A 60,948-nucleotide genomic window follows, 5' to 3' on the forward strand; every position below is an offset into this window, starting at 1 on the left:
AATTAATGCATGATTTGCTACGTGCATGATAATATCCCATAGAAAGTGGGATCGGATGACTAATTACATCATATCCCTTAAACATAGGGATTTTACAACAATAAATACATTCACACGTAACCGACTAGCTTAGATACTGGGTTCATTACGCCTTCGAGACTATTTGTCTATCACGAGCTCGTCATCTTGCTTCGCCTATGCTCCCAACAAGTAACCATTGACGAAGTCATCACATTTGAGCTTACACTTCTCAAGCTCGAACCATCTTGTATAAGGGCAAGAGATGCATCAACTTATACAAGTGTTGAACCCTTGATATTGCGAGTTGCGAGCCTATCTCATAAGCTCGAAGCATCTTCAAGGCTACACCCTGCTCGAGCTCACGAGGTCGTCATTTACAACGAAACTCTCTCTGAATAGTGGATCAAATGATGACTGTGCTTATTTCGAGCTTACACCTAACGAGCCTAGATTTCGAGATCATAATTCCTCGTGCTCGAAATATAGGTGTAACATTTTCCCCCCTCAAAAGTATCAATTCGAATCTTATGAGAAGGAAACTTTTGGCCCTCCTTGGAAACTGAGTCGTCTAATGTACTCAAGAATGGACACGCGTCAGCCGGGGGTTGCTCAACTAGAGTACTTGAGTGCTTTTGTACCATGCCCACATCTATTCATTTGCCACCTTTATGCCACTATTGTCACGTCTGTACCAATTCGTTCGATCAAATACCGAATTCGGCCAACGATCCAGATCAGTTCGACGTTTGACATTCTTTAGGGCCTATAAATATGCCCATATCATCTTCTTCCCCTCACTTTCGCATTTTGAACTTTCAGAGAAAAAAGGAGAAAAGATCAGAACCCAGACTTTGTTATGTTCTTGCATGTTTTCCAAACCGAGAAAGCAAAACAATTTTGGCTTGTTCGACTCCGTGAGATCATTCTTGCAACCACTCCTCCAGTCGTCAATCTCTCTGTATCTGCAAACCACTATGTGTAAGTTTCTGTTCTTGATCCCATATATTTATATATATTTTGTTTTTACATTTCTGTGTTCCTGTTGCATCGTGAGCATATTTACTAGTTTTGTACTAGGATATTTGTAGCAATTAGTAACTTCAACCATATAGTTTAGCTAATACTGCGCAGACTTTGGGTTCAAAAAATTCCTCATATTATGGGTTTCAAACCCAGATTTAGTGTAGAGGATGCAAATGTAGCCTTTTATTGTTATTTTTTGTTTACGGGTAATGTATCGTGTAGACCAAGAAATGGGGTACTGATTTAGGGTTTTAAATTGCACGTTTCCCAAATTATCACCTTTTTTGAATAACCGTCAATTTTTTGCCTGAAAATCCAGGATTCTTAAAATGAATCCACTTTCCCTTCTCCACGTCAAATACACGCTCGAAGCCCGAGCCTTACAATGGCTCGGGGTTTTCCTTGAGTTAGACCCGTTCTTTCGAGATTTCGATCTCGATCGAGCTTATCCCGTGATTTCGGGCCTTCGAGCTCGAATCGCCTAGAATTTTACTCTTATTTCTTGTGTGCTGGCCCTCATCCTTTTCTTTCTTGCTAGATGTTGCAGAATCTTGAAAAATGGTGGGGGTCTGTGCTCGCAACTCCCTATTCTCCGACAACTCCAAGCCCTTAATCACCCTTCACTCGAAATCAGCAGCTAATTCGCGAGCATAAAGTGAGGTGTGAGCAAGAAGATATTCGAGCTCACTTCCGACGTCAAATCGACGAGGTAGAGGAGAGGAAAAGGAAAAAACTTCGCGTCGCTATCTATCCTTAGACCGATCCCTCTCGACCCTACACTCAAAGTAACTGTTGCCTTCAAGCCTGGTGATCTTGTATTCTCGTTGATGGAGGAGTCATCAAATCTTCCATCCACCTCACAACCAACTGCCATTCCTACCTCAACGGAGGAATTTTTTGAGGCCGAGCATTACTGGAGCTCGATTTCTTTACTATGGCAAATCTCTGACATCTTGGCCCATCACGACCTTGGATTATCAGGCTCGCTAAGGTGTCGAGCTCCTACCTCCAACAAGCAAAGTTGTTATGCCCCGGGTGATGGCCGCCCTGACAATAAACTAAATCTCACGGCCTGGAGTCGCAAGCATATGAAGGCAGGGGCTCTATTGCCCTTGAAGTCCTTTTTTAAGGAATTTATGGATTTTGTTGGGCTCACGCCCTTCCAGCTCCAGACCAATTCATACAGGGTCTTGTCAGCCCTGAGGTCGCTGTACCACGAATTGAAGTGGGAAGACCTTCGCCAAGAGAGATCTTGTATCTCTTTTGCCTGAAAAGCAACCCTTCCCGAGCTCGGGGAGGAGATGGCTTCTATTACTTGTCGAGCTATCCCAAGGAGAGGAAGATCTTTAAGGACATTCCCAACCATCCCCCCAACTTCAAGTTGGCCTTCTTTTGGACAAATGGCCTGGCTCCTTCAAAGTTCTATTCATTTCGACGAATCCGCAAGTATATGATCTCCTTTCCTTTCATGCTCGATTAATGTTTAGGCTCGAACTAATTGTAATATAATCGATTCTTCAGCCAATTATCAGTGTCCTACCCTTACGGATGCAATGAAAGAGCACAAGGAAGTTCTGCTCCAGTTGCCATACTGTAGGCGCTCCTTGTCTTATCTTCTTCATGAAGATAAGCTTCGAGCCTGCGGCCTTCTGGAGCAGGGCTAGTCGATGGACGACGCCACCTACCAAAAGTACACCATGTGGGAGCATGTACCACTCCCCACTATCAAACTTCCTCCGAGGTAGAGATCAATGAGCTCAAGGGCCCGATCCCCAGCCCGCCACTACAGGAGTCCATGCTCGGGGAATGATGCAAACGACGAGGCTTCGAGCTCGAGTGACAAAGGTAAAGTCATTCTTAGCTCAGCCTTGTGGTCTCATTCACTTCTAAAATATAGACCCGACACCCTGATCCTATTCCCAAATCATAGGAATAATTTCCATGTATGGTCTTGGGTAGATGATAGGGTCCATAGATTCGATAGCTGGTTGGGGAAATACCAAACCATGTATAGCTTGAATGAACTGTGGGATGGTATAGTCGTTCAATACAGAACAAACAATTATAGGGACCTTTCGAGGCTAACTTCCACGTATAGGGAAGGGACTCGCCCAGCCTCTTCTGAAGATAAGGGAATAACTTGGTCGCCGACCACGAGCTTGGGGGAGAGTTCCAGTTAGTTTTCTCATCACTTGTCCCTTTGGTTCCATTATATGTTTGCTTCACATTTACTTTAATATTTTTAATCTCGTACACTAATGTGTGACTTGATTATGCAGGTGACATGGATTCTGACCTCGAAAACTTGCTCAATAGCCGCTTGGGAGCCAAGCAAAGCAAGCGCCCGAGAGCATCACAAAAAGTTGGTCGGCCTGCTAAAGTCCCCAAAAGAACTAAGGTGACTCCTCCTCTTCCGGGCCCTCAAGGCCCGAGCCAAGTTGTGACCTCCGACCCCCAGGTTGGGGTTCCTACGGAAGTTGTTCCTTCCCTGCCTCCTGCCACCCAAACCCTTCAAACGATCGCACCAGCTCCAAAGAAGCCAGTTCCCACTCGAGAGTGCCTACTGTTGATTTTGACTCATTCTGATGAGTATGTCATCGACAGTGCTGTGAGGACTCACGGAGCCACTCTCGGCTTGGATGTCCTGTCTCAAGTGAGTCAAAGCTTCATCAATCTTGGGGCTCCTCAATGGCAGTTTCTGATCAACGCTCAGGACTCCAATGTCCTTTACGACAAGAGTACCGAGCTCATCTCCTCAGTAATTTTTCTTACTCTGTTATTCGTTTGAGCTTTACTTGGAACATGTTCTGACTTAATTTGTTTATGTATTAGGCTTTCGCTGTAGTTGCTCAGCTGAATTACAAGCTGAACAACGAGGTTCATGCGAGCATGTCTTATGCTCAGGAGTCAAAGAATCTCCAGCTTAAGCTCACCAACGAGTTCAAAGCTGCCAAGCTGAAGCTAGTGGTTGAGCTCGAAGAGAAGAACTCAAGGATTAGAGAGCTTGAGGAGAAGAACTCAAGGGTCGAGGAGCTTGAAAAGCTAAACGCCAAGCTCGAGGAGGAGAAAAAGGCCACCTTCGACATAATGGAGGCTGAAAAAGCTCGCCTCCTCGAAGAATTCAAGCAAAGGAAGGATCAAGCAGTGGACATGGCCATGTACAGGATTTGGGCCAACAATTCCGATCTTGACACAAGATTCTTGGGTACCCTGGAGGGCGAGCTCGTGGCTAGGTGGTAAGCTTGGCTGGAGGCGGAGGAAGTTGAGGAGGAGGCTAAGAAAGCCAATGAGGTGAATGCCGCCGGGAGGGGGGGAGCTTCTGCTTCCTAAGAGCACAATCATGGGCTGCGTCCCATTTAAAATTTTTGTAATAGTTTGAACTTTTCTTTTTTATGCTCTCGGGGCAGAAACAATTTACAGCTCGTAAAAGAGCTATTTTTTTGTGTATCCAAGCTTACTCTTGATATTTTTAATGTTATGCTCGGCTTTACTTTAATATTTTTGCCTTACATTTCTCAAATCGAAATATTTTAAGCAATTTATATTAAAATTTTCCTTTATGTTTGTTTATTCATACAAACATTTGTCGGATTTCAGCTCGAGTTTCTATGCATTCATGCACAGTTTGCTCGATGTATCCATATCTAATCTCGTTTTTTGTCAAGGTCGGATCTTACTTTTACCACGCACTCGAAATTACTTAAGTGGTATGTAAGATAGGTAGTTTATTTATATCTTGCCTTTTCTAGTCGCTTTTCCTTTGCCTCAAGTAGCTCCTTGAGGTTATGAGGTCGAAACTATTTTTTTTTGTTGTAAAATACTCCAGCCTCGATTTCGACTTAGCTCGAAGTAGGTTTATCTTTTTCCCAACTTGTGTCAATTAGTTTTAGCTACTTTGTTCCAAACCTATATAGGTCGTGTTTGGTTCGTAATCCATACACATATACTTTTAATCTAGTTATATCCAGATCACATTAGCTCACGTATCTAGTCGTATCCAGACACTTCCAAATTATCTTAGCTCGCCCTTTTGGTTATATCCAAACACTTTATTTTTTAATCTGGTTACGTCCAAACTATCTTAGCTCGCGCATCTGGTTATATCCAGACTAGAACAGAGTCGCGGCCCCAACTGAAACCCAGCCAAAAACCCCTGTTTTTCCTCTTCGAACTCACTCCAAAAACCTACTAAAACACTTCCAATTCCACAAAGAAAAGTTCCCAATTATTACCACAACTTATCCATCATATAACCAACAAAACCTAAGCTTTAACCATTCAAAACCTCATCAAATTTCCATTCCTACGATCAAAACTCCAATCTCAAAACTAACACAAAAATAGAGCAAGGAACCATAAAATTGAACTAAAACCTTACCTTAAACTCGAATTGAATCATCTTCAATGGCTGAACACAAGCCTAAACCCTTAAGCCTTGATTCCCACACTTGAATCCTCAATCTTGGCTTCAAAAATCCAAAGGAAGGGAGAGGAAGAGAGATGATCAGGTGAAGAGGAAAAGGTCTCTGTTTTTTGTTCTATTTTTCTACAACCTTCCTACTTAACACATATCCCTTGGTCAAATGACCAAAATGCCCCTAGGCTTATCTATTTTCCTTAACAGCCCCAAGGGTAAAATAGTCCTTTCCCATCTAATCCTGCTAATCATAATTAATGTCCTCCGATTCCCGTTATTCCCAATATTCTCAAATGCTAATAAACCATATCCCATTACCCTTTTAATTCCCGGTAATGTACTAATCCTCAAATTACCCCGAGACTCACCCCGAGCCCTGAAATTAACCCCATTATGACCAAACTGCTAACTTGCATTCAAAGATCGTGTTTACCCAAAAAAGGTCATTGATGACGTGGCAAAGATTGCTTACACATAGATTGACACGTGGTAGAATTAAAAGGCAGAGGTGCTGTTCGGCTATCGACTAGATGCGCGCCTCCTTGTCAGAGTTAATGTTTGTCACGACCAGGCTGGTCGTGAAGCCTGATTTATTTCCTTTTTAAGTTGTAATCTAATATTAACTACATTTGAATATTTCTTCATAATTATCCTTGATACGCGGTTATTAAGGATAAGATAAGAGACGTTATCATATGTAACCCTCCTGGAGCCTATAAATACACATGAAATAGCTCAAGGAAGGGACCTTTTTGGGGAGAGGATTCATTTTTTAGCTTTTTTGCTTAAGATTGAGAGAAAAGGAGCTAAGGTGAGTTGTTACCATCCGATTGTATTACGCCTAAGGTCTGTGAAACTCAAGAACCCTAGTTCTTTGATCACAACTTTAGGATTCTATAATAACAATATCACAAAGTGGACGTAGGTCATTACCAATCATTGGGGCCGAACCACTATAATTCTTGGTGTTTTTTCCTTTCCATTAGATTATCTTTTCAGGCGTCGTGCTATTTCCTGTCGTATATTTGACTTCGTGTCGTTGGCTAATTTGAGGGTCAACATTCTGGTGCTTTCATTGAGAGCTTATGAAAGAATCTAATGGAAAAAACATCCAAGAAGACTAGACAGGCCGCTGGCGCTGCATCATCCCAGCCTCCTCCCCCAAATGTGGCTGAGGATGAACCGCATTTGGAGTTTGATGAGGAAGAGTTAGATTCTGAAACATTGAAGGCAACACTGGGGGTGTTGCAGGATGAGTTGGCCAACCTGAGGGCCAATCAAGAGAATGCTGCAAAGATCATGGCGTCACAGCAAAGAGAAATAGAACGCCAGCGTCAAGAGCTGAGTGAGCAGCAGGCTGGGATGGATCGTCGACAGAGGGATGCCATGGCCGCCCTTGAAACAGCCATCTAGCTGGCTAGAAAACAGGTTGCGCTAGCCTCCCAGCCAGACCAGCCACTAAACGGGCCACCTCAAAGGGGTCCCAATCCTAGTCCTCCGCTCCAGCCAGTAAGCCCTCAAAGGCCGGAGCAGCTACCTGTGGCTCAGGATGATGTCCCACCTAGGGATCCTGAGCAGCAGCCTCCATCTCAGGCTGGTCGAGGCAATCCCCTGCGCCAGAGGAAAAATAGGGTCGGGCAACTGCCCCGCAGCCCTAGACGCCCAGGAGATGAAGAGCCACATCCACTGAGAAGGGGGCAACGTCCTTCTGCCAACAGGAGGAACTCAGAGACAGGCTCTGCGGTTAGGGCCCCCCCACGGTATAACAATGCATGGGGACCCACCGACCAGCGCAGGCCTCCCCCTAACACTCGAGAAATGCCAGCCCAAGGAGGCAACAAAGTAAATAGTCGGTCGCACCATAGTCAGCCACGATTCAGAGATGGCCACGACTACAATGAAGCTGACTCTGGCAGAAGAAACACTGGTCGGAGGAATGAAGAAAGAGGTGGAGGCAGGAGCCCCCCACCTAGGGAAGACCGACCAGCGGGTCATAACGCTGGGGGGCAGCCCAAGTAAAATAATGTCTTTAGTCGGCTGGGAGCCAGCGAGCAGCGGCGAAGAGACGATGATATGAGGGACGTACTTAACGACCGTTGAGAAAGACACGATGAGTACATTCCCCCGGCACCAGAGGCCCCAGCAATCCCAGAAGCTGTTCAGGCTCAAATCGATGCCCTGAACCAGGCTGCAGCAGCTGGTCGGGGGGTAAACATCCCACATTGAGTACGATCGGAGGAGAGGCACCCCCTTCGTACAGAGGATTGTTGTGGTTGAAACCCCCAGTAAGATCAAGATGCCAACACTGCCAAATTTTGACAGGTATGGAGACCCAGTATCTCACGTTTATAAGTTTGAGATACAAATGGATATACAAAAGGTGTCAGAAGATGCTCACTGCCGCATCTTCCTGGCAACACTGTCTGACACTGCCCAGGAGTGGTTCTTTAAGTTCCCTCCTGCTAGTATAGTATCATGGGAAATGTTCGTAAAGGAGTTCTACGGACAGTTTTATGTGGGTCGTGTGCACCCCACTGAGGCAAAACAATTGGTTGAGATACGCCAAAAAGAGGGAGAGCCTTTGAAAGAATATGTTCAGCGCTTCATGCGAGCTGTAGCTGGAGCCAAAACTATGGGCGATGAAGGTAAGATGATGGCCCTAACTGCTGGGGTTAGACGCCATTCACCCATCTGGAGCAACCTCAGAAATAATGGGGTAAGAAGCACCCAAGAATTTTTAGATCGGGTTGATCGGTACATCAAGCTCGAAGACGCGATTGCCAACGAAGGGAAATCGCCAACGAAGGATAAGGGGCCCAAGGAAGAACCCGTCAAAGCCGCCAATGGGTTTGAAAAACCCAATGGCAATGGCAAAGGCAACGGCAATGGTAGAAATGGTGGGAAGCGGGCGAACAATGAACCCTCAACCTCCGAGAATAAGCGCCCCAAAGGTAATCGGTATGAACTGAGATTCACCAACTACACTGCCCTTGTTGAAAGCCGAGCTGAAGTCTACCAGGCGACCAGCTCCAGCGTGCCCTATGAACGACCCGCACCTATAAGGAAAGATATCTCCAAGAGAGATGCCACAAAGTTCTGTCGTTTTCACAACGATTACGGGCACGACACTAATGAATGTAACCAGCTGAAGGACGAAATTGAGTTCCTGATAAGGCAGGGACATTTAAGAAGATTTTGCGAGCTGCGAGAGGTTCTCAGTGAAAGGCTCAAGGTGGCAACGAGTCAGCGCTTGCACGCCAATGCTCACCACCTTTACAGCCAGCTCTTGTGGCAGGTACCCTACTCACCATCTACGGAGGCCCACATCTTGCAGGAGATAGTGGGAAAGCGAGGGAACGATATGCTCGAACCCTGCACCATGACCAGGACATCGAGATAATGAGTGTTGAGGATCGAGCACCAAAAAAGGCTCGAACAGAGGAGGAACTGATCACCTTCTCTGACGACGACGCTCAGCACGTGCGATTCCCACACTCTGATCCGCTGGTCGTGGACGTACAGATTGCAAACATGATGGTGAAAAGGGTGTTGATCGATATAGAAAGTTCGGTCAACATCCTATACAAGTCTTCGCTGGAAAGGATGAAGTTATCCGTGAAAGACCTGGAGCCATGCAACCAAACCATTTATGGTTTTTCCGGAGGCTCGCCCCAACAGGGTCGATTAGACTCCCAGTCACAACAGGCACTACACCTGCTAATAGGACATTACTCACTACTTTTATAGTAGTTTATTGTCCTTCGGCATACAACACTGTGATAAGGAGACCAATTTTGGTTGACCTACGAGCTGTCACCTCCATATGGCACCTCTCTATGAAATTCCCAACGGACGCAGGGATAGGATGCATATTGGGAAACCAGAGGGAAGTGAGGGAGTGCTACAACGCCTCGATCACCAAGCCAAAGAAGGGTGTATCGAGAGATGCCACCAGAAAGGAGTTGCAAACGGCGACTGATGTTCAGGCCCACTCGGGTGATAATCTCACCAAATAGAGCGTTGCCCAAAGTGAGGATAGGGACTTAGATCCTCACTTTGGGGATTTTGAAGAAGAAGTGGGACCCATCGAGGACCTTGAAGAGGTCCAACTCGATGAGGAAAATCCGACCAGAGTTGTGAAAGTCGGTAAAAACTTAGAGACAACAACAAAACAAGCACTGGTGGAGTTTTTAAGGAGGAAACAGAAGGTCTTTGCCTGGTCGCACAAAGACATGGTCGGGATAGATCCTGCAGTCATCAGCCATGTCCTGAACATCGACAAGAGCTTTCCACCAGACAACAGAAAAGAAGGCTGCTCGTCAAAGATAGATCAAGGACCTTGAAAGAGGAAGTCGAGAAGCTGAAGGAGAATGGGTTCATCAGGGTGGCATTTTATCCATCGTGGGTCTCTAATCCCGTACTAGTGCCCAAGTCGAATGGAAAATGGTGTACGCGCGTGGATTTTACAGACCTAAATACAGCCTGCCCCAAAGAATGTTTCCCACTCCCAAGGATCGACCAGCTGGTCGATGCCACTGCAGGGCATGGGATCCTCTCATTCATGGATGCGTACTCCGGGTATAATCAAATCAGTATGCATCCCCCTGATGAGGATCACACTAGCTTTCAGACTGATACTGGGCTCTACTATTACAAGGTGATGCCCTTCGTTTTGAAAAACACCAGTTTGAAAAATGCTGGTGCGACTTACCAGAGACTCGTCAACCACATGTTCAAGGAGCTGATCGGCACAAACATGGAGGTCTATGTTGACGACATGCTGGTCAAGTCAAAGAAAGTAGAAGGCCATGTAAGGGATTTTCAGGAATGCTTCAACGTCTTGAATAAATATCGGATGAAGTTAAATCCCCTTAAATGCTCCTTCGGAGTAAGATCAGGGAAGTTCTTGGGATTTATAGTTAACTCAAGAGGAATTGAAGCCAATCCCGAGAAAATTAAAGCTCCGATCAAGATGAAATCGCGAGTAAAGATTAAAGATGTTCAAAGCCTGACCGGGAGGATTGCTGCTCTCAGTTGATTCATTTCGAAATCGACTGACAAGTGTGTTCTGTTTTTCAATCTACTAAGAGGCAATAGGAAATTTGAATGGACAGATGAGTGCGAACAGGCTTTTCAAGCACTAAAAACACATATGGCGCAACCACCCATCCTGTCAAAGTCGGTCGATAAAGAAACTTTGTTTATCTACCTGACAATCGCAGAATACGCTGCTAGTGCTGTTTTAGTAAGAGAAGAAGAAGGTGTGCAGAAGGTTGTCTATTACGTAAGTAAAAGGCTGATTGGAGCAAAGCAGCGGTACCCGCCCATCGAGAAACTAGCCCATTGCCTATTTTTGGCCTCTAGGAAGCTGCAGCCTTACTTCCAAGCTCATCCAATTACGGTCTTGACTGACCAGCCTCTTCGACAAGTCCTGCAAAAGCCAGAGGCTGCAGGTAGATTGCTAAGGTGGGAAGTCAAACTCGGGCAGTTCGACATATCTTATTTTCCGCGAACAGTGATAAAAGGACAAGCCTTGGCTGAATTCATCGCAGAAGTCACTGAACTTAGGAGTGGCGAGAAGATTGAAGAGCCCAGCGAACCTGAATGTCAAATCCAAGCTCCCACGTGGAAATTATTTACGGATGGTTCTTCTAACAAATCCCACGCTGGGGCAGGAGTAATACTGATAATGCCAGAAGGGCATCGATTTCACTGTGCAATCAGATTTGACTTCACTGCTTCTAACAATGAGGTCGAGTATGAGGCACTACTCGCTGGATTGCGGTTAGCCAAGGATATGAATATAAAAGCGCTCGACATCTATAGTGATTCTCAGCTGGTGGTGAATCAGGTCCTGTGAGAATATCAGGCGCGAGGCTTAAAGATGTCCGCCTATTTGAACAAAACAAAGGATCTAGCCTAGTTCGACAAATATAGTCTCCAGCAAGTGCCTTGCGATCAGAATTCCAACGCGAACGCTTTGGAAAAATTGGCAAGTATGAAGGATGCTGATACTTTGAACATAGTGCCAGTCGAGCAACTATCCGTACCAAGCATCCAAACAGCAGAGACCACTCTGGTAATCCAGATGGTGGATACGTGGATGGCACAATATGTAGAATATCTATCGAGCTGCGTGTTACCAACGGACAGAAACAAAGCCAGGACCCTTCAGCGGCAAGCTGCTAGGTATATCCTGGTCGATGGAATCCTATACCGAAGGGGATACTCAATGCCACTCCTTAGATGTATTACAAAGGAGAAAGCCAAAGCATTTATGAAAGAGGTGCATGAAGGTTTTTGTGGAGACCACGTTGGGGGGCAAAGTTTGTCAGAAAAGATCCTAAGGCAAGGATATTTCTGGCCAACGATGAATGAAGACTAATGGAATTCGTGCAGAAGTGTGATAAATGCCAGAGATTCTTCAAAATCCCACGAGCAGCCCCTAGTGAGCTTAAACATATGCAAAGCCCATGGCCGTTTGTAGTTTGGGGTATCGACCTTATCGGATCTTTGCCCACAGGAAAAGGCGGTGTCAAATATGCGGTGGTTGCCGTAGACTACTTCACCAAATGGGTCGAAGCTGAACCGCTGGCAACCATAACGACCAAGAAGGTGCTAGATTTTGTGATAAAAAAACATCATTTGTCGCTATGGATTGCCAAGGAAGATCATCTCAGATAATGGCATCCAGTTTGACGGTGATTTATTCACAGATTTCTGTGAGCGACATGGTATTATCAAGAGCTTCTCTTCAGTCACTCATCCCCAAGCAAATGGACAAGTTGAAGCAGTCAACAAAATGCTGAAGGATACATTGAAGAAAATGCTAGAAGAAGCTAAGGGGGAATGGCCAGAACAATTGCCTGAAGTACTCTGGTCGTACAGAACTTCCCACCGAACAGTAATGAGTCATACTCCATTCTCTTTGGCTTATGGATATGAAGCTGTACGCCCTGTTTTTCCCACGGGCTGATTAGAAGGTCAAGCCTCGGACTAATCAAGGTTAGTCCGAGAACTTCCCTAGGTCAGAGATTTTTTTTCCCAGGTCGTGGCTCATTTAGCTCGAGGTATCCTCAAGAACTCGCCAATGCTGCCCAACACTGGGGGAAGAAGTCCTTAAGGCCGAAGGTTGGGTCGGTAAAGCAGCTCGTTGTGCGAGCTGATGCTCGTGGATCTCTGATCCTTTGTAAAGTCAACACACGCAAGATAAACGTGCCTATATCTGACATCACGTGTCCGATATCTCCCTGACTTTCCGGGCAAGCATCAGGAACGTGCGCATTCAGACACCCACGGCTGGGTTGGGTCGTGCGGCCCATTATCTCCTTACATACTGATTAGACCACACTTATGTGTCAGGTTTAGGAATTAATCATAAATGTTACAGAGTTGATATGACCAATGGTAAGGTCACGAGATGACCTCCCTACCAACTTCCAGGTGCCTTCTCCTATAAATATGGGGACCCTGGGAGTTGATAGGGGTTGGAAAAAATAGTCTCTGAAGAGTCATATACTTTGTAAACCAAATACCCAGAATACATCAATAATATTGACTAGTGGAGTAGAAGGATTTTAACCTTTGAACCACTTAAAAAACGTGTCTTGAGTCACATAGTTCATTCTCTAAGATTTCATATCTGTGACGGTTCTACTTTCAACACTAATCCCTTTCTCTTCTTCTCTTAATTACCTGTTGGCGAAGAATCGCGTCAACAGTTTGGTGCTTTCATTGAGAGCAAGTTCGATTAGTGTTACCGCAAACATCCAACTATGGTGACCACTCGATCCAGGCATGGCAACGAAACGGAACCTCATGATGGGCAGGAGGCCCACCATGTTGCCATCCCTGATGAGCAAATTCCTGAAGTCCAGCAGAGGCCAGGAAAGCATCCGGCGGGCCAGGACGACACTAGTAGCTCAGCACCCCGGCCACCTAATCCAAACCCGTGTTATTATACTGCGGTGGAAATGGAGAATGCTCAACTGAGGAGCCAGTTAGCAATAGCCGGTCGACACATCCAGGATTTTCTGGCCCGACTACCCCCTTTCACAACCAACGTTAACGTTGGAGAGAGGCAAGGTGAGACTCCTAAGTCTCGCCGGAGTAATCGGTCCAGACATAGCCGTTCAGATAGGCCTCATGCAGCCAACTCCGCCCCTTCATCGCACCATCAAGAGGCAAACTTCAGGGAAATGCCTCGGGTCAGACAATAGGAATACAGCCGTTCAGTGAGGACGTCAACCCCTAGCTCTCAACCTTCCTCGAGGGCGCCCAGGAGAGGTCGAGGAAACTCTCGAAGGAGATCCGGGGCGGGCCAGCAACGCCAGCCCGTCCCAGAAGACCGTCCTACACCTCGTCCAGCTCGCCCTGTGCAGGACCAGCAAGCTGGCAGGGCCGAAAGGCCCCCGCCAAATTTGATCCGTACGGACAGAACTAGGATCGCCTCCCCAGTTAGGCATCCTCCTTCTCCAATCAGATACCCATCTCCTCAGCCCATTCGGGACGTCCCAGCCTACGGGAGTAGTAGGGGAGACCCGCCGTCGGCTGGGCCTTCCTGGCGCAGCAGGGTGCCAGGGGAAGGATCAGGTCGTAACCGCCAAAGACGCACTCCAAGCCTATCCAGCAGGAGCCACTGGACCGGTAGTCGCCGGAGTGATCTCTCGGGAGGAGACCTGCGTCAGCGACTGAGTTCGGCACAAAGTATCCAGACTACATAAGGAGGTGACCTCCGAGATCACCTCAACTCTCACAGAGACGATCGAACCGAAGATGGTAGACAGGCCCGCTTGGCGGGGGTCCGATCCGAAGTACGTAACGGAGGGAATGTCCCAAATAACCTATCTCAAGACAGGAGGGGAAACAACCCACCTAATGTGTACAATGGGTCCGGAGCTGTGGAACAGCCCCAGAATAACCCAGGATCTCAAGACAGAACCCTTGAGCGCCTAACTCAGATGGAGGAGCTGATGAGAAAGCTCCTGACAGAAAAAGAAAAAGACGAGTATGATTCTGGCGACGAAATGGAACTCTTCGCCCCCAATATAGCAGCGACGGCCTACCCATCTAGTTTCCGAATGCCCCATTTGTCAAAGTTCAACGGGGACGGAGACCCGTCGGATCATTTGGGAATGTTCAACACCCTAATGATGGCTCATAACATTGGCCCGGAGCTGCGTTGCTTGATCTTTCCTTCCACACTGATCGGACCTGCCAGGTAGTGGTTCAAGCAAAGTAAAAGACAGTCAATCAGTTCCTGGAAGACTTTTTCAGCTGACTTCAAAAGGGCATTCCGCGCCTCCCAAGCCGCCCGAATCCAGGCATACTCCCTAGCTAACGTAAGACAGCAGCCCGGTGAGACGCTAAAAGCCTACTTGAGTAGATTCGCGAATGTCGTTGGTCGAGCTCGGGACGCTGACGATAGCTCTAAGCTCATGGCCATGAGAACCGGAATCCTGGTCGGAGGAGACCTGTGGAAAGATATTCAAAGGAAGGGAGTCAGCTCGGTTAACGAATTCCTTAACAGAGCCCAATAATGGATAAACTTAGAGGACGCTGAAGCTTCAGCCGCGGGGACCAGCCAGGTTCCCGAGCAACCCGCAGGGGCAGGGACGGAGATCGCGGTGGCAATTCCCGGCGACGCGCAAAACAACCAGCCCGGCGGGGGCAAAAGAAAGGGAAACGGTGAAAACAGCCAGCACGGTCAAAAGAAGAATAAGTCTGTGGACAAATTCAAGCCCGTGTTTACAACATATACCGAGCTCACCCAGTCCAGGGAAAATATTTTCCTGGCCAACGCTGCTCGGGTCCCCTGGAAGAGGCCGGAGCCATTGAAGCACCACAAGGGAAAGAGAGATACTTCAAAGTTATGCCGTTTCCATAACGACATCGGCCACAATACCGACGATTGCAGACATCTAAAAGATGAAATTGAGACTCTCATCCGAGCAGGCCCCTTGGCGCAATATTCACGAAACAAGGTCCCAGCGGGTCGACCAACTCCAGAAGTCCCAGCCAATCAGCCCGGGCCTCGGGTAGATCAGGACGTCCCTCCTCCCGTGATCGAGGGAGAGATATCCACCATCTCTGGAGGGCTGCATATGGCTGGCACGAGCAGAGGCGCACAAAAGAGGTATGTGAATGAGTTAAAGGCTCATAACGGAGCGGAGTTCATCCCGGAGCAACGTCAGTCAAAACAGCAACGGTTAGAGAAACAACCGATAACTTTCACAGAGGAAGACGCAGGCCATGTCAAATTCCCTCATAATGATCCCTTGGTCGTAGCAGTCCAGCTCGCCAACCGGAAAGTAAGGAGAGTGTTGGTGGACAATGGGAGCTCGGTGAACCTCTTATTCCGATCCACCTTAGAAAAGATGGGTCTGACTGTCGCCGAGCTAAAGGCCACCTCGATGATGCTATATGGTTTTTCGAGAGAAGGATCGCCGAGCTAAAGGCCACCTCGATCGATCTGGTGATCACCCTAGGAGAAGAGTCTCGGACAGTCTCCAAGCTGCTTGAGTTCGTGGTCATTGACTGCTCCGCCGCCTACAACGCCATTTTGGGCCGACCTGCGCTCATAGCTTTCGAGGCCATCACTTCCATTTGACACCTCGCCATGAAGTTCCCTACTTCAACAGGAGTCTGTACCATAAAGGGCGATCAGCTCGCTGCCAGGGAATGCTACAACATTTCCATGCAGGGAAAGTCAAAACCCGGGCAGCTGGCAATGGCCATTCAGGACGTAGAGAAATCTCAGGGATCCAAGGCGGCTCCCGAGATTGAAAAACCTCAGATTTCCGAAGAGGAAAAGATCGCCCTAAATGAGGACATTGACCCCCGAGTAGGTGAGGATAGATCCGAGCTCCAGGCTATTGAGGAGCTCGAGGAGGTGAACATTGACGAACAAAATCCGTCACGGACGGTTAAGCTTGGGAAGAACCTCTGCGACAAGAGAAAGGCGGAGCTGATTGCATTTCTGAAGAATATCTTGGACGTATTCGCCTGGTCCCACGAGGACATGGTGGGTATTAGTCCGAGTGTCATCATGCATACACTCCACCTGGATAAAAGTGTTCCTGCCAAATCCCAAAAGCAGAGGTGTTTAGGAACGACCCGAGCCGAAGCCCTTGAAGAAGAAGTGGCCCGGCTCAAAAAGTGTGGTTTTATCCGCGAAGCCAAATTTCCAATTTGGGTCGCTAATCCCGTGCTGGTTCCAAAGCCCAACGGGAAGTGGCGGACCTGTATTGACTTCTCCGACCTGAATAAAACCTGCCCCAAGGATTGCTTTCCATTGCCAAGGATCGATCAGCTGGTAGATGCCACAGCGGGGCACGAGCTCATGTCCTTCATGGACGCGTACTCAGGCTACAACCAGATCGCGATGAACCCGGCGGACCAGGAGCATACCAGCTTCATGACCCCAATGAATGTCTATTGCTATAAAGTCATGCCATTCGGTCTGAAGAATGCCGGAGCTACCTATTAGAGGCTAGTAAACAGAATGTTCGCGGACCAGATCGGAAAGAACACGAAGGTGTATGTTGATGACATGCTTGTCAAATCAAAGACTGCCGACAACCATGTTCTCGACCTGGAAGAATGTTTTAAAATACTACGAGAATACGGCATGAGGCTCAATCCTCATAAATGCACGTTCGGTGTCGCATCAGGGAAATTCCTGGGGTTCATAGTCAATACCCGAGGAATCGAGGAAAACCTCGACAAAATCAGGTCACTGCTCGAGCTTCCTTCCCCCAGGTCGCGGAAAGACGTCCAAGGCCTCACAGGAAGAGTGGCAGCACTCAACCGGTTCATTTCCAAATCAACCGAAAAGTGTTTGCCCTTCTACAACCTGCTCCGGGGAAACAAGAAGTTTGAGTGGACAGTAGAATGCGAAAGCGCATTCCTCGACTTGAAGGCGCATCTGGCTGAGCCGCCCGTGCTGTCCAAGCCCAGGGCAGGAGAACCTCTTTATCTGTACATGGCCGTCACTGAGGATGCAGCAAGCGCCGTGCTAGTGCGAGAAGAGGACCAAGTTCAAAAGCCAGTCTACTACATCAACAAGAGACTGAAGCAGAGTCGCGATACCCACTGATGGAAAAACTGGCGTTCTGCCTAATCACGGCCTCGCGAAAGCTCAGGCCGTACTTCCAGTCCCACTCTGTACACGTCATGAACGATCAGCCTCTAAGGCAGGCGTTGCAAAAGCCTGAAGCATCGGGACGTTTGCTAAAGTGGGCGATCGAACTCAATCAGTTCGAGATTTTCTATACTCCACGAACTGCCATAAAAAGTCAAGCCTTGGCCGACTTCGTGGCGGAGTGCACGGGATTCCAGGAGAATCCATCAGAAGGCTTGCCTCAGGTCGCCTCCCCACATTCGTCGTGGAAGATCTTCGTCGATGGTTCATCTAACAAGAATGGCTCCGAGGCCGGAATCATCCTGATATCCCCCGAGGGACATAGATCCCACTCGGCGCTAAAGTTCGGGTTCAAGGCGTCTAACAACGAGGCAGAGTACGAGGCTTTGTTGGCTGGGCTGAGGGTAGCTAGCGAGCTAAAGGCGAACTTCGTCCAGTGCTTCAGTGACTCCCAGCTCGTGGTGAACCAGCATCTGGGAGAATATCAGGCGCGGGGACCAAAGATGGCTGCCTACTTGGCAAAAGTAAAAGCTGAGTTGTCCACGTTTGGGCGAGGTTCGATCGAACAAATACCTCAGGAGCAGAACGCCAACGCAGATGCTCTCGCCAAACTCGCCACCTCGGGAGAGGCAGAAACCCTGGGGTTGGTGCCAATAGAATTCTTGGAAAAGCCAAGTATAGAGGGAGATCGGGTTGAGATCGAGATGATTGATTTTAGGCCGACCTGGATGACTCCCATTCTTGAGTATCTCTTCGAAGGCAGGTTACCCGAAGAGCGTAACGACACACGATGAGTCCTTTATCAAGCTCCTAGATATACGCTAGTCGAAGGAGTGTTGTACCGACGTGGGCACTCCCTACCTCTCCTTCGGTGCGTTCTTCCAAGCGAAGCGAAGGCCATCCTGCAGGAAGTTCACGAAGGATTCTGCGGAGACCACAATGGGGGGCAAAGCCTGGCCTTAAAGGTTCTCAGGCAAGGTTATTATTGGCCGACTCTGTCCAAAGACTCAATCTCGTATGTGAAAAGGTGCGACAAGTGTCAGCGATTCGCCGTGGTTGCCCGAGCTCCTCCGGTCGAGCTAAAAATGATCTCGGCTCCTTGGCCATTTGCCGTTTGAGGAATAGATCTAGTGGGCGCCTTGCCCACCGGGAAGGGCGGGGTCCGTTACGCCGTGGTAGCCATTGACTACTTCACCAAGTGGGCCGAAGCAGAGCCATTGGCGACAATAACATCAAAGAAAGTACTCGACTTTTTTGGTGAAAAGCATCATTTGTCGATTTGGCCTTCCTAAGAAGATCGTCTCCGACAACGGCACCCAATTTGACAGCGATCTGTTCACCGAATTTTGTGAAAGGCACGGAATTGTGAAGAGTTTCTCGTCCGTGGCCTATCCCCAGGCGAACGGCCAGGTCGAGGCTGTGAACGAAACTCTAAAGATAAGCCTCAAGAAGAGGTTAGACGAGGCAAAAGGGGTCTAGCCAGACCAGCTCCCCCAGGTCCTGTGGGCATACCGGACCTCGCATCAAACTCCCACGGGTCACACTCCTTTCTCCCTAGCCTTCGGGAGTGAAGCAGTCCTCCCCGTGGAGGTTAAAGTTCTGTCGCATAGAGTCCAATCCTACGACCAAGACCGAAACCACGAACTCCTGTGCCATTCCCTAGACCTGATTGATGAAAAGCGGGAGGAATCGCAACTCCAACTCGCCCATTATCAGCAAAAGATCACTCGCTACTTCAACACCAAGGTCAAAAAACGCGTCTTTAGCGTTGGCGATTTGGTCCTAAGGAGAGTTTTCCTGGCCGGAAAAGATCCCAAAGATGGGGTTTTGGGACCAAACTGGGAAGGACCATACCAGGTCGTCGAAGTCATCAAGGAGGGAACTTATAAGTTAGCTCGACTTGATGGAGGGGCGATCCTGCGGACTTGGAATGCCATCCACTTAAAGAAATACTATCAATGATCCACTTGTAAGTCCTGGAGGGCCACTTTCTATGTATAAATAAGAATCGAATGTTTCTTTTTATTTGCAAGTGTGATTTTAAAAGTAACCACGAAAGACCATTTCCCAGTTACTTGGGGGGCATATGGTACCTGGACATAACCAGGTCTCCTTAACGACTTAGGTGTTGACTCTTATCTATGGGTGAGGGTTAGCGCGAACTAAGTCCTATCCTGGTTTTAACCGGGTCATAGAACTTAGAAGTTAACTTAAATTTATTGATCGTGATTCTTCTTAAAGAGCTCGGGATATGGATAAAAGTTAACACGAACTAAGTTTTCAAAATAAGTTCCTGGTTTCAACCGGGTCATAAAACTTAGAAGTTAACTTAAATTTATTGATCGTGGTTCTTCTTAAAGAGCTCAGGATATGGATAAAAGTTAACACGAACTAAGTTTTCAAAATAAGTTCCTGGCTTTAACCGGGTCATAAAACTTAGAAGTTAACTTAAATTTATTGATCGTGGTTCTTCTTAAAGAGCTCGGGATATGGATAAAAGTTAACACAAACTAAGTTTTCAAAATAAGTTCCTGGTTTTAACCGGGTCATAAAACTTAGAAGTTAACTTAAATTTATTGATCATGGTTCTTCTTAAAGAGCTCGGGATATGGATAAAAGTTAACACGAACTAAGTTTTCAAAATAAGTTCCTGGTTTTAACCGGGTCATAAAACTTAGAAGTTAACTTAAATTTATTGATCGTGGTTCTTCTTAAAGAGCTCGGGATATGGATAAAAGTTAACACGAACTAAGTTTTCAAAATAAGTTCCTGGTTTCAACCGGGTCATAAAACTTAGAAGTTAACTTAAATTTATTGATCGTGGTTCTTCTTAAAGAGCTCGGGATATAAATAACGGTTAGCATGAGCTAAGCTTATATAAAAAAATATATATAAGTTAAGATTGCCAAGTAAATCGTCTCGAGGTGGAAACACCTCATGAAAAGGTTACAAAGAAAATAAAAAATAATTAAAAATGCCCAAAGAGAAGTGCCCTAAGCCCCATCAGCTGGTCCTTTGGAGGTCGCGGTCTCGTCATGCTCCACCGCGCCAGAGGCCTCCCCAGTCTCCGAGGGTGGTGCCTCTTTGTTTAGGCGGGCTTGGAGTTTCGGCAGCAGAAAAGCCCAGAGGTCCGGCAACATAAAAGAGAAATCAGCATCCGGGTTATGAGCCCAGCAGTGATAGAACAGGTCCTGCAGGGACTGCTCCGAGATGGCCCGCTCAGCTTCCAAGGCGGCCTTCAGGGCAGTCTGGGCCTCGGTCTTCGCTGCCTCGAGATCTGCTCGCGAAGTGGCAAGGGAGGTTTCAAGTTCTCGGTTCTTTGAGCGGCTCCTCTCTAGCTCGGCCTTCGAAGTCGCCAGCGCATCTTTCGCCGCCTGAGCTTCCTGAAGGGTGGCCTGGCGCTCAGCCTCCATCTCCTCGAGCTGAGCCTTGGTCCTGGCGATACCTCGATGAGCGGCAGCAATGCCCTGCAAGAAAGGAAGGATAAGTTGGCTAAGTGGAAAAACAAGGCTTTGTATAAGTGTTACAGCTTTAAAAGAGTGGGGCAGATTACCGTTAAAGTCATGTCCAGCGAAGACTCTATGACTCGGACCGGGCTCGTTGCTTCGATAACCTGGAGATCCTTCTCTTTGAGCTTGTAGAAGCGGCTGACGGCATAGCTCGCCGACTCATACACCGTCCCGCGGAATGCTTCGGCGATCTTTCCCAAATCATGGGAGTTGACCGGTATGCGTACGTCCGGGAGCACGGGAGCCCCGATCTCCAGTACCACGTCCTGGGTGGATGGTGGAGATCGCTGGGGTGGCGGGGGCATGTGGCCTGCTCCGGGAACAGGAAGGATCACCCCCTCGACCTGGGACGGCGGGGTCTTTTCCTTCCCCTTAGCCGGGGATTTGGTGGAGGCCCCGGCCATGCTCTTGGACTCTCGGAGCCTTTTCAGCCTTGGCCCTGCTGGGGGATTCCCGCCGAAGACTACACCCCGCAAATTACCCCCGGGCTGAGACATCTCTTCTGCCAAAGACAAAAACATGGTTATTACAAGTTAGAAAACGTGCAGAGGTTAAAAGCAAAAAAGTATACGAATATTAAGGGAGCCCTATCCCCCGAGCTAGAAGAGCCTAGGACAATTATCTCACAAACTAGTGCGGATTCTAGGTCCGGTTCAGACTCGGGGCTTGACTCTTCTATATATTGTCTTAGCCCCGGGGCATAGGTACCCCTCTGAAGTGATGGCCATGTGCGTAAGTTGGTCCCATACTCCTAAAAAAGGATTGACCTAAAAGCTAGGGTGTTATCTACTACTATGGTACCCCTAGGCCGGCTCTCTTGGTGATCCAGCATGAGCCGGTCAACACAGTGGAGCAGGAGTGTATTCAGGTCCGGGTCCCTCCCGTGACGATGGACGATCTGCCTAGGGTTGTACCTAACCAGCCGGGGGTCTGCAGTGGCCCTATCTACATTCTTAAACAAATAAGGGTTACCTTGACCGGAAGGACCCGCGGCTGCTCCGGCTTGGATCCTCTCCTTGTCCATCCCCTGAGCGACCTCCAAGGTCCTCTTTCTATTCCACATGAGCGGAACTTCAGCTATTTCGTCCTCCTCTTCCGCGACCTCCTCCACGGGGATAGGTCTGTTTGCGCGAGCTGGGGGCGGCCCCCGGGGTCTCTTCAGGTTTAGAGTCTGATTTGGAAAAACCAGTTTGCAGAACACCATCGTCTCGTCCGTCACGAGCACGCGGTAGTCCTTTTCGCTGGGGGGCAAGCCCACCAGTGTTTCGTATTGACCCCCGAGGGTCGCAGACTTCTCGGTCCTCGTGTAGATGACTGCAAGGTTGGGATGGAGTCAGAATGGAGTACGGGGGAGCTAAAATTAAACAAAACTCAAAAGGCGAGCTAGGGTCAGGGTTCACTTACGAGGATGATTAAAGTAGTGGTGCTCACAGTTCCGGAACCCAGTTGACATGAAAAACTGGTCCTTAAAGTCATTTGGATGACTTGGCAGCTCGATGACCGCCGCCGTATTTGGAAAACGGGTTAAATAGTAAAACCCGTCACCTCGCCCCCGTGATCCAGGCTGGCTTTGAGGCAAAAGAAATATAAAATATCAGCAGGAGTAGGGACCTCCCACTCCTGCTTCTTGAACAAGTACCTCAACCCCGCCAGCAGACGGTAGGAGTTAGGGGGGAGCTGAAATGGGGCCAGCCCCACGTAATTCAGAAAGTCGGCGAAGTACTGGTCCAGGGGGAGGAAGGCCCCTGCCTTGAAGTGCTCACCGCTCCAGGCCGTGAACGATTCGTCTAGCGGCGTACAGCTCAGCTCGCCCTCCGCGGCAGGTCGGGCTATGACTGAGGCCTTCCCCAGTGGGATCTTGTGGGTGAGAAAAAGTTTATTGATCTTCACCTGGTTGGTCACCTTTGAGGCGATCCTCTCCGCCTCAAAGAATGCGTCGGGGGCCACCTCGACTTGTCTCTCCACGGCCGGGCCAAAGTGGGGGATCGGCGAGCTGGGCATCACCACCTTTCCTTTCTCTTGCTGGGAGATCGAGCTTCCCACGTTCTTCTGAGGCAAGTCCCTTTTTGGAGCCATCTGGTCGCCTATCGAACAAAAGAAAACACTTTAGAAAAGGCGACCCAAGCAGAAGGACAAAGCAATTATTATTTACACGAGATAAGGTAAGCCCAGCCCGTGGAGAGTGGAACCACGCGGTTCAATGAACATGCGCATATGCTCCCAACAGATCCCATGTTACTTGGAATTCGTGTGTCAGGGGGCTCAGAGTAAAAATTTGCCTTGGGGGGGAAGTTCCAACAGGCAGAACGATGCAAAACCGCTTTTGAAGCGTATCCCCTAAGCTACCCGGTTTTGCACCCAAAGTTCCTAAAAATCCTAACCAGAAATTGTTCCTGAAGAAGCATCTTGAAACCCATACTCTAAGGAAATTTCCTACAACAAGTGTGCCCTAGCCTAAAAGGGGCTGTCACCCTCCTACCCACGCAACCCAGAAAACCCTTGCATGCGGCTACAGTAAAATTTTTTACCTAAGCTACAGTGGCATTTCTTTTTCAAAATGAACAGGGTCAGAAAACTTACAGTATATGGCTGGATGGAAAACGTGAGTGTTGCGTTGGTAGGAGCCTCGTCAATACAGTAGCTTCCAAAGCTTTGGAGAAACTCGTGCGCCTGAGCTTCGAGAACAAGGAAAATGGTGGCAGTAGAGTCGAGGGTTTCATTCTTCTGAAAGTCAGAGAAGGAAAAAGGAAAGAGATTTGGGGAAATTTCTAAATGAACGGGTGGTCCGTGCGTAGGATGGCCACCCCCTTTTTATATATAAGGGAAGGATCACGTGAAGAAGGCTCTTGGATGACCCTAGTGAGGCATCCAAGGCCTTCCACTCGAAATATGAAACGACGGCTGGGCAATAGGCTAGGCCATTAAATGCGGTTCTCGTAAAACGTACCGTCACCACCCACGGCGTTCCACGTATTAGACGCCTGCACAAAAAGTGGAATGTGAAGGGTTGTAGGGAAGTCTAAAAGCCTCTACTGTGGTCTTCTATATATGACGTCATATACCACGAGCAGGAGCTTGGGGGGCAGATGTACGCCCTGGTTTTCCCACGGGCTGATTAGAAGGTCGAGCCTCGGACTAATCAAGGTTAGTCTGAGAACTTCCCCAGGTCAGAGATTTTGTTTCCCAGGTCGTGGCTCATTTAGCTCGAGGTATCCTCAAGAACTCGCCAATGCTGCCCAACACTGGGGGAAGGAGTCCTTAAGGCCGAAGGTTGGGTCGGTAAAGCAGCTCATTGTGCGAGCTGATGCTCGTGGATCTCTGATCCTTTGTAAAGTCAACACACGCAAGATAAACGTGCCTATATCTGACATCACGTGTCCGATATCTCCCTGACTTTCCGGGCACGCATCAGGAACGTGCGCATTCAGACACCCACGGCTGGGTTGGGCCGTGCGGCCCATTATCTCCTTACATACTGATTAGACCACACTTATGTGTCAGGTTTAGGAATTAATCATAAATGTTACAGAGTTGATATGACCAATGGTAAGGTCACGAGATGACCTCCTTACCAACTTCCAGGTGCCTTCTCCTATAAATATGGGGACCCTAGGAGTTGATAGGGGTTGGAAAAAATAGTCTCTGAAGAGTCATATACTTTGTAAACCAAATACCCAGAATACATCAATAATATTGACTAGTGGAGTAGAAGGATTTTAACCTTTGAACCACTTAAAAAACGTGTCTTGAGTCACATAGTTCATTCTCTAAGATTTCATATCTGTGACGGTTCTACTTTCAGCACTAATCCCTTTCTCTTCTTCTCTTAATTACCTGTTGGCGAAGAACCGCGTCAACAGAAGCCATGTTTCCTGTTGAGTTAGATCCGCCTTTGCATCGCAGAATAACATACGATCAAGATTCGAACAACCAGCTATTGATGGAATCCCTGGACTCAATCGATGAGAAACATGAACAAGCCCAGCTCCGAGTAGCTATGTACCAGCAGAAGGTCACCCTGTATTTCAACTCTAAAGTGCGAGAAAGAAAGTTCAATGTTGGAGGTCTTGTACTCCGAAGAGTTTTTCTAAAAACCCTCGATCAAGTTGCTGGAGTACTCAGACTTAACTGGGAAGGACCATACCAAATTGACAAAGTCCTTCACCCAGGCACCTATAAACTTGCACGCTTAAACGGAGATCTCGTTCCTCGCTATTGGAATGGAGAACACCTGCGCAAGTATTACCAATAAATAATTCTTCTTAAAGAATTGGCTTGTATTACTTTCACTTTTTACAAGTTTTGAAAAAAGGTTGGTCATTTTATGTGACTGGTTGATTATAAGTGTAAGATCTTATTGATCACTCGTACAAACATGTTTAGTCCATTTGTTATGAGAAATATAAGGGACTGTGCGTAGCCAGTCATTTCTTGCCAATTATTGTATTTATTACAAGTATTTGCTCATTACGTGTGTTGTTTTGTTATATTTTAATCCCAATTATATTGCTACGAGCAGTAATGTTCATACAGGTTCTGGTCAAAGCAAGTGACCAAGGACCTAAAGCTCCTCGATCACTTGGGGGGCATATAAGGTACAATTAAGCAAAGCATATCATTAAAAGGTATGTAAACACATGAGCAAAATAAGTGAAAGCATGCTAGGGTACTTAGAGTATTTTTCAAATTTTATATTTTGATAAACCAATCCAAAGTGCTATGCTAAGTTCGGTCATGCGAACAGATATTATAATAAAATTAAAAAGGTGTTATAATATCAAAAACGAATTACTTTACACCGCGAGCACTACTGCTCGGATGTAATTGTCTAATTTAAAGGAAAATAGCTGCCCATGCAGCAATAAAAAATTAATGTCTTTACATTAAGACCCGTAGGTCGGGTACTTGAAATATTAAAAGAAAAAGACTAAGGGGTCGGAGGATCTTGAGGGGGGCCCTGATCGATGACATCTGCAGTTTCATTATCCGCCCCGTCCATGCTGGTCGCCAAGGAGATTTCGGGCGAAGTAGGTACTCTTGCCCTCTCCTCCTCTACCAGTCGAGCAGTGCAGCGGGCTAGATCGGCTTGCCTTGCACGTTCGCGAAGGTAGTTAAAGTTAGCCCTTGGTTGTGTTTCTAAAAGTCATAAAAACACTTACTTGTGGCGTTCTTGTACCTTTCCAAATTGCTGGCATTGGCTTTCTCAAGCTTCTTGATCCGGCCCTCCAAGGTTGTAGTTTCCTCCCTGCTCGCGATAAACTCCTGCTCGAGCTTTTTAGCCTCGCGGTAGTTAATGCGGTTAGAATCTTTGAACTGGTCCCTCTACTCGATGGCTTTATCCAGAGAATTTTGCTTCTCCCTCAACTCCTCAGCCAGTTTATTCTTCTCCTCGAGCACCGCTGCAAGCTGTTCGGCATATTTGACTTCGGAAGCTTTGAGTTCATCAGCGTGTTGTTGCTCCAAGGATTTAGACTGCTCGGTGATAGTACCCGAGCGTAGCCGGCCGGCGGTAAGGGTTAGAAATGCCTGCGGACAGAGCAAAGATTAGGCTGACTGTAAAGAATACAAGAAGCCGTCTCTACAGAAAAAGAAAGCTTACACTGGAAAATTCATTTAAAGCGCGGGTTAGGATCTGGTCGACATCCATTGTCTCTGTCGCAGCCATCGCCTCTCGGCAGCGGTCGTGCTTTACAATTTTTGCGACCCTATCCTTGACTGATCTAAAGGCACAACTAGTTATGTCGCCCCCGGTGGAAGCAGGACCGGCCTGCTGAATCTGGTCAATTGGGGCCGCTGGAGATGGAGTCGACCCGGCAAGAGCAGGGGGAGTCTGTTGCTCATGGGGAGAAGGTGGTGGAGTTGCGTTGGCTGAGGCTCCATCCTCTGGGACGCCTGCAGTGCGAGGCTAATTAGCCTGAGGCACTTTATTGCTTTCCCCAGGATGCCCCTTGCTTGTTTTCTTTTTGCTCGAGGGAGCTGCGGGAGCCTCGGGGGCGCTGTATATATCGAACACGCACTCGGAGTCCATATCTGAAACAGAAGCAAACATTCGAGCAGTGAGACAGTATAAACAAGTAAATATTTCACGCGAGGAAAAGAAACAGAAAAAATTGTAAGTGAAATATCCGAGCTATGATTACTGGTTGCTACATTATAAACTCTACTAGTCTTATACTCACTCTCTGGCATGAAGAAGGATGAATCTAAATTTGGAGCGTACTTAAAATTGTCGTCCCCATCAAATAAGTGACAGGGAGTTGGCAAGCTATCTAAGAGCGAGAGATCCGTACCATTCTCGTTTGAAGATTCATTGAGGGCTCGAGGGGTTCGGTAGCTTTCTTTTTCCCTTTTTCCTTTGGGACAGGGGGAGCGGCAGCCCGCTGAGTGCTGGAAGGTTCCCTGATTGTTACTTCGGTGGCCCTCCTTGGAGGAGTTTGTTCCACGTCCGGGTGCTGCTCGGGAACTTCTCCGCTGGTAGCACTCCCCGCTGTTGACTCCCTCATGTCCTGATGAGGGGCTAAAAGGCCGACTAGCCTAAGGTGTAACACCCTACCTCCTTAGAGCTGTTACTAAGTGAGTTTTAAACATGCATTTAACTCGCTAATCGAAGTTTTATGTCAAAAGTGTAATTAAATCATAAACAGTGAAATAAACTTTGAAAATAATTCCATTTACTATAAATCATTGAGTGTTTGACACTTGGGATCCCAAGATACTGTTTAGAAATATTTACAACATTAATACAACCATCTCCCAAAACCACTGGCTGTGGCAGCCAGGCAGGCCAAACATGTACGCACCGCTTCACGCTCTCCGTACTCATGGTTGGTTGACTATCCCCTTGCCCTTACCTGCACCACAGAGCACCCGTGAGCCGAAGCCCAGCAAGAAAACCCTCACAAGTAGATAACATATGCACAACAAACACTTATCAGTTAAACAGGCCATCAACAGGCTAAACACATACGGCCATGCCGTCCTAGGTGCTTTACCATGCCCTGGGTTCGCGGTCCACACCATGAGGATATCCCAGGTATCCTTTAGGGTCTTGCCCTAGCAGCTCGTACTCCACGTGCTCAACGCTGCTCCTGGCCCCTTGCTGCTCTCGGCCTTGCACTCCACGTGCCTAACGCCATTTCCAATCCCTTACCGTTTCCGGCCTTGCCGACCTCGGCCTGCGCCATTCCCGGCTCTTGCCGAAAATTTACACATATGCATACATAGCATAATAAAGAAAATACTAACTATGAACAAATCAATCAAAGGGCTACGCCTGCAACACAGACATATAGGGCTCAGCCCTGCATACAAGCTCTGTGGAAGACAGTGGTTTTCTTACCTGTGTCCCGAGCTCCTTAAGCACTGAACCCTCGAGCACGGTCCTCTTATCCGAGCCTCTCCGAGAACCTAGTCACAACACATAAATAGCATCCCCATAACTAACCGATTTAAAAACATCTCCCGGAGCCAATCCCGAGCTCTCGGGACCTCTCGGACCCCCACCCCACACAAGGTGGTGGAAGCGTCCCCCGAGCCCCCTGAGAAAAAGCCTAAAAAATGAATTTTCCCCTACCCAGAAATGGCCTAGGGCCGTGGCACTAGCCCTCAAGGGCCGCGGCACCCAGCGTGGCTTCCTTCCCTGATGCAACCTAGCGCCGCGGGGCAGAAGAATAGGGCCACGACGCCCCTTCGCGAACCCAGAATTCTGGGTTTTCCCCTGCATTTTCCCCGAGCCAAAACACTCCCAAATCAACCCCAAAGCATACCTAAGTCCCAAATTCAATTCAAAACCCCACATAGACCCTCTAAAAACTCAGAAACATCAACAACAAGCCTAAACACACAATCAAATCCCCAATTCACAAATTGGCTTAAAACTTTATAAAACCTAAACCAATTAACCAGAAACTTGAACCACATCAGCTAATACATAACAGAGATGCATAAAACCCTTACCTCAAGTAGAAATTCACCCCTGACCCTTCTCCAAGTCCAACTCCAAGCAATTCCCTCTTATTCCCAAACTGAACCTAGGCAAGCTTCATCCCCAAGAATCCACCAATCAACCACACAAATCAGCTGTTAACCTTAATATTTCCCTGCAGAATTCAATCAAGATACTAAATAAAACTTACCTTTGACCCTGGGTCAATCCCCCAATTCCCAGCCTTGAACCCCTTGAACTCTAGCCTAGAATCCTTCAAAACTAGTCACCTTAGAGAGGAAGAAAGAGAGCATCGATAGAGAGAGATAGAGAGATTAGGTTCCCTTTTTGTTCTTCTATCTTCTTTTGCTAGCTGATTCTAGAGTCCCAGCCCCCAAATTGGGCATATCCATCTGCCTAAAATGACCTCAATACCCTTTAAGCTAACTCAAGTTCTCAAACCCCAAGGGCAATTTTGTCCTTTTGACACACCCCGCTAAATCCTCAAGTGTACCTAAAAATCCCCATTTACTCCTGACATGTCTAAACCATTGCTATTGCTAATCGCTATGCAATAATTCCCGATCACCTAATAATATTCCCAAAATACCCTTAGGCTCCTCCCGAGCCGGGTATTTAATCCGGTTGTGACTTTTAAACTAATTAGCTCCCTAGGACCGTCTCGGAACGTGCATCACAAATATATCACCATTATATCAACAACATCACATATATTTCATTTATGCCCTCAACGGGCTAAAATTACCAATTTGCCCCTAATAACCAAATGGGGCCCACATGCATATTTATTTCACCTAAACATGCATTCTAACCACATATTCATTAAATTCACGTAAATTAATACATTTTAACAATTATTGCCCTCCAGGCACACTAATCAAGGCTCCAATTTGGGTCGTTACATAAGGTTAGCCTCCGTGACCAGATGTTTGACGCTTTTCTCCACATCAGTCATACTGGCCAAGAGGGCTGATCTCAACTCCATGTCTAGAGTGGGGTCTGGTCGTAGCCATGGGCCTGAAAGGCATTAAAAGTCTAAGAAAATGTGGAGGAAACACTAAATAAAGATCAACAACCAGTGGTACTAAGGTTTTACCTCCTTGAGCAAAGGCCAAATTGTTCGCGATCATGTCGGTCGTAAAGAAATACTCCTGTTAGTACCTCCCCATGTTCAATATGTGTGTGGTATCAGTCAAGAAGGTGCACCCAGTCTCCTGGTGACAAAAGTGAAAGAACCATGTACCTTCTTGGTTGGGGTTAGATTTGAGGTCGAACAAATAGTTAACCTCATGAGGAGTTGGCACGGGCCATTTTTTGTGACTATAAAGGATATAGAGTGCAACAAGCATTCTATACCCATTAGGAGTTATTTGAAAAGGGGCAACTCCAAAATAGTTGGCCACCCCTTGGAAAAATGAATGAAGAGGCAAGGTAGCCCCTGCCTCAATGTGGTACCTCGACCAGGCGCTGAAGGCGCCTCCGGGCAGGTTCGCCCGTTAATCTTTGTTGGGTCGAACTAATGTTACCCCTATGAGTCCATATTTCTTGATGTAGTTGGCGATCATCCTGATCGTCACTCTGCTCTCAGATACTACATACCACTCAACATCTAGTTGAATGGCATTTCGGGGCTGAGCGTGAGTTTGGATGTTGGGGTCAGGAATATGTTCTGCTCGAACACTGGTCGAGGGAATTTTAACCCGAGGAGTAGGCTGATTTGAAGGATTGGGAGTTTTCTTTTTCTGGGCTGTCGTTTTTGCTCGAGCCATATTTCGAATAAAGACGGATGAAGTGTTTAAAGTGGCACGAGAAAAGGGAATGTCAGGTATTAGTGATGATGGTTGCTCCTCGTCCTCAAGCAGCTGAGCCAATAAGTCTTCGTCGATGGGTCTTTCTCCTCCCCACGGATCTTGCATGAAAGCTGCAAATAGAGAAAGGAGGAGATAAGACGCATTTCTTGAAAGCTTATGTTGAAAGTTGGAATAACGTTGCTCGCGTATATGACCAGTAGCATTCTAACAGAAACACTAAGTTCTATACGAGCAGTTTGAAAAACAGATTGAAAAGCGGAAGTAAAAAGTTTTTTGAGAAAAAGCTTTTTCGACTCCGAAGGGGCGAGAAAAACCCAATTTTTCACCTAGCTTAAAAATCGAATTTTTACTTCTATTTTACGCCCTAAATCTACAATCTTGACTACCAAACTGGCTCCTAACTCATATGAAACAATATTTCACTACCCTATTAATCATCTGTCAACATGCAAACAATCCCCATATATTTTCGGCCAAGAACATGAAGGGTTTCAGAAACAAAAACACGCATAAGGCAGTTTTGAATAGCAACTAAAAGGACAAGAAAGTTGTAAAACTTACTCAGGTAAGGATTGAAGTCCAAAGATGAGAGCTGTCGGGCGTCCGAGTATAGATGTCTGAAAGTTTATGGGCTCTGAGGGGCGATTTCTTCAACGTTCTTCAAGAAGGTAAAGGCGAGTAAAAAGTAAAAATGGTAACTTGAGGATTATTTATGGAGACCAAGGCACGTTAAAAGAGGCAATCATGAGTTACTTTTTCTAAGTATGGGGAAGTGGAATAGCCATCAGACACACTTTTGGGAAACTGAAAGGACCTGATTGGACATGTTTGGTCACGTTTTTCAAAAAGGCATGGGCAGTTCTAACAAATTTCATGGGGCATACGAAAGGTTATTTTCCTAAGTTTACTTATTGCTGGTTGCAATAAATAAACTTGGGGGGCAAATGTTTACCCAAAAAAGGTCACTGATGACGTGGCAAAGATTGCTTACACATAGATTGACATGTGGCAGAATTAAAAGGCAGAGGTGTTGTTTGGCTATTGACCAGATGTGCGCCTCCCTGTCAGAGTTAATGTTTGTCACGACCAGGCTGGTCGTGAAGCCCGATTTATTTCCTTTTTAAGTTGTAATCTAATATTAACTACATTTGAATATTTCTTCATAATTATCCTTGATATGCGGTTATTAAGGATAAGATAAGAGACGTTATCATATGTAACCCTCCTGAAGCCTATAAATACACATGAAATAGCTCAAGGAATGAACTTTTTTGGGGAGAGGATTCATTTTTTAGCTTTTTTGCTTAAGATTAAGAGAAAAGGAGGTAAGGTGAGTTGTTGCCATCCGATTGTATTACGCCTAAGGTCTGTGAAACTCAAGAACCCTAGTTCTTTTATCACAACTTTAGGATTCTATAATAACAATATCACAAAGTGGACGTAGGTCATTACCAATCACTGGAGCCGAACCACTATAATTCTTGGTGTTTTTTCATTTCCATTAGATTATCTTTTCAGGCGTCGTGCTATTTCCTGGCATATATTTGACTCCGTGTCGTTGGCTAATTTGAGGGTCAACAGATCGTCTCATGCCGAATGGCTCGAACAAATTCACATTATAATGTGGCCTTACTCACAATTCACCAACATGCATGAAAAGATACAAATCTGCCCTCAACGGGCCAAATTACCAAAATTCCCTTATAATGAAAAATGGACCAATATGCATGCATTTATCATCATATAATAATATAATTCACATAAACATGCATATAACCCTTTAATGGCATAATAAATTAATTATGTCCCTCCCAGCCTCCTAATCAAGGTCCTAGACCTTATTAGGAAATTTGGGTCATTACAACTATCCCCTTCTTGCAGAAATTTCGTCTTCGAAATTTTATCTGAACTGGCCGGAATATAAATTCTGCACAACTGATTCTAGTTTCCCAGGTCATTCCCTCGACCTCACTGTTTCTATATCATACCTTAACCCAAGGTATAGCTTTGCTTCTCAGAACTTTATTCTTTCTGTTAAGATCTGAATTGGCTACTCCTCACAGGATAACTTAACCTCAATTTTCAGATTCTTATCACTCAACACATGAGTCTCTTCTAACCCAGGTCCTCAACATGGAAATACAATTACATTGTATACGACCAACAGTGCCAAAGATAGGGCCAATCCCAAAGCAATATGACCGATCCTATCCAGGATTCAAACGGTCTTACTAATCTAGGGCTCAACTTGCCCTTATCTCCTCACCCCTTTCATGGTGATACATTAAGGAAGAAACAAACTTCTACTTGGAACTCCATGTTCTTGCTTTTCAATTCAACAAAACTTTTCCATTTACTCTGAGAAGTGAGCATCCAAGCTCTAATATTTTCAAAAACCTCAATGATCCCCTTAACTACCTCGGGATCCAGATACAATATCTCATTCATCTTATAAGATGCCCTTCCAATAATAATTGGATAACTTTCTCTCTTTGATTTACCATCAGTCTGAGAGTAATAAACTGTATATTCATTGCCTTTTGCAACCTTCCCCAAAACTTGGAAGTAATAAAAAAGTCTTCATCTAATAAGATGGACCTTGAATTCTATGGAGGCGCACTACCTCCCTCACACCAAGATCTGAATACTGATCAGCTGTGTTATTCGTCCTTATTGATAGAAGTGAACTCACTTTAAATACTAGTCCATAATGACCCAATCTAAATCAAGCTGACCCACTATCCTGGGCAGCCCCACCGCGAAACCCATTGTGATGTTTCCTTATTTCCACTATGGAATACTCAAAGGCTACAATGACCTTACTAGTTTCTGATACTCTACCTTGACCTGCTAACAGGCTAAGAACTTTGTCATGTATTTCATTATGTCCCTCTCCATCTCAGGCCATCACTATAAAACTTTCAAACTCTGGTACATTTCCATGATGCCTGGATGAAGAAAATAAGAGGGTAGTATGAGATGCATCCAGAATCTCCCATTTAATCCCTGTGTCTATCGGATTCTGAATTCGATCCTTACACCACAATAAAACCCATACTTGATATTGTATAATCCTTAGCTAATCCAGCTAAGACTTTTCCCCTCAATTATTCCCATCTATGGGTCACTTAACTGTTTCCTTGATCCTTTCTGAAATAATAATCTCAAGCATAAAGCTGGCCACCTGGCCCACCAGTAATTCTATTCTAGTCCTGGTCATATCCTTCAAAAAACATGACACATAGGCAATCCCTTTTTCCTATCACTAAGGTGTCATAACACCCTACAAACTGGTTCAGATCTATAAAAATACTCAGAACTCCTTCCCAAAGAATATATAAATCTTGCCCGTCCAAGGAAACTCCTGCCCCTAAGGCGTTCCTTGACCTTGGCAAACCTTCAACCAAGAATATATCACCATACCATTGATCAAGACGATCACAAATCCAATTAAGATAATCCTTGAATACTCTGTTCATCTAATTCATAAAAACAACTTGGCATTAACCAAATCCTCAAAATATACTCAGCACTCTAGTGCCCTTATCTAATATAAAAACAGTCTTCTACATATCATTCTCCCTGATCTCTAGCTGGTAATAACCAGATCAAAGATCCACCTTGGAGAATACCATCTTACTCAATAACTAAGCATTTAGGTCTTACAACTTTGCTGAAGTCGTTTACTACAGTGCCCTAGACCTGATTCCATTGGCACCAATCCAATCATCATTCTATCAATTTATGTATAGGTAACCCTGGAAAATCCCCTAGAAATCCATCCAGAAACTCACAGACTAATCCAGTCTGTCTTGATCCCACTGGCACGACCTAAGTGGTATCCACCACACTAGCTAAGAGTTCTATGCATCCTCCTGCAATAGATCTCTAGCTCTAAATACAGATGTCATAAGCATAAAAAATCCATGCACAATGTCAGCTACCACAAGGGTTTCCCACTCTCAAACCCAAGAGTTACTATCCTTTTCTTGCAATCTAGCATTGCCCCACACTTAGTTAACTAATCCAAATCTAGGATCATACTGAAGTCAGTCATAACCAATTGATGAGTCATTCCACCATAATCTAACTCACCTCCACATAACCATGCAATTTGCATATCAAATCTATGCTTCTCCAGATGCAACGCACCAAAACTAGTCAGCACAATACAAAATCAAACTAGAAAGCTGACCTGCCACCCCTGAGGAACCAGCCTCAGTTTCAGTCTCAATCTCCGACTGCTTCGGAATGAACACTCGAGCTGGAGTCGAGCTCTCCATCCCCTTTTGCTCATCTACTCCTCGTCTTGGGCAATCCCTCATGAAATTCCCAACCATTCCACATAAGTAACATGCCTTTGCTCGACATTCTCCCAGATGAAGTCTCTTACACTGGGCGCATTTTGGATAAGTCCTCCAGTACTTTTTCTTGCTCGCTCCAATAAATGGAGGTGTCACTGCTTGAGCTCCGTGCTCTCCGGCACTCTTCTTCTCAATCTGATCTCATGTGCTCTCAACAGCAAGAGCTTTCCCTACCACCTAAGTGTAGGTAGAAATTTCATGCACTGGGGCGACTCTGACGCCCTGAGCTATTCTAGGATTCAATCCCTGGATAAACCTTTCCTTCCGAACTACATTTGTGGGTACCATATCCAAAACAAACTTGGCCAACCCATCAAATCTATTAACATACTTGGTTACTGTTGCATTGCCCTGAATCAGATTCATAAACTCATTCATCTTAGCAGTCTGGGCTGCATCACAATAATATATTTCATTGAACAGCTGCCTAAATTCTTTCCAGTCCATCACAGCTGTATCTCGTGTCTGGGATACTTCTTCCCACCACGTCCGGGCATCATCCCGCAATACATATGTAGCATAGATCACCTTATCGTGACCCACCAGCCCCATATTGTCAAGAATGGAACTGATCATGCCCATCCATTGCTCAGCTCTGAATGGATCTAGGCCTCCCTCAAAGACTGGAGGGTCATACTCCTGGAATCTTCCACAGAGAAATTCCCATATGTTCTCCACCCTAGGCTGAGCCAAAACTGGTGCCACTCCTAGCATAACAAAGGAAGAGGTGTTCCCCAACATATTCTGATGTTGCTTCAAACACCTGATCTATTCCTCTTGCCTCTGCAATCTTAATTGCATATCTGTAAGCACCTACTGGAAATTATGTGGGGTAGGTGAAGAACTCAAACCCTGACTGTAACTCCCAGCCCCAGTATAACCACCACCAGGCCTCATTACCTGCCTTGGATGCATACCTGCTGATTGAATCTACAATCAATAACTCGATCCATTTAATATGATGAGCATATCAAGAACTTTTCCCACGGGATCAATCATACCACACTACAATCATAAACCACTGCAGTGCTAAAAACACGCCCATAGCATTCATACATCAATCATAATCCCTGCTCTTCCAACATTCACACCATGCCTCCAACTCCAACATGCAATTAATACATACATATATATTCACGGAGCATGTAATCATATAATCATATTAATAGTCAAGAGCCAGGCTCTATCAGAATCTCATGCTCCCTAATAAATGTGTAGGTGAAGCATTTACATTCTATTTAAGCAGTTAAACACATAACTAAAGAAATAGTTACCATTCCCTGAGTGAAGCTATCTTTAGTGACGAGTGTGCATGCCCAGCTTGTCTTCAGGCTTGGATCACTCTGATACAAAGTTGTAACGCCCTAATCTCTAGGGACCGTTACGATGTGCATTTTAAACAGTGCTAAACTTGCTAATCGAATCATTTGGCCATAATTGTGTAACTAAGTATGATTAACGGTTCATGATTAAAATTTTTGGTTAAGATACAATGTTTCACTAAAACGTTTACTATATATATTGAGATCCCAAAATATAATTTAACGGTTAATTACAACAAAATATTTACAATGAGCTGATCTAAACGACAAAATAGGGTTTAACCCTATTTCCTCTTTAAACCCCCGGCCGTGACGGTCGAGTAGCCGCATATGTACACATTGTCACCTAAGCTCTCCAACTCAAGGATGGTCCAACTTTCTTTTGCCTTTACCTACACCACATAGCACCCGTGAGCCGAAGCTCAGCAAGAATACTCAATATGCTTATGAACAAGTAATAACATGTTACTAAGTCACAACAGGCATGCCTAGCAGTAATAACCCTACTCATGCATGCAAGCAGGTACAAATAAATGTTCGTGGAATCCTGCGCTCTGATTAGATGACTAATAAGTCTCTCGCTCTGAGGTAGACAACTAATAAGTCTCTCTCAATAGCTGACTAATAAGTCATTCTTTGATTAGATGACTAATAAGTCTATCTCTGTGTAGACGACTGATAAGCCTATCTCGGTCAGATGATTTATCTCGATTAGATGACTGATAAGTCTATCTCGGTCAGATGACTAATAAGTCTGTCTCGGTCAGATGACTGATAAGTCTATCTCGGTCAGATGATTGATAAGTCTATCTCAGAATAGTTGACTAATAAGTCACTCTCTGGGACAGGTGACTAATGAGTCACACTCTGGATAGGTGACTAATGAGTCACTCTCGAAATCAGATGACTGATAAGTCTATCTCTGTTTAGATGACTAATAAGTCTGTCTCTGAGGTCCTATACCCTTCTAGCCATGTGACGTGTAGGTCACCTTAGCCTTTTGGCTCTGGCTCTAAATAACTAGCCTTTAGACTAGACAAGCACTTTTAGTTTTCATTGAACTTAAGGTTGGTCAAGAATTAATGCTCATGATGAGTCATTCAAAGCTTATGTTGATTAGATCTAGTCTTTTCAGCTTGCGTTAAACATGCTAATATAGTTCTTGACTCTTAAGCCAATAGCATACGACTAGTGCTCAATACTACTGCCGAACTTGACTAGTAAGTCACAGCTTCATAGTTAATACTGACACCATTGCCGATTCTGACTAATAAGTCAGTGCCATTCATAAGTAAGCAAGATTTGCTAAGCATTTGATATGCAATCAATGTCCACATTTAAACACTCAACATGCCTCATGAATAGCCATGCATGTCACATATGGGGTGCAGTTTTCTTACCTTTGGTTCGAGTGAGAAATAACAAATGAACGATCCTTGAGAACGATCAATCCATTGATCCCTTAGCAGTCACCTAGTCATAACCAAATATGGGATTCCATAAATAAAATCAATCAATAAAAGGTTCCCAGACCAAGACTTAGCCTCCGGAACATCGAATCCTACTAAACTAGGTGGTAGGAATGATCCTGAGGCCTAAGGTTTGGATTCCCACGATGAAAACACAATTCTGGTAAAAAATGCCACTAAGGGTCGCGGCCCTACTCCACCATGCTGCGGCCCGCCACCCAAACAGAGGTGCCTGACTCCCAGCCATCAGCACGCGTCGCGGCCAACTTTCCCCCATGTTGCGACCCTATGGCCTTTCAACACCACCCTTCATCTTCATAAAGCTTGGGTCGCGGCGCTCTGGAACAAAGTCGTGGCTCCACCTGAAACCCAGACAAAAACCCCTATTTTTCCTCTTCGAACTCACTCCAAAAACCTACTAAAACACTTCCAACCCCACAAAGAAAAGTTCCCAATTATTACCACAACTTATCCATCATATAACCAACAAAACCTAAGCTTTAACCATTCAAAACCTCATCAAATTTCCACTCCTACGATCAAAACTCCAATCTCAAAACTAACACAAAAACAGAGCAAGGAACCAGAAAATTGAACTAAAACCTTACTTTAAACTCAAATTGAATCATCTTCAATGGCTGAACACAAGCCTAAACCCTCAAGCCTTGATTCCCACACTTGAATCCTCAATCTTGGCTTCAAAAATCCAAAGGAAGGGAGAGGAAGAGAGATGATCGGGTGAAGAGGAAAAGGTCTCTGTTTTTTGTTCTATTTTTCTACATCCTTCCTACTTAACACATATCCCTTGCTTAAATAACCAAAATGCCCCTAGGCTTATCTTCTTTCCTTAAAAGCCCCCAAGGGTAAAATAGTCCTTTCCCATCTAATCCTACTAATCATAATTAACGTCCTCCAATTCTCGTTATTCCCAATATTCTCAAATGCTAATAAACCATATCCCATTACCCTTTTAATTCCCGGTAATGTACTAATCCTCAAATTACCCCGAGACTCACCCCGAGCTCCGAAATTAACCCCGTTATGACCAAACTGCTAACTTGCATTCAAAGATCGTCTCTTGTCGAATGGCTCAAATAAATCCACATTATAATGTGGCCTTACTCATAATTCACCAACATGAATGAAAATATACAAATCTGCCCTCAACCGGCCAAATTACCAAAATGCCCTTACAATGAAAAGTGGACCCATATGCATGCATTTATCATCATATAATAATATCATTCACATAAACATGCATATAACAATTTAATGGAATAATAAATCAATTATGGCCCTCCCGACCTCCTAATCAAGGTCCTAAACCTTATTAGGAAATTTGGGTCATTACAGATAGAGCCAAGATTGAGGTTATTGAAAAGCTCCCACCTCCCACCTCAATGAAGAATATTAGAAGCTTTCTTGGCCATGAGGGGTTCTATAGACAGTTCATAAAGGATTTCTCCAAGATATCTAAGCCTCTTTGCAACTTATTGGAGAAGGATACACCATTCCAATTTGATGAAGCATGCTTGAAAGCCTTTGAAGAGTTGAAAAGTCGATTGGTTTCTGCACAAAGTATTGTGGCTCCAGATTGGGACTTGCCTTTTGAATTGATGTGCGATGCAAGTAATTTTTCTGTGGAAGCGGTGATGGGGCAGCGAAGAAACAAGGTTTTCACTCCATTTACTATGCTAGTCGTACTTTGACAGGTGCTCAACTCAACTATACAATGACAGGAAAAGAACTCTTGGATATTGTCTTTGCTTTTGACAAGTTTTGGTCTTATTTGGTGGGCACCAAGGTGATAGTCTATACAGATCATTCCACCATGAAGTATTTGATTGAAAAGAAGGATGCTAAGCCTCGGTTGATTAGATGGATGCTTTTGCTCCAAGAGTTTGATGTGGAAATTCAAGATAGAAAAGGAGTGGAGAACCAAGTGGCAGATCATTTGTCAAGAATGGAAGGTGATAAGGAAAAAAGTTCTTTAGTTCCCATCAAGGAGACGTTTCTGGATGAGCAATTATTTGAGGTAAACCACTCTCAAGTTGTTCCTTGGTTTGCAGATTTTGCTAATTACTTGGTTAGTGGATTATTGCCACCGGATTTGACAAGCCAACAAAAGAAGAAGTATTTGTATGATATGAGACAATATTTTTTGGAGGAGCCATACTTATTCAAACATTGTGTCGACCAAATGATTAGGAGATGTGTCCCCGAGCATGAGATGGAAGATATCCTACACCATTGCCACTCTTCACCTTGTGGAGGGCATTTTGGGGGGAACTCACACTGCATCTAAGGTACTTCAATGTGGTTTCTTTGTGCCTTCCTTATTTAAAGATGCTCATGTTTTTGTGTCGAGATGTGATCGATGCCAAAGGATTGGTAATATTTTTAGAAGGAATGAGATGCCCTTAACTAATATTCTTGAAGTTGAATTATTTGATGTATGGGGTATTGATTTCATGGGCCCATTTCCTCCATCTTATGGAAATTTGTACATCTTGGTAGCTATGGATTATGTCTCAAAATGGGTGGAAGCAATTTCCTCTCGTACTAATGATTCTAAAGTTTTCATAAAGTTCTTACAAAAGAATGTTTTTACCCGTTTTGGCACCCCCAAGGGCTATCATTAGCGATGAAGGCACTCATTTTGTGAATAAGCTACTAGCAAGTTTGTTGACTAAATATGATGTGAGGCACAAAGTAACTATTGCATACCATCCTCAAACTAATGGGCAAGCTGAGTTGTCTAATAAAGAGATAAAAGGTGTTCTTGAGAAAGTGGTGAACCCCAACCGTAAGGATTGGTCCAAGAGGTTAGATGATGCATTGTGGGCCTATAAAAAAACTTTCAAGTACCATTGGGGATGTCATCATATCGTCTGGCGTTTGGCAAAGCTTGCCATTTACCAGTGGAACTTGAGCACTGTGCTTATTGGGTTATTCAAACACTCAATATGGATTTGCAACTTGCAGGAGAAAAGAGAATGTTGTAGCTAAATGAATTAGAAGAGATGCATTTATTCTCTTATGAAAATTCCAAACTTTACAAGAAGAAAACAAAAATATGTCATGACAAGCACATTCAACCAAGAGTGTTTGAAGAGGGCCAGTGAGTCTTGCTTCTTAACTCGTGTTTGAAGCTATTTCCGAGCAAGCTCCAGTCAAGATGGTCGGGCCCATTCTTGGTGGTTAAGGTGTATCCCTACAGAGTGCTGGATTTGCATGAAGAAGGCTCCGGAAGAGAACTCAAGGTTAATGGACAAAGACTTAAGAATTATTGGGGAAATGAGGTTGAGCGGAACAAAGTGCTCAATCTCTTTGAAGGATTCTTGAAGAAGATGTAACAATTTGGGTTGCTATAGAGTTAGGGGATTTAATTGTAAAAGCAACCCAAAGCAAAAAGAAATGAAAAAAATAAAACAAATGAAAAAAGAAAAAGAAAAAAATATATGTATTTAAGTTCTATTAGATTTACTCTTAGTATTCTTAATTTCTTTTTATTTTATTCCTTGCCTTCACTTGATCTTGTTGGTATTATGTTTGTGTTTCAAGGAATTTCAAGTTGATGAACTAAAGTATAAAGTTGCATTCTCTCAGTTGCTGTGAATGCATTGCGGTCGCATTTGTGGGCAACATTTGATAGCATTGGGATTTCAAAAGAAAATTTGTTTAAACTTAGAGTGGAGAGGCAGAGAGCCCTGCGATGTCTCACAGGAAAGTGGCGAGGGCTTGGCAAAATAAAAAATAATAATTAAAATTAATTAGCTAATTACTTTTTGCTTTTACTTTCCCTAATAGTAAAAACCCTAGATTTTTACTTCTCTCTCTGTCGCACCCTTCGTGAAAGCTAGCCGCCTACCACCCAATCACCTATGAGAGCTCCATTATACAGACCACCCAACCTGACCCACCACCATCTCCCTCAGTTCCGAACAACCACCATTACCACTGCCCTATGTCAGAGCCCAGACACGCCTGAGCTCCAAGGTCGCCGCACCACCTCCTCCCAAGTTCTCAAATTGCACGACCCCGTCGCCTCCAAGGGCCCCATCATCGCATGCCACCTTTCACCCAGGCTGAGGCCATCACCGTGCCTCTTCTCTCAAAGCTCTGATCACCACCCAGTCAACAATCGCACCAACCTCGTTCTCTGAAGGTCAAATCCCCATCGTCCCTACACCACGCATACCAAATCCACATTGAGCATGACCCGAGCCCTCAAGTTATTCAGGCTAATATCTCTGAGCTAAGCCTCTCGTTTTCTCACATGTTGTATTTTACATTTTTGGCTCATTCGCTATACCAAGTTTCAATTGTTTTGAGATGGGAGGTGTTCTAACTGTGATGTGGGTATCTTGAGAAAGTAATGTGTTGGCCATTTGAGCATTGTATATGGTAAAGTTGTTGGTTTCTACTGCTGAGATTTTGGGGTAAAATATGCATATGTTTGGGTGACTTGAATTGATTTTGGTGCTAATATTTTTAATGCTATTGAGTTGTGTTTAGGGTCCCTACTGCTGAGATTTTACGGTTACTTTGAGCTGATTATTTGTGGTGGTCATTGTTTGATTTGAGTTGCAATTTGATTGAGAATATGAGCTAAGTTTGGGGGATCATACCTGTGTTATTGACAAGTTGTTTGGCAGTCTTATTTGAGTAAATTTGATGAGTCTTTGATTTAGTACAACCAAGTTGAGGATTAATGTATGGTTGTTGCAATATTTTTTCTTCTAATCATTGAAGCTACTTGGTGCCTCTTCTGAGATTGATATTGTAGCTGCCATTTTGTGAAAGTATATGATCAATTTGAACCAAATTTTTGGTGAGGCCCTGAGTTAATTTCAGTTGCATTTTGAGGCTCCCTTGAGTTGATTTTACTGTTGTCATTGGGTTTTGTTGTGAGAAATGTCATTGGCTCTCTAATGCTTGGTTATATTGAGCTTATTTGAGTTATCTTACTAAGGGAATATTGCTTATGCTATTGATTTGTCTTATGGGAAAGTTTGAATAAACTGTGCTGGTATTTTGGAGCTGATTTCAGCAGATTGTTGGCATTTGGGCATCCTATTTTAGACCTATTTGTTGGTTCCATGGTGTTCATTTGTCTTGATAATTTGAGCAAATTTTTGGGTGATTCCCCTTGATCGATTGTATACTTGGTGAGCTGTAATTGTGGGTATCTATTGTGCTATGTGAAATTGATTAAATAAGCTGAGATATGGATTACATTGGATCACTTTTGCTAGTTGTTTGGGAGATATTTGGAACAAAGTTTGGGGTTCCTGCTGCTCATTTCTTTTGAAAAGTGACCTGAAACTTGCAAGCAGATTGGGATTGATTTGGTAGTGCACCAAATTTTTTTCTTAGATTATTTAAATTTTGTGATTTATTATTATTTTTTATTTATTTAAATGTTAAGTGTGATGAATTGTTTTATTTAAATGTTGTTTATAGTTGTTGTTTGTCTTATTTGATTGTTTGTTATTTTATTTAATTGTTAAAATTGTTTGGTATAATCTTTTTGAATTTAATTGCTTGTTTGGTTATTTATTTTAATATGTGAATAATTGTGTAACATGTTTATTTAACCATTAGTGTTAAATTTTAAATAAGTGTGACAATTAATGTGATTATGTGAGATTTGGTTGAATGCACTAAGGTGCATGGTAGATAGTAATGTACTCTAGTGATCTAGTGTGTGCAAGTACATGGCAATAAGGTGCACATGTGTGGATTTTCTACACATTTTAAATTATCATATATTATATATAATTGATTGATTTTATTTAAATGAAAGAAAAATAAATAAGAAGGAAGAAAAGAGGCAAGTAAGTGGCGTGTAGCACATTATGGGATTGATTGATATGTTTTCCAATTTTTTTTTAGTGAATAAAGTTAGATTGGATAAGATAATCAATTTGGGGAAATCACTATTATTCCAATCAATTATCATAAAAGAAAATTAAAATAAAATTAAAGGAAAATAGAGAAGAAAGGAAACTTGCCATTTTCTTTTAGTGGTGGCTTTATGGAAATGAGAAGTTAAAAAGGGGATTATGAAGGGAATAGGCCATTTTGGCCGTGACATCTAGAGAGGGTAGAGAGAGAGGGAGGCGAGCTAGAGAGAGAGAAAGGAAGGCTGCCATATTTTTCTAGAGAAGAAGAAGAAAAGAAAGAGAAGGAGAAGAGGGTTTCGAACCCTAGGTAAGAATCCATCTACTAGTTTCACGTATGTGCATTTGTATCTTCTCCTCTTTTCTAATCTAAGGTTGATTTTGTGGTTTCTTTCTTTGGATGTATGGTGTTTGGAAATCCTCTATAGGTGACAAGGTTTTCTTGCTAGAGTGTTCTTGATTCAACAATCAAGAGAGGTAATGGTTTTTCTTAGCCTATATATTGGTTTTGATGGGTTTATCTTTGAGGTTGTTGATGGTGATGTTAATGGTTTGATTATTGTAGGATTGGTGATTATGATTTGTATTTTTAAGGGAATATGTTTTGTTTAAAAAGGGCTCATGGGAATGATTGGGAAAATGGATTTAATGGGGTTTATATGAGGATTATATTTTATGTTTATATTGCTATGGTTATTTTAAATCATTGATTTATGTAAAATGGCAAAAAAATGATGATATATGCATACTAGGTTTTATGTGAAGGTAGATGGGAATTTTGTGATGTTTTATGGTGGATCTTAAATGTTTAGGCCTAGGGGTAAAAAGTTCAATCATGTGTATTTTCTTGTATGTTTTGAAATAATAATGATTTTAGAAATATGATAAGATGTATGTGATTTTATGTACCAATGAATCATGATATGCATAAAAGGAGAAATGATAGAAATATGTTAAGGTTATTATAAAGGCATGTATGAAATATGGTGTTTATGAATTAATGTATGTTATTGCCATTGTTATTGTTTTTGTTGGATTTCATGTGTAGATTCAATGGAATAGAAAAATGGGATTTTATAAGATTGCATGTGAATATGTTATTAATATTCTTAGAATTATGTATATAATAAGAGCATGATGAGATTTTTGACATGTATGATTTTATGTGAAATTTTTGAGATAAAAGATGAATTTCATGAGAAATTAAGCTTGCTGTTTTTTTGTAAATAATTGGGTAAAAGTTTGATAAAAAAAAAATGATTTGCATGCATAAGTAATGTCCTTGATGTTATGTTAATTTTATGAAATTAAAAATGGTATTTTAAGTCACAATAAAATGATATTTTACTCAAATAAATACCTACAGAATTTTTATTGTATTTTTAGAAAAATATGAGGTTTTAAATTGAATATAGTGATTTTTAAAGATAAAAATGGTTGCTGGAATTTTTGTAAAAAAATGTGAAATGTTTCAATAAAATGAATTTGATGAGTATTTGAAATAAAATTAATACTCTAAATTATGATAATATTAAAAGTGGTATTTTAATATGGTATGAATGCATATTTTGATAAGTTATGATTTTTCTTTATTTTTGATTGAAAAAAATATTTAGAATCAATTTATTTGTGATTTTTAAAGAAATTAAATAGTGGCTGAAAGTTTGGTTTAAAAAGTTAAAAATGATTATTTAATTGTCATATATGGATTTATGTTACATATAACTAAGTCTTAAATAATTTAAATAAAATATATTTTCCCACACTTAAAAATATATTTTTCTCACATCATTTATGTAACACAATTAACCAATATCAAATTTGATTTTTTCTAAAGAAGCGTATTAATCATAGGTATTTTAATTAAATTCCAAGTATTTTGTTAATTCTTTGTAATTTGAGAATAATAAATGAAATTGTCACATATTTTATTTTTTAAGCTAAATAAAATTATTTTATAAAATAAAATAATGTTTTGAGAAATTTAATCAACCTAGAAATTTTAAGAAAAATAAAGTATGTTATAAGTCTATTAATTTTTTAAAAACGATAGAAGTAAGACATGTAGAATTATCGTTTTTAAAACGTCACAATTACGCAATGCTCCGACGTATGCATGTTACATGCAAATCTACTTTTACGTCCAAAATTATGTCTATTATTCAACCATATAGTTTTTATAGAAAGATCATGCATGTAAAATAGGTAAAATGAGCATTATTCTTTTATGGATTTATGTGTAGTTAAGAATAATTGCATGTTATGTGTAACTCTTATTATGTGTGCATGGCCCATGCACACATGAGTTGTATGCAATGGCAAAATAGTAATTTCATGAACCTAAGAAATGTTGTTTTGGTTATGGTATAGGCTCATTGAGAGGTTGTGAAATTTCTTAGCTCAGACCTGAGGTAAGGAAGTTAGATAGATTCTATGATTTTATGCTATGAATGGTAAGACTGTTGTATGAATGAATTGTTATGAATTATGAATGCCATAATGTGATAATATGTGGCTTGTATGAATATGATATGTTTATGAATGGATGTTAACGTGATAAACGCGACACATCAAATGAGTTACTAAGGATATAAAGAAGTAACTCCTATGTTTATGAAAGGATGTTAGCGTGATGAACGCGACACATCAAATGGGTTGCTAAGGATATAAAGACGTAACCCGAGTTACTAAGGATATAAAGACGTAACTCCTAGGGCGGACGCGCCGAGGTTATTCAAGGACCAGAGACTCTTGTTTACCTCATAGGGTGACATGGACAAGTTAGTGGGCCATGTTCATCATGAATGTTGTATGAATGTGATATGATGTTATGTTACGATAGTGTTATGATATGCTATGATGTCATCTTACGATAATGTTATGATATGCTATGATGTCATGATGTTTAAGATGAATGATAGTGGTTGTATTTGTTGTATCCTTACTTGCTTATTGTTTGTACTTCCTTACTGGGCTTTTAGCTCACCCCCTTACTTTCCCTTCCAGGTAGCAGATAGGATTTCTCTGTGGCACGCGTGGTGACGTGAGGAGTTCTATCGTCGTAGGGTGTATGGCGTGGGGTATCCTATGGACGAAATAAACGATCACTTTAGGATGTCATTTTAATTTTGTTATGTTTTAAGAGACTTTCTAAATTTTCAGTGGGACTTAATTATTTAGTATTGTTTCTTTTGAACTTTGCATAAAAACTCATATTTTCTTTTTAAACTAATGGGCCCAACTTGCATTGTTTTAAGCAAGTCCCCACTGAGACCTTTATAAAAGTGGTTTTTTTTCTTTATGAACCAATGATATGTGAATGTTTTATTAAGTACTAGTATAGGGCGTTCTTTACAGATTTGTGCTAAAAAAAAATTGGTGTTGCTTTAACTTGATCTGGTTGTTGCCATTTGGATCACTTTAAGTCTTAATTGTTGGGTTTCTTTTGCTCTGTGGAATCATATAGTTGTTGTCTTGTTGGGTTTCTCTAATCTTGAGCTCTTGAAAAATTGTTACTTGATAAGTCACCATGCCTGAAAAGTGTAAAGCAAACAAGAAAAAGAAAAAGTCTAGCAACAAGCATGGAGAAGATGATCGGTTTACCTCGGACACTGCAGCAACCAAATTTGCTAGAATAATCAAGACTAAAGGATTATTTCATGAATGGGATTTTCCTTTATAAGACACCCCAACTTAGGGTATGTTATCTTTCATTTCAAGCGTGATACTTCAGCGAGGTTGGCAAGAGTTTTGTACGCACCCTGAAACTTTGGTTGCAGTTGTTGTGGTCAAAGAGTTTTATGCTAACTGGCTTGACCCCGATTGTAATGCCCTGGTTAGCCATGACTGTTACACTATGTATTTTAAATAGTTCTTAACTCGCTAAACGAGTTATTAGCCCATAAACGTGCATATAAATGTGATTAATGGTCCATGGTTAAAAAATTCGGTCAAAAGGAATGAATATTTCATTAAAACATTAAACTGTACATGGAATCCTATAATAAAGTTTACAAAGTTGTTTGTAGTTCCAAAATGGTCATTACAACTCAAAAGTTACAATCCGCCGACCTAAACGGCAAAAATAGGGTTTAACCCTAATTCCTCTGAGAAACCTTGGCCGTGGTGGTCAATCGACCGCATATGTACACGTCGACACCTAAGCTCTCCAACTCTTGGCTGGTCCAGCTTTCCTTTCCCTTTACCTGCACCACATAGCACCCATGAGCTAAGGCCTAGGAAGAAAACTTAATACAAGTGCATGAACAATATATACAGATTCAGATGTATATCTAGCATGCCCAACAATAATAACCTACTTATGCATGCATACAAGTACAAATAAATAATTATAGAATCATTCTAGGGCCTGCAGCCCTAATCAGATGACCATAGAGTCAACTTGGGGCCCTTTTCCCTGGATAGATGACCATAGAGTCAACCTAAGGCCCTTTGCCCTAGCTATGTGACCATAGAGTCACCTGAGGCCCTTTGCCCTAGATTTGAGTAACTAGCCATAGATCTAGCCAAGCGCTTTGTTTTCCAAGCGACCATAAGATCGGTCAACATAATAGTACATCCTTGATCGGGCCCTAGCCTTTCGATCAATGTGTAGTGTAGTGTGCTATTGACTCTCTTGACTAATAAGACAAGGCTCCAACAGGTATTCAGATATCCCGCTATAGATGCATATACAAATACAGATTTAGATACACATAGGCATACTTCAGATAATTCAAGTATGCATACAGGATGATCACATATTTAAGCCAATTAAATACAAACATAGTAATAACCATGCTCCTTAACGAAGCTGATCCCTAATTATGCAAACAATTCAAACAATCAATGAAAAATTATCCAGACATAGAACATTCAAGTATGCTTAATCAACGAGCACAAACATAGCCTTAATCACATTCATTCTCAAGGGTCCGAGCCCTATTCATAGTTATAATCAACAACCGGGCCAAGCCCTAATCACATATATCACGTATTGAGTGCAGTTTTCTTACCTTTGGTCCAAGCACAAGTTATATATATATAAATGATCTTTGAGCATGATCCTATCTCGAGCCTAAGGGTAACCTAGTCACAACCATAAATGGTGTTTCAATGAGTTTAAATTCCATAATCCAATCCCGAGACCAATATCACGCTCTCTGGACCTCCAATCCCACCAAACAGGGTGGTGAAATCGTCCCCCGAGCCCTCGGGCCAAAACCCCAAAAAGTACAAAAATTTATGTCATGGAAAACAGTATGGCACTACCTACCAGGTGCTACGACGCCAAAGTCAGAAATGGCAACCTGACCACCCGACTTGTGCTGTAGCACCACTTACTTGGCGCTACAGTGCCAAAGCCAGAGAACCCAATTTTCTGGGTTTTTCTCTTTGTGTTCTCCGAGTATCAAACCTCAAATCTGACCCCAAACTTGTCCTAATCCTATAACAGACCACAAAGCAGCTATAGTACCTCCAACATAACTCAAAAACACAATACTCCAACAAAAATCACCACTAATACTCAAAATCAACACTTGAGTTTTTGAAACTCAAGAACACTAAGAGCATCAGCAGGAGACAATCAGAAACTCAGGGAGATCAAGGTTGAAATCATTACCTTACTAGGTGAGATAGTGTAACGCCCTGGCTACCCCAGAATAGTTACGGTGAACGGTGGACCGGAAATTTGACTCATTGCCTGAGTCCTTTGGTCAAAAACGTGCTCTAAGTGTAATTAACGGGTTAAGGCATAAAACCAATGAAAAGGAAATGGAGATTTTATTACAAACCGCTCTGCAGAGCTAAACAAAACATTTACAAGTGGTTCTCAGTACAAAATGGTCATTACAGTTTTAAATTTACAACCCCGCCGACCTAAGCGGCAAAAAAAAAATAGGGTAAACCCCCTAGTTCCTCTGAGAACACCCTGACCGTGGCAGTCAAGCGGCTGCATATGTACACACCATCACATCAGCTCTCCACTCAAGGCTAGGTGAGCTTTTCTTTCCCTTTACCTGCACCACATAGCACCCATGAGCCAAGGCCCAGCAAGAAAACATAACACTTTACATAAACATTATCAAATGATTATCGTTATAATCACACTGACCATAAAGCTTTCAACAAGCAAATGAATCATCACATGATTTTAGCGGGAGAGTGGCTGCTGAGTAAGCCACTAGCCTCCAAGCTCTGTTTGTTCATCGACCCTCAGGGTCGGTCAGGCATTAATGCTCCTTGAGTCATTCAATGCTAATAATCGATTGGATCCAATCTTACTGACTTGCGTGACACACGCCAAAGCCGTCCTGACTAATAAGTCAGCTCATCGTGACCAATGCCCAATACCACTGCCGAACCCGACTAATAAGTCACAGCTTCACAGTGATACTAGCACTCTTGTCAAACCTGACTAATAAGTCAGTGCCATGCACAAATGAGCAACATATGCTAAGCATTCCATATATAATCCATGTCCATATTCTCACATTCAACATGCCTCAGGAATATCCACGCATGTCACACTTGGGGTGCAGTTTTCTTACCTCTGGTCCGAGCTAGAACAGATAAAAGAATGACCCTGAGAACGATCGACCTTTTGGTCCTTTAGCGGTTACCTGGTCATAACCAAATCATGGGATTCCATCAATAAAATGAATAATAAAAGGTTCCCAAACCAAAACCTAACCTCCGGGACCTCAAACACTACTCAACCGGGTAGTAGGTTCAATCCCGAGGCCTTAGGCTTGCATCCCCGAGCCAAAACACTCTCTTTGGCCAAAAATCCCTTAATGGCCGCGGCCCTCCTTGGCCATGCCGCGGCCCGCCCCTCAAACAGAGGCGGCCAAACCCAGCAGCTCCCAAGGGCCGCGGCACACCCTGGCCATGCCGCGGCGCAACGCCCATTTCAGCCAAAACCCCTGTTTTTCTTCCTCTACGATTTCACTTAGAACCAACCCTTCAAACCCAACTTAAACACCACCCAAACCTCTCTCAAACACCCATTAACACCCCTAAACAACACTCAAAAATCTCCCTCATCATAACCCAAGTAAAACACCTCAAGAACTTCCTTTAATTCCAATTTTCCACACCTAACTCAAGAGCTGAAAACCATGATTGAAAACAGAGCAAAACCAGTAAAAAATAAAGATCAAAGCTTACCTCAAACTTAGTATTGAACCCTCTCCAATGGCTGAACCAAAACCACAACCTTAGCCCCTTGATTTCCTAGCTTAGCTCCACACTTAAGCTCAAAATTCCAAAGAAGAGAACTAGGGAAATGAGTGTACGGGAAGGAGAAAATGAAGCAAACTCTGTTTTGGTTTCTATTTTACAGCCACCCATACATTATATATATCCTCATACCAAAAGACCATTATACCCCTAGGCATAATAAAGCTCCTAAAGTCAACTCAAGGGCATTTTTGACATTTTCCACCTACACCGTTAATGATAATTAACGCTTCCCAATTCCCGCTAATCTCAAAATTCTCAAACACCAATATTTCACATCCCGTTACCCTTTAATGCCCGGTAACACTCTAATCATTAAAACACCCTGAGACTCACCCCGAGCCCCGAGCTTAAGCCTGTTATGACCAAACCGATATTTAACATTTCCTTGATCGTCTCATGCCAAATGGCTCGAACAAACCCACATCATAATGTGGTCTCAATTTATATCACCAACATGCGTTCAAATAACCAATTTACCCTCAACGGGCCAAATTACTATCACACCCCTGTATAAACAAATATGGACTCACATGCATGCATTTCACATCATATCATAATATAATCAACATATACATGCATTTAATCAATTAATAACATAATTAAGCAAGTACGGCCCTCCCGGCCTACTATTCACGCCGCTAAATACATCGGAGAATTCGGGGTATTACAGATAGCTTCCTAGCTTTACCCTAACAATTTCCTAGCTCAAATCCTTCAAAAACCCAAGCTTTTCAATGAAAATTTTCAAGAGATTGAGAAGGAGAGAATGAGGGAACTTTGTTTTGTTGCTGTTTTGAGGTTTCCTTCATCCAAGGGTAAGTGACTAAGTCACTAATTTAACACCAAAATGACCATTTTGCCCTTAAGCCCCTAATTAGCCACTTATTGCCCTTAAGGCCATTTTGGTCTTTTACCACCACAATTCACTATTTCTTTAAATAAGTCTCAACTATCTCCAAATAAAATTCCCATTACCCAAAAATTCCTAGTCATGTGCTAAATTACCAAATTACCCCTAGGCTCGCCTCGAGGCCGGTATTTGACCCTGTTATGACCAAACCGCTACTTTGCTTGCTAGGATCGTCTCGTGCCAAATAATCTAAATATATCCACATAATAATGTGGTCTCATCATATATCACAAATATATAATCATATATTCAAATATACCCCTAACGAGTCAAAATTACGAAAATTCCCTTCTAATAAGAAACGGGCCCACATGCATGCAAATACAGCCATATAATAATACAACTCACATATTCATGCATATTATCACAAAATAATATGTTAAACCAATTATTGCCCTCCTAGCCCCCTAATCAAGGTACTAGGCCATATTAGGAAATCCAAGATGTTACATTGACGACTCCATAGTCATGGTACAAGGGAACCCCGTTGAATGCTCTCCAAAAGCAATTAATGATACATGGTTTGGTAGACATAGCAGATGAGTAGACCTGTTTCATGGAAACCCTTTCAGAGGAAAACATCAACCAAACCCTACTGACATTGACCATTCAAGCAACCAATGGAAGGTCTCAGACCAAGGGAAGTGTGATTGTGGTCGAAAAAGACTTATCTCCCAAGCCAAAGTATGGAACGATTTCCTTCGTCGTCGATTGGATCCCATTACTCATGATCAGACAGTGACTGAAGATCGTCTGCTTTTGTTATATGCTTTGATGAGTGAAGAAACCATCACCATTAATGTGGGTACCATCATTCGTCGAGCAATGCAGAAAAGGGTTTCAAAGTCTGCTGGTAAACTTTTCTTCCTCTCCACCATCACAATGCTCTGCCGAGTAGCTAGCGTTCCTATTGGTGATGGCCCCTCTGAAGAACTAGTGGCCAATACGAGAAAATTCTCTCGGGGGAACATCAACAAGGTTCTAAAGGGTGTTTTAGGGCAAGCCTCCCCCGATTGTAGCCCACCTACTTCGCCCACTAGAGCTAGTTCCAGGCGTCCTAAGCGTTATGCAGGCATTTACACTCGTCTTGATCAACAAGATGCTCGATATGGGTTGCTATGTGACAAATTGCACCAGTTCTGGACCTACACAAAGGAATATGATGATGTCATGAAGCAAGCATTCCATAACAATTTCACCCAGCCCTTCCCTGAATTCCCCTACTTTTCCAATGCCATCCTGGGACCATGGACCCCTCCCACCGAGCCTGAGCGTCCTCTATCTGATGTGGAATTTTATGAGTAAATTAAGGGAGTTCTTTCTTTCCTTTCTTAGCATTGTGTTTTATTTTGATTTTAGTCTTTGTCCATTAACCTTGAATTCTCTTCCGGAGCCTACTTCACGCAAATCCACCGCTCCATAGGGATACACCTTAACCACCAAGAATGGGCCCGACCATCTTGACTTGAGCTTGCCCGAAAATTGCTTCAAACACGAGTTAAGAAGCAAGACTCACTGGCCCTCTTCAAACACTCTTGGTTAAATGTTCTTGTCATGCAATATTTTTGTTTTCTCCTTGTAAAGTTTGGCATTTTCATAAGAGAATAAGCGCATCTCTTCTAATTCATTCAGCTACAACATTCTCTTTTCTCCTGCAAGTTGCAAATCCATATTGAGTGTTTGAATAGCCCAATAAGCATGGTGCTCAAGTTCCACCGATAAATGGAAAGCTTTGCCAAACACCAAATGATATGGTGACATCCCCAATGGTGTCTTGAAAGTTATTTTATAGGCCCACAATGCATCATCTAACCTCTTGGACCAATCTTTGCAGTTGGGGTTCACCACTTTCTCAAGAACACCTTTTATCTCTTTATTGGATAACTCAACTTACCCATTAGTTTGAGGATGGCATGCAGTAGCTACTTTGTGCCTCACATCAATGTTATTTGGTGAGATTCATTGTCGATGGTCGAGGATTTAGATTATTTTGAGAAGTATTCGTGGGGCTACCTTTCATTCAATACAACTGTGAAACAATTCAGTAGAGATATGAAAGTGATTGGTGCTACAATACCTGGTAAGAAGGCAAAGAAGATCACTGATGTGGAGTCTTCTAAGGGTGTTCAGGTGGAGGCAAAGTACACTTACAAGGGGTATCCACTAGCCTTGCAATATTGGGCATACAAGACGATTCTTGATTTGTAGAAGGAATATGCCAAGCCCTGTGGATTCAAGTTCCTAGGATGCTACAGTGGGAGAGCACAGGCCAACCAAAGCATTTGGATGTGAAGGATGTACTTGCGAGGAGACATGTAAGTTATATTAAATTTAAATAACTCAAGAACTTTTGAATTGTACTAATCAACTTATGTCGTTTCTAATTTGCTTGTTTTGTTTCCATTACAGCTGTCATGCATTTCTATCCTAAGGCCTCTACCAGACGAGCGAGACTTCTTCGACACCATATATCAGAGGATAGAGGGGGATACTCCTAGGTATGCGATGCTACAGGATATGATCCAGCCTGCACCAAAGGATGGAAGACCTTATGATCCTAAGGCAAAGGCTGTTGCGGTGACTGAGATAGCCGTGGAGGCTGGCATATTTGTGGAGGATGCCCCAACGGAGACTGCTCAAGATACTAGTGAAGAACCTACTTCTGCTCCTGCTCCTGGGGCTTACAAGGTTTTGTTGGTTGAGATGGCCAGACTATCAGGTGTAGTGGACGAGGTTAAGGCCACTCTAGGTATCGTCCTTAAGAATCAAGAAGTGATATTAGAGAAGCTGGCAACACTTGGTGGTATACCTACTCCTACACCTACTCCAGCAGAGGATGTAGAGTACGACATTCTCCCCACGTGTTACAAGCCTCCTGTTGGAGAAGCCACACCTTCTCAGCTAGTGCAGACGGTCTTAGGTACTACTAATCCATGAGTTTTTACATGTTTTAAAGAGATTAGATACTAATTTCTCTCGTTACAGGTAAGCGCACTAAACAGAGACCAATAAGGTACGAGGACTATACTCCAGCAGCCAAGAAACCAAAGTTCAAGGACCCAGTTACGATCCATCCTTTAAAGGTGTTGGATCAAGATATGTTGACAACTTTTAACCGATGGGTACTCGGTGAGATTGACAACAGCAGACCGAGGAAGTTGGAATGTTGTGATGGCACCCCTATTTGGTTCCTGAAGTTGAAGGTGGCAAAAGAATGGTCGGCAGAAACTGTAAGTCTTTTATATTTGCAGTCAACACATTCATCTCATTTTAACAATCCACTCTTCCTTAAAGATACTCTATATATTTGCAGCATCTCGACGCTGCGAATTATCTTATATGGAGACGTCTTTTTGAGTTGTCGAAGACGTACCCCGTGAAAGCCACCGTACTTGATTCATCATTTGCACAGTATAATCCTACTAGATATGAGGACTTCAAGAACAAAAGCAAGACTTACCAATGGGATGAGGACATTCTTAATTTCATGAAAGAAGATGCTAAAAAATACAGCAAGCCTTGGGGTGATTGCAACGAGGTCTACTTCCACTGGTGCTTGTAAAATCGTCATTGGGTCCTTTGCGAAATAAATTTCACTGTTTGGATGATCACTGTATTTGACTCAGATCATTCCAACTTTAGCCATAATAAGTTGTCTGAGTTGATCGAGCCTTGGACTAGGTTGCTTCCATCTTTACTCAACGCTTCTAGTATGTTTAAAGGACACCCCAAGTTGAAAATAGCTAGACCGAAGATCACTGTTCCAAACTTTGATTGGCGACCCATGTCCACTAATATTTTCCCACAGTCTAGAACCAAGTATTTAGACATACTAACTTCAGTTTTTCATAACACTGTTCTCCTTTAATTTTCAATACACTCACAAATGCGATTTCTTGGTTTCAAGGGAGATTGCGGCATATTCGCCATCAAGCACTTGGAGTTTATTCTTGGAGACATTCCCTTATCATATGCCATCGAGGACCACATTCAGTACTTCAGGGATAAATTATGCATCGACATTTTTTACGAGAATGTGTACCCTTGACTTTTTCTATATGTTAGAACATTTATTTTGATTTCTCCTTAGTTTTGCATATAAACAATGTCATTTTGATGGTTATTTAATGATACACAATAGTATATTTCTCCTTAGACTTTTATATAAGCAATGCCATTTCGATTAACAAAATCCATTAATACACAAATAAAAAGATTAACAAAGTCCATTAATACACAAATAAAAAGATTAACAAACACCATTAGTACCCAAATAAAAAGTTTAACATCGATGCCATAAATTTCAAACACGAACTTTACAAGTTGCCTTATTATGGCCTAGACCTCCACATATGTTGCACTTGCATTCTACAACCACTTTCTCTCCATTGGAAGGATGGCGTTTCTTCTTAGGCCTACCTTATTTCTTCTTTAGACGACTGATTAGTGTTCAAAAGTATCATTTTATTAGTATTAAAAGTTTAAAATTAATTGAGTTTTAATTAATATTTTCATGGATTTATTGCCATATGTTTTGTATTTGAAAATACTAATTTTGATTTAATTTGTGCTTAATTTTCAGGAAATAAAATGTACTTTTGACACAAACAAAAAGAAAGAAGAAAGAAAGAAATATAATTGAAAAGAATGATGATAAAGTGGTATTTTTGACAAGACTAGGACCAAAATGGAGCCCAAACCAAAGTTTCAGCTGAGCCCACGTGACCTTCCAGCCTCGAGCTGCGCCGAAGCTGACACACCTGACGCACGCTGACACACCTGACGCATCTGACGCTGCGGGTCCCACTAGCTGCCAGCCGCCTGACGCCGTCTGACGCGCCAGCCACCCGAGCCAACCAATGTGCGCCATGTCGTCATGCTGCTCCCCACGCCCCAACAAAGCAGCTGCCACGATCTGACTGCTGTCTCCTACTTTGCACCTATTTTGCAGTCATTTTTCCCACTCTTTAGTACACGATTTTAACATATTTTGGGTCATTTTTTTCACTATAAATAGAGGACCAAATGGAGTAAAAAAAGTATCAGCTTGTGGAAGGAATTGTTGAAGAGAAAAACACTTATTTCTTAATTTTCCTATTTTTCTTTTACATTTCTTTGAGTGAAAACAATGCATATTTTAGGCTAAATTCTCTTGTGGAAAGGCTAGAGTGTAGTTCATGTTTCACATTTTATTTTTAATATATTGATTCTTTATTTTGTTCTTCATTTCTATATCTTTGTTGCAATTAAATTTATTTTCTTCTAAATTTTAGTGTCTTTTACATAAGTCTAATCATGCTCTTCTTATGTAATTTAGGCTCTTAATTTAATTTAGGATATTGTTTATATTATATGATTTTTACTGCATTCTACCATTGGTATTTTGTCGCTCTAAGGTATATAATATGATAGGTGTTTAAAATTAGAAGTTAGTATAATTTAATTAAAGAACATATTTTAAAGTGAGCTTTATTATATATATTTTCCAACTATAATTAATGGTGTAGAATTATAGTTGAGTAGAATGAATCAATTTTATTAAAATATATATATGTTTGCATGCATGAAACTTATGTCTTCCATATATTCTTTCTGATTCTAATTTCTCGATTTTGTTTATTTAATGTTTATATTCTTTTTCAAAGTTACATTATTTCAAAGTTTATTATTTCTAATTTACTAATCTTTCTTTTTACTTGTATTTTACCTCTCTGTGGATACGACATAGCGTGATTACTACTGCAACCGCTTAGGAGTTATTGGGTGATATCAATTTTTGGCGTCGTTGCCGGGGAGGTAATTCTACAATTAAAGGTTTGCCTGGTAAATTAATTTTTTTTCTATATAAAAAAAAGTAGTATAATTTTTTTATTTCTCTTTTATTTTATTTTTCCTTAGTAATTTTTTTTATTCATTTATTTATTTATTTTTTGTTTTATTTTATTTTCTGTCTTAGAATTGGTTCTTAAATAAGGTTTGTGTTAGCGTTACCCTCCAACCTTTTCTAAGAACCTCGGGGAGTTCTAGAAAAGTTCTTGGGCCTAAAGTGGTACCTTGGCAGCCTTCCCAATTGGCCTGAGAACATTTTTGGTGTATATTTATTACACTATTACACACTTGCGCTTATAATACTTACAAAATAAAAAAATATTTATGCCACGAAACAGAAATGCACTAGGGAGATTTGTGAGACAACAAGTAGAAACTTTAGAAAACTCACCTAGTTCGTCATTTTCTTCCATTCGTTCAAATACTTCCGATTCACCGAGACTTCCTGAACCACCCACGATGGCTCATCAATATGAAGTCCAACCAAGAACGCTATAGGATTATTTACATCCTACGCGTACAACCACACCTTCATGCATAATGTATCCCAACAATATGCCAAATTTCGATTTCAAACCTGGCATGATTTAACCTCTTACCAACCTTCCATGGGTTGGAAAATGAGAGTCCGTACGTGCATATACGGGAATTCGAAGAGGTGGTGGCTACATTCAACGACCGAGCTGATGTCACCAACATTGTGAGATTGAAATTTTTTCCTTTCTCTCTCAAAGACAAAGCAAAAAGCTGGTTGTATTCCTTAAGGCCTAGATTTATCGGAACATGGGATGAAATGAAAAAAACATTCTTTGCCAAATATTTCCCTCCCCATAAGACTAGCAGCCTCAAGAGGCAAATCTCTACTTTCATCCAGAAAGTCCATGAAACTTTCCATCAGGTCTGGGAGAGGCTTAGAGATTTGATAAATCAATGCCCACATCATGGATACGAAAGTTGGCGTCTGATAAGCTATTTCTATGACGGTCTCACAACCGGACAAAGACAATTTGTACAAATGATGCGCAATGGCGAATTCCTTCAAAAAGATCCCGATGAAGCTTTCGAGTACCTCAACGATCTTGCTAAAAATTCCTACACATGGAATGGACCGAGTTCTATGGATAAGCCACGATCAACTGGAATCTACCAATTAAGGGAAGATGACAACGTCAAAAGCCAAATTGAATCATTGAGACAACAATTCGAGGCTTTCAAATCTCAAGAAGGTAGAGGAATCCACATGGCTGCAAAGGTAGAGACATGAGATCCATGCTTCATCTGTAGAGGGGTGGAACATCAACCGCAAGAGTGCCCAACTCTTGGTGAGTTAAGAGGAGGAAATGAGGAACAATGCAATGCTTTAGGGGATTACAAGAAGCCTTATAACCCTTTCTCAAACACTTACAATCCCGGTTGGCACAACCATCCAAATTTCAGCTGGAAGGATTCAAACCAAGCATCTGGAAGCCAATGGAGGTCTGAGCAACAACAACCGCCAAAAGCATACATTGCTCCTCAAAATAACATGCAGTCAAGTAATTCTCTAGAGAATACTTTGTAGATTCTTGTGCAAACTCAAATAGCCTCAACTCAAGAGCTCAAATCTTGTTTCACACAAATGGTAGAGGAAATGAAAGACATGAAAATCCAAATGACAAAGCTAAACACTACTTTGGTGATTCAAGAGCATGGTAGACTTCCCGCTCAACCTCTAATCCATCAAAAAGGGCAACACATGGCACAAACCTCCTCCTCTGCAGATACAAATTTCAAAGAGGTTAATGCCATCTCTACTCAAAGTGGTCAAAGTATGGTTTCACCGTTAACTAAGACAATGAGTAGGTCAATGCCCGCTCCAGATGATGATGTGCCAATAAGCATTCCAGTAAAGGCACCCTTTCCTCAAGCTTTGAAATCCACTGGAAAGGTACTGGAAAATCATGGTGAAATCCTAGACCTTTTAACACAAGTGAATATCAACTTGCCATTGTTGCATGCGATCAAACAAGTGTCGGCTTATGCCAAGGTTATCAAGGATTTGTGCACCGTTAAAAGAAAGCACCATGTCAATAAAACTGCATTCTTGGCGGAACAAGCTAGCGCGGTAATTGACTATAAGACACCGCCTAAGTACAAAGATCCTAGTTGTCCCACCATCTCATGCCAAATTAGGGAGCAGGAATTTGGTCAAGCCCTTCTAGACTTAGGAGCAAGTGTAAATCTCATGTCATATTCAATATACTTGTAATTAGGTCTAGGAGAACTCAAGCCCACATCTGTGGTGCTACAATTGGTCGATCGATCAGTTAAGAAACCTCGGGGAATAGTAGAAAACGTTCTGATTCAAATTGAAAAATTCTATTACCCTGTTGATTTTCTCATCTTGGACACTCAATCTGAAGTGAGTATAGAGTCCAAAATTCCCATCATTCTCAGTAGACCTTTCCACGCAACAGCAAATGCACTCATTAACTGTAGGAATGGTCTCATGAAAATCTCTTTCAGGAACATGACTCTAGAAGTGAATGTTTTCCACATCGACAAACAACCACCTGATAACGATGAGTGTTTCCAATCCTATCTGATCGGTACACTTATTTCGGAAGAGGTCGAATCAAAATACATGTCTAGTCATTTTAATCACCACTTCCAAATTTCAGAAAGTTCTGAGGCCGATGAGTCTATAATCAACCCTGAAATCGTCAAACACTCACAGGCTAGAAGAACCATGTTTTGGAATCCAATCTTTGAGGAACTCCCTCAAGATCGAGAAACACCAAAACCATCCATTGAACAAGCTCCTCAACCAAAGTTGGCCCAACTTCCTGACGGTCTTAAGCATGTTTTCTTGGGAGCTGACAACACTTTTCCTGTCATAATATCCTCCAAGATCAATGCCACAAAAGAGCGCCAAATCATCAATGTGTTGCAAGAAAAAAGAGATGCATTAGGATGGATGATAGCTGACATCAAAGGTATTAGTCCTTTAATTTTCTCCCATCACATTCAATTGGAAGACGAGGCTATACCACGTC

The 60,948-nt window shown here is 42.9% G+C and overlaps 2 long non-coding RNA genes and 1 other non-coding gene across 3 annotated transcripts; 2 read left to right on the forward strand and 1 right to left on the reverse strand.

Moving 5' to 3' along the window:
- The first annotated feature begins 41,662 nt into the window (after positions 1-41,662).
- Positions 41,663-47,377, forward strand: LOC133817780 (uncharacterized). Its single transcript, XR_009885715.1, has 2 exons — positions 41,663-43,377; positions 46,936-47,377. It is a non-coding gene; the product is annotated as an uncharacterized LOC133817780 (long non-coding RNA).
- On the forward strand, positions 43,387-44,583 carry LOC133817781 (uncharacterized). The gene is made up of 2 exons (XR_009885716.1): positions 43,387-44,239; positions 44,358-44,583. It is a non-coding gene; the product is annotated as an uncharacterized LOC133817781 (long non-coding RNA).
- An 11,377-nt stretch (positions 47,378-58,754) lies between the features above and the next one.
- Positions 58,755-58,861, reverse strand: LOC133820469 (small nucleolar RNA R71). Its single transcript, XR_009886877.1, has one exon. It is a non-coding gene; the product is annotated as a small nucleolar RNA R71 (small nucleolar RNA).
- Positions 58,862-60,948: the final 2,087 nt, after the last annotated feature.

This window comes from Humulus lupulus, chromosome 2 (assembly GCF_963169125.1).
Source record: "Humulus lupulus chromosome 2, drHumLupu1.1, whole genome shotgun sequence".
Classification (NCBI taxonomy): domain Eukaryota; kingdom Viridiplantae; phylum Streptophyta; class Magnoliopsida; order Rosales; family Cannabaceae; genus Humulus; species Humulus lupulus.